The sequence below is a fragment of the Arachis ipaensis genome, chromosome B6, assembly GCF_059453495.1.
Source record: "Arachis ipaensis isolate K30076 ecotype BB chromosome B6, ASM5945349v1, whole genome shotgun sequence".
Taxonomy (NCBI): Eukaryota; Viridiplantae; Streptophyta; class Magnoliopsida; order Fabales; family Fabaceae; genus Arachis; species Arachis ipaensis.
In genome coordinates this window covers 130,359,745-130,431,833 of record NC_142441.1, presented here as the reverse complement: position 1 = coordinate 130,431,833, position 72,089 = coordinate 130,359,745, and the positions used below count along the sequence as shown (strand labels likewise).

General features: G+C 35.2%; 4 protein-coding genes across 6 annotated transcripts in view; all 4 read left to right on the top strand.

Annotated features, from left to right (window-relative positions):
* LOC107604891 (uncharacterized) overlaps positions 1-5,281 on the top strand; it is a 6,122-nt gene extending 841 nt beyond the window's left edge. Inside the window, exons 2-5 of one of the 2 annotated variants that reach the window (XM_016306604.3) lie at positions 1,320-1,496; positions 2,755-3,169; positions 3,681-3,770; positions 4,396-5,281. In XM_016306604.3, the coding sequence (XP_016162090.1) occupies positions 1,320-1,496; positions 2,755-3,169; positions 3,681-3,770; positions 4,396-5,174 (1,461 nt within the window). In that variant the 3' untranslated portion in view covers positions 5,175-5,281. The remainder of the gene's footprint in view (positions 1-1,319; positions 1,497-2,754; positions 3,170-3,680; positions 3,771-4,395) is intronic. The other variant, XM_088489855.1, reaches the window with a different exon arrangement.
* A 20,746-nt stretch (positions 5,282-26,027) lies between these two features.
* LOC107647323 (uncharacterized) lies at positions 26,028-29,584 on the top strand. Its single transcript, XM_021104839.2, has 4 exons — positions 26,028-26,829; positions 26,904-27,077; positions 27,612-28,002; positions 28,506-29,584. The coding sequence occupies exons 1-4, from the start codon at positions 26,500-26,502 to the stop codon at positions 29,354-29,356; spliced, it is 1,746 nt and encodes a 581-aa protein (XP_020960498.2). The 5' UTR covers positions 26,028-26,499; the 3' UTR covers positions 29,357-29,584.
* A 317-nt stretch (positions 29,585-29,901) lies between these two features.
* LOC107604892 (calcium-dependent mitochondrial ATP-magnesium/phosphate carrier protein 3) lies at positions 29,902-34,525 on the top strand. Of its 2 annotated transcripts, none has more exons than XM_016306605.3 (4): positions 29,902-31,040; positions 32,909-33,697; positions 33,787-33,877; positions 33,989-34,525. In XM_016306605.3, exons 1-4 carry the CDS (start codon positions 30,575-30,577, stop codon positions 34,164-34,166), a joined length of 1,524 nt encoding a protein of 507 aa, XP_016162091.1. In that variant the 5' UTR covers positions 29,902-30,574; the 3' UTR covers positions 34,167-34,525. The 2 variants fall into 2 exon arrangements, with proteins under 2 accessions (XP_016162091.1, XP_016162092.1); XM_016306606.3 differs by having other exon boundaries at positions 30,080-31,040; positions 33,996-34,525.
* Positions 34,526-46,369: 11,844 nt separating this feature from the next.
* Positions 46,370-47,388, top strand: LOC107604893 (small ribosomal subunit protein eS27y). The gene is made up of 4 exons (XM_016306607.3): positions 46,370-46,490; positions 46,662-46,763; positions 46,911-46,939; positions 47,041-47,388. Exons 1-4 carry the CDS (start codon positions 46,488-46,490, stop codon positions 47,165-47,167), a joined length of 261 nt encoding a protein of 86 aa, XP_016162093.1. The 5' UTR covers positions 46,370-46,487; the 3' UTR covers positions 47,168-47,388.
* The last annotated feature ends 24,701 nt before the right edge of the window (positions 47,389-72,089 follow it).

Here is a 72,089-nt window from a genome sequence, read left to right as displayed (position 1 = left end):
TGCATTGAGAGGTCTTTATTTCAACATCCACTTAAAACATATTTTTATATAAGTATATAATATATACATATATATGGTGCGGATTGGTCGGTAGGGTTGAGGTTGTACGATAACCCTACTCACACCCTACTCTACCCGCTATGGATCGGGTTGGGTACCCGCGGGTAAGGTACATATTGCTACCCCTTGTTATGTGTGTGTCTGTGTGATTTTGTTTTAATGTAAACTAAATAAAGATAAAAAGGGTTAATTAATAGTCAAATTAATCCTGAAAAATAAGACGAATCCTCTAAATTTTGAATTTTGTTTTAGAGAATAAAGTGTGATATCTCACCATTCATTTCATAGGTGGGACTAAGAGTAAATATGAGAGAGAAATTATTCAAAGGTAGAAGATCACACTTTACTCTCTAAATTAAAAATTCAAAATTTAGAGGATCAAAATTCAAATAAGACATTCTTCAAATTCATTCCTGAAATATTTTATCAATCAAATTAGTCCTTCAAAGATTGCGAATTAATCATATTTGTCCTCCAGTCACTCCATTAACAATTTTCTTTAAAGATTGATATTGTAAAACGTTAATTGATAACATATATAATACCCGATATATCTAATTGGATATTGACTAAATATGTTTATGAAAATTTACTAATTTAGTTATTTTCTCCATTACAAAAATCCTATTCCCAATATGACCTAGTGACTAAATTGATAAATTTTTATAAACATATTTAGTCAACGTCTAATTGAACATGGTATGTGTCATGTATGCTATTAGTTAACATTTCATATCATCAATCATTGACGAAATTTATGAGCGGGGTAACTGAAGAACAAATATAATTAATTTGTAATCTTTAAAAGACCAATTTGATTGAAAAAATCTTTTAGGGACAAATTTAAAGAATACCTTATCTTTCAGGAACTAATTTAATTATTAACTCTTTATTTTATTCTAAGATAAAATTAATATAAAAATATTATATGTAAAAAATATTTATTAACTAATTTTTAATAAATTTTTTTATTTTGATATATATTTTATATAAATAAATAATTTAATAATTAATTTTGTATATAATTAATATGTTTGAAATAAAATAAACTGTTGATTGGGATATATAATATTATAAAATATTTTAAGATTGGTCATTAAAATTAATTATTATATATTTGTCTATAAATATATGCGCAACATATTTTATATCCTATTACACTGAGATGATAATATTCGAGTAGAAACTTTTTGTTTTAAATCTCCGTAAAGCAATGATGGTTGTTCCACACATTCGTTTCTGTTGGTTTTGATTTTAAGGGCAAAGCATGTGGAGGATATAAGAAGCGTATTCAGTGGTGTGATGATGATATTGAGGAGAGTTACAAGGAGCCTCCACCGTATAAGTACCCTGAGTGTGATTGCGGAGCTGGTGTCTGTAGAAAGGTCGAGGATCCGGATGTCCATAAATACTATTTTGCTTGCCCTGTTCCACGGGTATGTATGAATAATTCAATATATATGAATATTGTTCATGTTTGGAATTGTCAAATTGTATATTTGTCATATTCAACACGTTGAGCTTTGCAATATTGAATATTGCTATTGAGGATTATGTAGGTCAATAAATTTTGGTAGATAGATGTATAACTTTCTTAATCTTGTAAAAAAATGGATGGAAATTTATCCATTTTTTTTTTACTCATGGTACCATTAGTCTGTACAGTAATGCGATAATAAAGTTATAAACTATTAGTACAAGTAACTATGCAAGACAATTACAATACAAAAAGAAGTATTTGTGTATAAATACATATATTATTTAACTTTTTTTTTGTATGTTGTATTTTAATATGTATTTTATATAAATAATTAATTTAATAGTTAATTTTTTATATATATGTAACATAATTTAAAATATTTATTATTTAATAGTTTAAGGTGGAAAGACATGCTAATTGTTAACTATAAATAGCTAATAGGTACCAATTCATTTATTGTTTATTTAGAAAAGTTTAAGTGTTAGCAATTTTAATTTATATTAATCATTATTTTTAGAGATAAATAATCAAATTAGTCTCCAAAAAGATTATTTATTCTACAAATTAGTTTTTGAAAGATTTTTTTAATTAAATTCGTCCTTCAAAAATTTTAAATTAGTTATTTTAGTCCTTTCATTGCTAATAGCGTCAAAGTTTGTTGATGTGATATGTTACTTGACACCACAATACATACCTAGTAGTTCTAATTGATAGCTAATATGATAAGTTTATGAAATTAGATTAAATAAATTCCAAATGGGGGGATTCCAATACCTCAAGTTCTCCCCTCAATTAGATTTTGATTTGATCTAATTTCATAAGCTTATCATGTTAATAGTCAATTAAGACTCCTATGTGTGTGTTGTAATATCACTTAACATGTCATATTAACAAATTTTGGCGCCATCAACAAAAAAAGACTAATGCGATTAATTTACAATTTTTGAAGGATGAATTTGATTAAAAAAATCTTTCGAGAACTAATTTAGAGAACGAATAATCTTTCAGGACGAATTTGACTATTTACTTGTACTTTTGGCTATCAGTCCAATATCTTTAGACTACCAGTCCAACACCATATTTTTAGTCAATACATTTAACTACTCTTCCAAAACAATAAATTGTGTTTGCTCTATAGTATTGCTCAAGTTTATATCAAAGTATGTGAAAAACCTAATCTATGTTTTGTTATGTATCTACTTAACATCAAACAGGGCCATGGAGCATGTGATTACATAGTGTGGGAGGATGAACTACTTGATAACAAAGTCACAGTTCCAATCCAGCAAATCAGCCAAAACCATGATTATGAGTTGGGTAAGGGAAGTGATTTGGTTGCGGACGGTTCCAAAGAGATGAGAGTGCTGCAAAATTCAGAGAGTCCCTTATTGATGGTTGTATCTGATGGGCATGATGAGAGGGATAATGCAGTGGAAGAGCCAAACGGAGACCCTTCAAGTTTTGTTGATTTTCCGGAATTTGAGGATGCTGACGTGGATTATCTTCAAGAAATTGTAAACTCGGGGGAATGGGATGCTGTTGAAAAGAAAGCACTGCAATCGTTTAGTTGGTCAACTACTTCAAAGATCGGTTTTCAGCAAGTCTTTTTCAGAAATAACAGTTTTTCAGGTGATGTTGCTGACCAATTCGTGTTTAGAATTTGGCTTTGAAATTCTATATGGCCTAAACTCGTGTAAGCCTCGAGTTTAGGTGAACTCTCCAATTTGATTAACTTGTTGCTGAAGCTTCTTTTGATAGTGGATATACATGCTGACTTTTGTGTACAAATCCACTTCTACTATTTATAACGAGGATTGAGAAGTAGTTTGGTATACAAACTTTTGTTCCTAAACAACCATACTAGGTCTAGGTGTACACAAAAAATGAGTCACCAAATCAACCACTTGTATAGAATACATAGTGGTTAAGTCTGATCTCTTGCATTTCATTTTAAACTTGGGTTATGTGTTCGTCTCACATCCCTCTCCCGTTACTACCTTTGGTAAAAGAAAATAAAAAAGATTTAAACTCTAGATGACAAAAGTTTATAGACATAGTCTGAACATAATTTGTTTATTAATTCTTGTCAGAAGTTTAGAAAAGACATGTTGGAATTCTCTTGAATCCATTTAAGATGCAGGTCGTTGTTCAATGGGCTGGCTAGGTTACCTTATTTTTCTCCATCCCTCCCGGAGCTTGGAGTTCCCCACACCTCGGCCATTCTTTTGTTGTGAGTATCATTTCCATAAAGTTTTAACATCATTTTGACTATATAATTCTTGTAAAAACTTCTAGTAGTTTAACTTTTCTTATTTTAGTTTATCTTCTAAACTTTTAAAGTGTGCAATTTGATTTAATAAAATTATCAAATTTGCAAAAAAAAAACACATCATCATTAATGTGAAGGTAATTTTGGAAGGGAAATTTAGTAGTAGCTTTTTTTTTTTTTTGACATATGAAGGATAAAATTACAGGTTTGAAAGGTAAACTGCATATCCGATCCACCTTGACCTTCTTGGGACGAGCTATTTACCTTTCAAAAAAAAATATTTTTTTTTTTGAGAAATTATAGGAAATCAACTTTTAGTTAGTTAACAGTAGTCAACTTTAGGATTTAGATTTATAATTTAGGATTTAGAGTCTAGAATTTAAGATAAATAAAATAATCTAAAAAAATTAGCTGATATTAATTGAAAAAGGTTGGATCTCTAGCATTACTTTTTTATGTGCATTACTCAGGATGATATTACTGTTAGTTGATATAATGTCACTTAACATAGTATTAGCCTAGATATTTTTAACTATAAGTGACATTATATCAGCTAACAATTACATTGTATTTTCAATTTTCACAGGCATTTTCCCATCCTTTGATAAGATTATCACTCCTAAAGAAGCAATAATTGTCAATAATTCCCGCAAATGCAACCAGCTTGCAATAACTAACTTCAATGAGCACGTCCAACTTTCTTCAAGAGATTTTGCCGGTGATACCCTCACTGTGTCACAAGGCAGTGAAAGAAAACCAATGTCAAAGGACGAAAGGAAAAGGCAAATGGTGTTAGTCGCACAGCAACAGCTTCTCAGGGATCTTGAGTCTCTACTAGATCAGCATGATCATGAATCCATGAGAGTGTATGCAGAGGACACTTTTGCTCTATTGGATGACCTTTCTGTTGACTACAAAAAGTTTTCCGAACATATCTGGGACTTCATCGATAACATTTCGGCCGTAGATGATATCAAGTCCTTGGAAAATTGCCTAGTTGAGGAGTTAAGTCAATGCATCAATAAGGAGAGAGAGAGGCTAGCTCAAATCAAACAAGAATTCCTTGCGGCCGAAGCTTTGCTCATAGAATCTAACCAGAATGAACAAAGGCTTCGCGAAGAAGTCTCGCGTCTTGAGGTCATGCTCCAAGAGAAGCAGAACAAGCTGAATTCTTGTGAGTTGGAGAGATTGGAGATAGAGATTCGTCTTGGAGACTTGAAGAGAAAAATAACTGAGGTTGACACAACATTGAAGGGTAGAGTTAAGGAAGCTGAATTAGCAAGGAGGCTCAATGAAGAGAGACAAACAAAGAAAATGGCAGCTATGGTGGCTCTGGAGAAGGCCAAACGGGTAGTAGAAGATTGAATGCTATGTATGAACTAAACTTGTTAGGAGTGACGGACTCCGAAATACATGTAGTGGAGACCAAAGTATGATAATAAAATGTTGTTTTAGATTATTTTTGAAAAAAATATATTTTTTTATTTATTGAAGGAAAAAAATTCCATTTATAGCTTATTTGAATCCGGGTTTTGTATCAAGAATTTTGAGCCTTCTAATAGAGTAGTCAAAACGAGCTGTAACACGGCTTGGTTTATTCGGAAAAAAAATAGACCAGTAGAGACTTGTTAGAAGCGGGTCAATTTGAACTAAGAATCTAAGATAACTCGCAAGTTAATACAGGTTCGGATTAAAATGGATATGGGTTTGCTCATCCGGGCTTTTTTATACGAGGAATGCGAGGTAAACAATGACTATCTTGAACAATATGAACAACTACCAATCAAATAAAAATACATTATACCCTAATTTAATGCTATTAATTAAATTTACTCTTTTAATTCTATTAATTCATATTGTTTACACATTGTTCAAAAATGTTGTTGGTTACTTATACTTTTCCTTTTTATATTTCTCTTATGAGTATATTGATGAGTTTATATTATGAAATATTTATTATAGATTTGTTAACTAGTATTTTAGAAATCACCAAAAAAAAAAAAAAGACTAGTATTTTAGACGTTAAATAATTTATTATAAAAATATATGATTGTAAGATAAATCTTGTAATTATGTTTTTTTTTTTTACCAAAGATAGAGAAACTCAAATCCGCAATAATTTCTTAAGTGAGTATGACTGTATAAGAAGGCTATGTTCTTTGAGTTATAACTCATTGGTAATCTTGTAATTATATTACGTGCATAAAAAATTAATCACCAAATCAATCATTTGTATTGAATACATATTAAAATATAAAATATAAATTAAAAATAAATTAAATAATATTTATATTTATACATATAATGGTCAATTTAATTATTGATTTTGTGTATATATTATAATTTTCTAGTTTAAGATTTAGAATTTGAAGATTATTTTTATGAATATTAAATAAAAAATTTGTTAAAATTATGTAATTTCTTTAAAAGATTTTTTTTAAAACAAATCACTAGTTTAATTCATTAGCTTAGATTAATCGAACCAAATTCACATTTTTTCTTTTACTCTAAAATATAAACCAACCTGTTTTGTTAATTTTAGCTAGCTGCTCCTAAAGAATCACTAGAATGAGTCCTCCTTGATCATTTGTACAGAAATATTTTAGAAAATCATTAATTTTAGTATGACTATATGTAAGTTATAAATACTTTTTTTTTTTTAAACAAAGGAGCTTAACACAAGAGTGGAGCGAAGAAACAAAGAAACAATAACTAATTAACTTAAACCGTAATCTCATAGCAACTTACCAAGTAATAACATGTCCTCTTGTCATCTTTGACATTGCCATCAACAACAAAAAGGATCTTCACGCCTCCACTCCTGATAACTAAGACTAGACACGTTAATAATCTCTTCTACCCTTTTTTCCTTATTCTGAAAAATTCTCCTATTTCTTTCGCTCTAGACGTTCCAAGCTATCGCAAAGAAGCATACGAACCATTTCTTGCGCTCCTTCTTGCTAAAAGTCGCACCTGTTCAGCTTTGAAAATGTTCCTTCAAAGTACCAGGAAAGGACCATTGCCTGTCAAAAAGAGATAACCATGCGCACCACACCTGCCAAGAAAATTCACATCCAAGAAACAAGTGATGAACATATTCCACATCCTTATTACATATTACATACATATTATCCTCATGATTAACTATACCAAGCCGACATAATCTTTCTTTTGTATTCACCCTGCTTATCAAGACAAACCAAACAAACAGCTCCACTCTTGGAGGAACTAAACCTTTCCAAATAGTCTTGGTGAAACTATAACTTGTTACATCCTCCGAAAGTGTTTTCTCCTGCAACACCTGCACAAATGAGTTAGTAGAAAAAATTTTTTGTCTATCAAACTTTCACACAATCCTATACTCTCTGCCAGATGCTAGTTTAACTAGCCTCAAAGTGTCATGTAATTAATTCACAAGTTCCAACTCCCATTGAAATAGTTGACACCTCCATTAGAAATTACAAATCCACTCTAACCCATCACAGAACCCACAACCCCCAATGACATATCCCTTTTCGATTGAAACCGAGAAGAGTCTTGGAAACCTATCCTTCAGAGGACCACAATATACCCAGACATCCTCCCAAAATCGAGTTCTTCTATCATCACTAACCTCCATGGTCAACCCAGTTATCATCTTGTCTCTTACATATTGTTCCTTAATTTGTAGTTGACAAATATCCTTCTATGGACTCCCTCTAGTAGGTAATGTCTGGGTAGAAAGTAGCTCGTTGGGATTCAGATTATTACAAGAGCATACCACCTTTTTCCACAACGGACATTTCTCCTTTGAAAATCTCCACCACCATTTAAACAAAAATGTCGTATTACGAACCATCGCATCCCCTACTCCTAAACCACCTAGCTTTTTCGGAGCCTGAACCACTTTTCATCTAACCAAAGCCATACCATTCCTACCATCCTCTTTACTCCACAATAATTTTCTCTGTAATGAAATTAATTTCTCAACAACAGCCTTCGGCATCTTATGTAAGCTTAAATAATATACTGCAGGCTATTTAAAACAGCTTTAATAAGCACCAACTTTCTCGCTTTGTTGAGCACCTTCAATTTTCATAAGGTGAGCTTCTCCTCCACTTTGTCTATTATTGGCTTTCAAGTCTTGACCAACATCGGGTTAGCTCCTAGAGGAATTCTAAGGTACTTGACTGGTAGAGTAGCTTTCTTGCACCCCAACAAGCTGCACATACTTCGCACCCACTGTTGGTCACAATTGATTGGGATCAAACTGGATTTGTCAAAATTGATGCTTAACCCCGACATCAAATCAAAGCAATGTAGAAGCCTCTTGTAGTTCTTAATAGTCTCCGCCTTTGGCAGACAAAACAACATAGTGTCATCTACAAACGGAAGATGCGACAATTCTATATTGTCTCTCCCAATCAATAATGGGGCTATCCGTCCGTTTCTAACTGCCTCTCGGACCATTCTATGTAGGACGTCAACAACAAGTACAAACAAAAAAGGAGATAGTGGATCACCTTGTCTCAAACCTCTTTCTATCTTGAACGGCTTCGTTGGTGAACCATTTATCAAAACTGACATAGAAGTTGTACCGACACACTCCATAACCCACTCCTTCCACTTTCATCCAAACCTCATCTTCTGCAAAACGATGTCCACAAAATTTCACTTGACCCTATCTTATGCCTTTTGGAAATCTAGCTTGATTATTGCTGCTTTCTTTTTCCTTATTTTAAGCCAATGCACAGTTTCACACGCAATAAGTGTCCCATCATGAATTTTACGACCCTTGACAAATGCACTCTGAGTCTCCCCAACCAGTCTTGGCATCACTGATCTCATCTTCCTAACTAACACCTTCAAAATACCTTCTGAACGGTCATGGACTGCCTCTCATCTTTGTATCTTCTACTATCATTGGACAGTGATCTGACAAACCCCTTGGTCCTCCTCTTAGGCGAGTCTCTGGGAACTTCTTAATACATTCCAGACTAACTATCACTTTATCAATCTGACTACATGAACAACCTCTAAACCATGTATACTTACGGTCATTAAGTGGTAAGTCCACTAAGTGCATATTTTGTATCCAATTCTTGAATTCTTCAACAGATACTGTTAAGTTATCAGTACCTTTTCTTTCCTCCACCTGGACAATCTCATTAAAGTCTCCTGTGAAGCAACAAGGGACCTGGCATAATCCAGCAATAGAGTTCAACTCCTCCTACACAACAAATTCCTTATCTCTAGTATGAGCGCCATAAACTAAGAAGAAAGCGCAATTGAAATTATTCTTTAATAAAACCCCTTCAACACACAGTCATCTCTCTCCTTTATAGTAATCATTCATTTGAAACATAATTTCATCCCATAGTAATAGCAACCCACCCGATGCACCATCAGACGCAACATATTGCCATCCCATACTATCGCACCCCCAAAGCCGCACCACATCAAATCTCGTCACTACATGCCTTTTAGTCTCAATCAATCCTAACATATTCACTCTATATTTTGTCTTTAAGTTCTTTACCATTCTTAATTTTCCATCCTCCCTCAACCCCCTAACATTCCAAGAACTAAAAATCATTTTAAAAGATTATTACACACCTTTTTTTTTATTCTTGGGTCTGCATCGTCTTGCTTTAACCTTTTGTTTTGCCAATCTTTTTTTTTGACCATTTTTTTATTCTGAGTTTGAAGAATTGCCATAATATCATCTTTTTCATTGTATAACATTGCATTAGTAAGTTATAAATACTATTGAAAATTTTTATGTGTTTTAAGAATGGTGATATTCTAATAAGTTTAATAGTTAATTTAAATTATATAAATATTTTATAATAAAAATCAAGGGTGAATATCCATCCCAGTTTTTGATAATTTTTTTGAAAGATCACATGATATTCAATAAAAAAATTTTACTTTTGATGGATTGATATTGTAAACCCCGAGTAATTGGTGAATAATTAGTTAATAATTTAATTATTAATCAACTAAATTAGAAAATAAAATTTTATGATTTATTGAGGTAGAACTAATTAAAACAAGAATTTTGACACTAATTTTAAAGAATTTGGCCCAAAATTGAGTTGAACCGATTAAACCGGACCCAAAATAGGCCCAAGGTCCAACCCATCAGCCCAACCACATATAAGAAGAGCCAATTCTCTTCTTCTCTTCAGCCAAGAATGCTGAAGCCATGCAAGGTAAGGGAAGGAGAAAAAACCTAGGTTTCAATTTCAATTCAACTTTAAATTCTTGTAACTTTTGATCCGGAGCTCCGATTGACGAGCCATCAGTGGCCACGCATTTGTCTCAGAATTCTCTACAAAGCCCACTAACTAATTTAGTAAAAAATTCAATCTAGTACACCCATATGTTCCCACTTCAGTTTCAAAATTCAATACGAATGCATGTTGAATTTTGTATGATTTCGGTGTTTAAGTTCGAGTTAGCTTGTGGGTTTTTGTTGGGTTTGACTCACTTGAACTATGGGCAAGGTAAGAACCCTCCAACCTTTTGTGAGATGTTGATTTAGTGAACTCTATATTGATTATAGTGATAATTATGATGTTAGATTGAAACTGGTTATCAGTTGGAGTTAGTTTGAGAAATTGGAAGCTAGAGGATTACCTTGGAGGTCGGCTATCATTGGTGAGGGGGCTGGAGTTGTGGAGTTTGTGGTTCGAAAATGCTTGAGGTGTTCTGGGTTATCGGAAAATCGGGTAAGGTATGGTTTTGATTTCTCGTATTTAATACATAATGTCTTGTGAAAACTTAGGCTAGACGACCTGCTCAATCCGTTTTCTACAGAATGCCTTTTATGGGGTTAGTCCAAATCCTGATGATGTGAGCTTGGAAATATGGGCGAAGTCGTCGAGATGTTAGTATGAGAGCATAGGCGAATTTTTCTATTTTTTGGTAGTTCAGTTCGGACCCTTGTAGTGCTTTGCTGATGAAGTATATAGGTTGTTGTCCACTGTCGCCTTCTCGAACCAGCGCTGAGGCTACTGCTCGATTTCCTACTGCGAGGTACAATACAAGTGGTTCTCCTTCCCGTGGCCGAGTTAGAATAGGTGGTTGTCCCAGAAACCTTTTGAAATCCTGGAAGGCCTGCTCGCACTTCGTTGTCCATTCAAACCTCTTTCCCTTTCTTAGAGTGGCGTAGAAGGGTAGAGATCTTATTACCGATCCGGCTAGAAATCTGGACAAGGCTGCCAATCTTCCATTGAGTTGTTGTACCTCTTTGACACAGGTCGGACTCTTCATGTCGAGTATAGCCCGACATTTATCCAGATTTGCATTGATTCCTCTTTGTGTGAGCATAAAACCCAAGAATTTGCTAGCTTCTACTGCGAAGGTGCATTTTGCAGGGTTAAGTCGCATGTCATGCCTTCTTATAGTATCGAATACTTGGGTGAGGTCAAACAGTAACGACTCTTCATTTTGTGTCTTTATTAACATGTCGTCCACGTAGACTTCCATGAATTTTTCGATGTGTTATGCGAAGACCTTATTCATTAATCTTTGATAAGTGGCTCCTGCATTTTTGAATCCGAATGGCATGACGATGTAGCAGTAGTTTGCTTTCGGGGTTAAGAATGAGGTTTTTTCTTGATCAGGTGGGTACATCGAGATTTGATTGTATTCTGAATAGGCGTCCATAAACGAGAGGTATTTATATCCAGAGGAGGCATCTACTAGAGCGTCGATACTTGGGAGTGGATATGGATCTTTTGGGCAGGCTTTGTTGAGATTAGTGTAGTCGGTGCACATCCGCCACTTCCTATTTGATTTTTTCACCAATACGACGTTAGCTAGCCATAGCGGGTACTTGACTTCTCTTATGAATCCTGCCTCCAGTAGAGCTTGTACTTGCTCTTCCACAGCCTGGGATCGTTCTGGTTTGAGCTTTCTACGTCTCTGCTGTACTGGCCGAGATCCTGGGTAAACTGCCAACTTGTGGCACATTAACTTAGGATCTATGCCCGGCATGTCTGCGGCCTTCCATACAAAGAGGTCGACATTGTTTCTTAAGAACAGTATGAGGGACTCCTTTACGTCTCCTTTTAGGATTGCGCCAATATTAGTTATTTTTTCTGGAGTGTCTCCGATTTGGACTTTTTCGGTCTCGCCTTCAGGTTGTGGATGAAGTTCTTCTCGCCCTTGAGCTCTCCCGAGTTCAATGGTGTGGATTTTTTCTCCTTTGCCCCTGAGGTTTAGACTTTCGTTGTAACAGCGGCGTGCTGTCTTCTGATCTGCTCTTATTGTAGTGATTCCTTCTGTGGTTGGGAACTTCATGCACAGATGTGGAGTCGAGACTACTGCGCCGAGTTGATTTAGCGTTGTCCAACCTATCAAGGCATTTTAAGTTGTACTTACGTCGACTACGATGTAATCTATGTTGAGTGTCCTTGACCGATTCCCTTTTCCAAAGGTTGTGTGCAATGAGATGCATCCAAGTGGTTGAATTTGGAGTGTCTCCCAGCCCGAATAGGCTGTTCGGATATGCTCTGAGCTCTTTTTTCTCTAGGCCGAGTTTGTCGAAGGCGGTTTTGAACAGTATGTCGGCCGAGATTCCCTGGTCTATCAACATGCGGTGGAGATTAGCGTTGGCTAATATGATAGTGATGACCATGGGATTGTCATGTCCTGAGATGACGCCAGTTCCGTCCTCTTTGGTGAAGGTGATAGTGGGGAGTTCGGGTGCTCCTTCTCCTCCTTCGACATGATATACCTCATTCAGATGTCTTTGTGAGATGATTTGGAGATTCCTCCTCCCGCAAATCCTCCGTGTATCATGTGGACATGTCTCTCCGGGGTACAAGATGGTCGTTCAGTTCGTCCAACCTCTTCGTCCCTTCTTCTTTTTCTTGGCTCATCTGTTTTGCTGGCTAGGTACCGATCTAGTCTCCCCTCTCTCACTAATTTTTCTATGATGTTCTTTAAATCGAAGCACTCGTTGGTGGGATGCCAATAGATTCGATGGTATTCACAGTATTCTATCCAATTTTCTCCTCCTTTCTTGCTTTGAGTGGACGAGGTGGCGGTATCTTTTCAGTGTGGCATACTTCTCGATAGACATCTACAAGACACTCGAAGAGGGGTGTAATTGTAGTATGTCTTGATCTTTTCTCCATGCTGATCTTCTTTTTTCTTGGACTCTTTATCCTTATCTTGGGAGGAATAGGAAAATCCGGATTTTGAGGTCTCTCCTAGTCGGGAGTTTTCCTCCATGTTGATGTACTTTTCTGCTCGTTTTTGCACTTCATTCAGAGATGTGGGATGTTTTTTTGATATGGAGTGACTAAAAGGTCCCTCTCGTAGGCCATTGATGAGACCCATAATGGCTGCTTCTGTTGGTAGGTTTTGTATGTCCAAACATGCTTTGTTGAATCTTTTCATGTAGCTGCGAAAACTTTCCCGATCTCCTTGCTTGATCCCTAATAGGCTTGGGGCGTGTTTAGTTTTGTTCTTCTGGATGGAGAATCTCGCTAGAAACTTTCTGGCTAAGTCGTCAAAGCTTGAGATGGAACTCGGGGGTAGATTGTCGAACCATTTAATTGCTGTCTTCGTCAAGGTAGTCGGGAAGGCTTTGCACTGAGTTGCATCTGAGGCGTCGGTGAGATACATTCTGCTTCAGAAGTTGCTGAGATGATGGCTGGGATCTGACGTGCCATCGTATAGAGTCATGTCGGGAGGTTTGAAGTCTTTGGAGATTTTGGCCTTCATGATCTCTTTGGTGAATGGGTCTTGGTCCTTGCGGGAGCTATCTTCATGGCTGGATCGAGTAGTTTTAGATTTGAGATCGACTTCGAGCTTTAGGAGCTTGTCCTCTAATTTGCGACGTCGCCTAGCTTCCCTTCGTAGGTCTCTCTCGGCTTCCCGCTGATACTCGACCTCTTTTTCGAGTTGTTTTAGGCGATCCTGAAGTGCTTCCATGGCTCCCGTGTTTAGTGAGTTCTTGTCTTTGTTAGATTGAAAAGTATTGTCTAGTGTGACCCCAGCATTCTTATGTGGTGTTCTGTTCTCCAAATCAAAGTTGTGGTCGTTGTCAAGGTTGTCCAGCATAATGATGGGATGACTTCTAGGTCCCCGGCAACGGCGCCAATATTCCGGGGGTTACCTGAAACTATAGGTCGATCTCGGACGAGATATTCTGTACGGATCGGTGATAACGTGTCCGGCTTGTGAATGGGGGCTGGAGCAGTCGTATCTGACTTGTTGGACTGGCGATGCTGCTGATCCTTTGTCACCGGAGGGTGGTGGTACCTGCAAGGGACTCCGATGCTTAAGTTAGCAAGGGTATTAAGCAGGTATTTGTGTAGAATCAGAGAGTGAGTTATACCTGAGTGTTCCAGTGTATTTATAATGGTGAGGAGTGATAAACCCCTATTTTATGATTCATCTTGTGCTTAATTGAGTGTTTTTATCAATTCTTCACCCACTTATTCATGTAAATTGCATGGTTTTACTATTCCTTACTTATTTTATGATATATGTGAAAACATGTTTCCTATACTTTAAAAATATTAAATTTAATTATCCTTTATTACCATTCGATGCCGTGATTTGTGTGTTAAGTATTTTCAGGTTTCATAGGGCAGGAATGACTTAGAGGATAGAAAAGAAACACACAAAAATGGAAGAAAAGCACAAAAATGGAGTTTTGAAGAAAAGGGCAGCGACGCGAACGCGTGGATGACGCGGCCGCGTGCCTAGCGCAAAATGCAAATGACGCGCACGCATGGACGACGCGGACGGGTGCCTTGAGCAGAACGCAATTGACGCGAACGCGTGACCCACGCGCACGCGTGACAGACGCCACGTGCAGAAATTGCAGAAAACGTTTTCAGTGATTTCTGAATCTCTTTTGGCCCATATCCAAGTCCAGAAACACAGATTAAAGGCTATAAAATGGGGGAATCCAACACACATCATATAGATCAAGAGGCTTACACATAATTTTAGGTTTTAGATGTAGTTTTTAAAGAGAGAGGTTCTCTCCTCTCTCTTAGGATTAGGATTTAGGATTTCTTTTACTTTATGGTTATTACTTCAATTACAGGTTTAATATTTCTTTTAGTTTATTTTCTCTTCCACTATTATTTACTCTATTATTTTAATTGATATTTATCTTTTCGCTTCGATTTATGAATTTTTCCATGTTAAGATTTGAATATTCTAATTAATATAAATTGAGGTATTTCAGATTTGATTTTGCTTTATTTTATTTATGAATGCTTTTAATTTAATTTAAGATATTTTCCCCTTTTGGCTTTGTTTAAGTAATTAGTAATACTTGAGTTATAAAACTCAGTTGTTGATTGAAATTGGAATTCTTTGCTGGTTAATTTGTACTCTAATAACTCTAGTCTTCCCATAGGAGTTGACTAGGACTTGAGGATCAAATTAATTAGTCTACTTGACTTTTCTTTGTTTAGCAAGGGTTAATTAAAGTGGGAGTAGAATCCAATTATCATCACACCTGATAAGGATAACTAGGATAGGACTTCAATTTCTTATACCTTGCCAAGAGATTTTATTATTATTAATTTATTTTTCTCGTCATTTAAATTACTTGTTCCTTATTTTAAAAACCCAAAAATATCCAATTTTCCATAACCAATAATAAATCATACTTCCCTGCAATTCCCTGAGAAGAGGACCCGAGGTTTAAATACTTCGGTTATAAATTTTATTAGGTTTTGTTACTTGTGACAACCAAACTTTTGTACGAAAGGATTCTCTGTTGGTTTAGAAACTATACTTACAACGCGATTATATTTTTAAATTTCTTTACCGATAGAAAATCCGATCGTCAAAATTGGCGCCGTTGCTAGAGAATTGCGAACGTGTGCCTTATTATTGATTATTGTAAATATTTTATTTTACTTGTTTATTTGCTTTTATTTTTGTTTTTAATTTTTATTTGTTACTATGAATTCTCACCCCGATTACTTTGAGTTTGGTTCCAATGCTGTTAAAAGGAATGGAAGCTATAACAGGAACATGCATCAAGGTCAGAACAATCAGAGATGGACGAAGCCACGAGGATCTGATCAACCCTTTAGGCAGTAACACCTTCCAAGATACCATGGACCACGACCATTCCATAATGCATGCCAAGACAATAGTTATGGTGGACCCTTTCGTGACAACCAACACCCACCAAATTACTATGGTCAAGAGCCATTCCGAGGTGCATACCAAGATGATAGATATGGTGGACCCTCTTGTAATTACCGACAAGCCCCACTATATACCTATGAACCACCTCCTCAACACCACTTTGAACCACCACACTCAAAAGCCCCCTATTACCATTCACCTCCATATGAAGGAGATACTTGAAACTCTAGCAAACAGTACGAAGCATGACTTTGTACTAGAACAAGTGGAGGAAGCTGTAATTATCGAAGAAGAAGAATTGGTTGAAGATTTAGGAGACGTTGAACCCCCCATGAGAATCCAGAATTGAGGAGAATTCCGTCAAGAAATTTGTAATTGATGCTAAGGAGAAGAGTGCACAACCCCCAAAGCAGGTATCTTATGAAGAACTGGACGGAACAACTCAAGAAGTCGGTTTCCTTGATGATGAATTTCACAAGTCAAGTCCTCCTAGTAATGAACTTGCATCCGCAAGTGAATTCTTTGAGATTGAAGAATCTTCCCCAAGTGAATACGAAGATGATGCAGAGGTAGACTTTTCTCAACCTCCAACTTATGACTCGAGTGATGAGGAAGATATCGAAGACCTTGATCAAGACGTGGTTGCAGTTGAAGAAATTTGCAAGGAAGTGGAAGAATTCACAGAAGAATACAAGGGAGTAGAGCTTGCAAAACCACTGGAAACACCTGTCCCGAGGCCATTACCGCCCAATACAAACTTCAAGTGTATAAAATCCTTAGCTTTTATCTTTACTTTTCCACTTGAATACGGTTTACTTGAAACAGATGGCCAGCTTAGAGCTCCTTGCGGCTTTAAGAGCAAAAGGGAAATGGCTCGTACTCAAAGCTGGTATACAAGATTCAATGAGGTTCCACACTTCAATTTGAAGTGCAAGGATTGGTATCAAGTTCGATTGAATGGGTCTCGGAAGACATTTGGTCATCTTGGTGAGGATACAACTTCCAAACCACCCGGCTGGAAAAATATACATCGAGACAAAGGCGGGTGCAAAAGCAAGGTTTGGGATCCTGGAATCTATTCTAGCATTCAACACCCCGAGAGCCTGAGAACCTGTTTGAAACTGCTCAAGGGATTTACATGCCTTGTTTGGGACCCCGGAGGCTGTTGGAATTCCAAACACTGGTGGAGATTTTTAGATGAATTAAAGCACAAGCCACCATAGCAGGAAGCTCATCAAATGTCCAACTTAAGGACTTTAACTAAAAGTGCTAGGTGGGAGACAACCCACCATGGTATGATCGTTCCTTTCCAATTATAATTTTATTTCGTTTTGTTTGTTTTTGAGTTTTATTTTATTATATCTTCATTGAACCTGGAACTATTCATAGCATCTGAATTACCTTTGCATTTGGCATCCTACATATAAAAAAAATCACGCCACACAAGCGCGCAGGCCACGCGTGGGCGTCGATTAGAAATCGGCATAAAGATCCAACGCCCAGAAAGTTGGGCTGGAATCGTGCGGCTGGTGTGCGTTTAGCACAACTTGGCCCATGCATTCTAGTCCCCGACGCAAATGCGTCACTTGCACTACACACACTCCACGCAAAAGCGTGAGCAACGCGTACGCGTCGCATGGATTTTATGGACCCTATTAGAAACAGAGAGTTGCGCCAAAACGATGCTGGAACTGTGCATTTAGCACAATTCTCAGCGACGCGTTCGCATGCTTTACGCGTACGCGTCACTTACATTTTACCTGACTTACGCGATCGCGTCGCTGACGCGTTCGCGTCATTTCCCATTTTGCCCCAACCACGCGTTCGCGTGAACCACACGTCCGCGTGGATTCAAATACCCTAACCCCAACCCACGCAAAACCCTACCCCTTTCGCGTCCCCCAAACCCACCCCCAACCCCCTCTGCACTCTCTCTTCCTTACCCCCCCAACCACACAGTCACCACCTCCCTCACCGAACCGCCGTCATTCCGACCGCCGCGCCGCCCCCGCCGGAACCACCCCCTTCTCTTCTTCTTCCTCCTTCTCCCTTCCACTCTTCCCCCTTCGCGACACCTCTGCCCCATCGCCGAGCCGCCACCTCCGCGCCACCCACCCTCAACCGCCGGCCACCACGCCCCCAAACCCCCCTCCTCACCTCTTTTTTTTTCCTTACCCCCCTTCAACCCACACCCACCACACAGCCCCACTGCCCCCACCGGACCACCGCCGCGCCGCCTTCCACCGCCGCCGCACCACCACCGTCACCACCACAACCATACCACCTCTCTGTATCCAATTTCTATTCATACATACACACCAGGTTCCGCCGAACACCGATTCCTCTATCAGTAGCTAGTTAGTTGCATATTTTTTACTTTCCATTCAAATTAGGATAGTTAGAGATGCATGATTGTAGTGGATTTTAGGTGGTTAGGTAGCTAGGATGTGGTTAGTGGATCTAGGCCTGATAATTGCGCCGTTCTTGTTACCTGTTTTATCTATTTCGCAATTCTAAATTTGTTGTGATGATGATGATGTTCATATGTTGTTCTTTCACGTTTGATGTTGCTGTTACACTGTTCTTTAATGATCTTGCTAATTGTTAATCTTTTCAGCACTACTTAATGTCGTATGAACTGGTTTTCTTGCTGTTCATCACCCGGAAACATCCAATTTTAGCCGGAATGCTGCCCAAATTTTTTCAGCAAATTGTTTCACTCAGCTTCCATTCATGAATTGGTTTTGGCAATTTCAAGTTTTGCGCTATTTGGTTTCAAGCTAGCCCAATTCATGGATGACTGGGCTTGCATTCTCACTCTTTCTGGTTCCCGGATTACTAAATTGCTTTATTGATGATTTCTTTTTCCTTTTGTAATTTTATAAATTATCATCCATAAACTACAATTTTTGCTTGAATATGAGTTGATTGTTTTTCAAATTTGTGAATTTATTGTCACCTAGGAAATCCATTATCATGCCACTTACTTTAACTTTCTCTTTACTTACTAACTGCTCTAACTTTCTAACTTTCTCTTTATTTACTAACTGCTTTAACTTTTTAACTTCTCTTTTTACCTAACTCCTTTAACTTTCTAACTCAAGGCATGATTACTGTTTTTTCTAATTAACAAGAATTCCACATATCATATATTTTGGATTGTGATTTTTACTCTCAGACTTTTCACTTGCATACAGTCCAAAATTTTACTTACATTTGACTCATTTCATGCTTTTATTGCTCTTTTGCCTTTATGCTTATATTGATATATCCTATTTGCTTACCTGCTTTCCTGCTTTAGTTCTTAAATTATATCCTAGAATTTCTGCTTTTTAGGATGTCTGATCCCAAAAGTAAGGGAAAAGGCAAAGCAACTACAGGCAAAAGAAAAAGAGGAGAATCCTCTACCTCTATATTAGACATCCTTCATGATAATTCCTGGCATGAAAAGAACTTTACCCCGCAGGAAAAGGCCGATCAGCTCGTTCCTGCCACTGACCCAGAAAAATTTGCAAACAAATACTATGAGTTGAAGTACCCAGTTTTCGCCACTTCCAGGAACCTATACCTGGAAAGAACACTCAAAATTCTAGAAGAACTACAGCAATACACCTCAGATCAGATAAAACAAAGAGGCTGGTTCTTCTTGGAAAGGAATTTGACTGAAGTTAACTCATCCTGGGTCAGAGAATTCTACTGTAACTATTTCAAAACGACCCTGAATGCAGTCCAACTCAGAGGAAAGCAAATTCTGGTTACTGAGGAAGCCATTGAAGAAATCCTCCACCTCCTGCCTAAATCAGATCAACCGGATGGGTACCAAAAGGCTGAAGAGGATATGAGATTCATGAGATTTGACTGGGACGCAGTAAAGCAGAGAATAACCATTGATCATACTGTCCTATGGGTCATGGGCAAGAACACTGTGACCCCAAAAGGAATCAAAATTATCTATTTGAATGATGAGGCTCGGCTTTGGCAGCAGATTCTAAGTAACTACGTGATGCCGAGCACTCATGAGACAGAGGTCCCAGCTGCTATGATTACCCTCATCTGGTGTGTGATGGAGGGAAATGACTTATATCTGCCCCGCTTTATCTGGTATTACATGGCCAGAGTCCATAACAGAGGCACCCTTCATTTTCCATACTTGATCACTCAGCTTGGCCGCCGAGCTGAGGTGTCATGGGAGCTGGCCGATGAGAAGCCAACCGCCGCGGACTGCAAGATTATCCCTCACAGCAAGAAGTTTCAGGCTTTGGACTACAGACTTTCATTCCTCACTGCCTCTGCTGAGGCAGCTACATCTTGTGATGCCCCTTCTGCATCCACTGCCCCACCAGCCACCACTACACCCTCACCTGCTTCAGCGCCCATCTACCACCTTGTGTACCGCCTATTTCAGCAGCTAGACCAGATGGAGCGCCGCAACCAGCGGCGATATGAGAGATTTGAGCGTCGCAACAATCGACGCTATGAGCATTTAAAGTTGATGATCCGATCTGGCCACCATGACATCCCCTCCGAGCCTGACACACCTTCTGAGCCATCCGAGGCAGAAGCGGACGATCATGAGGAGGAGGCTGCACAGAGAGAGGCTGAGCAGGCAGAACCGGAGTAGGCTGCGCCACAGCATGAGGAGCCACATCAGATACAGCCCGCAGACCCAGAGATCCCTCTTCAGGCAGAGCCTCCACTGCAGCAGACACACTCTCCGCCACTCATCCAGACTGCAGAGCCTCAGACCACCATAGAGACACCTACTGCACACCCTTCCGGAGATAACACTTCTTCACACCCAACTTGAGTGAGCATCGTGGACGATGGTATTATTTAAGTGTGGGGAGATCGCCAACTCTGGCGAATCTTTTTGGTGAACCACTTTTCAGACTCTTTTTATCCTATTTTGCTTATTTTTCTGTATTTTTATTTTTATTTTATCTTATTTATCTTTCAGTACTTGCACATTTTTTTCTTTTGCTGTATTTTTACTTTATTTCTATATTTTGCACTTTGGTTTATATACATATCTTAGATATTTAGTTTAGTTTGCACTTTTAGCTTATTAAGTTGTGATATGGAATATATGAATTAATTAGTTTAGTTTACCTTTTTTAGCATATGATAATTTGGATTAATTGAAAATAAAAAGAGTAAACTAAAAACTTTAGTATAATAGAATCACAACAATCCACACACTATATATATATATAGCAATAAATGTGAGTTAGTTAACAACATTTCTTTAAGGAAGAACACTAAGATTTTAAGAGCCACCCTAAGATTCACATTGAGCATAATGGGAACTCTTGATTTCTACTTGCATGACATACATAACTGATATATGGTTTTTGAGCCAAAGAACACACAACCTGTGAGTTTTTGAGCTTAATTGTATGGTTACATTATTTAACCATAAATATTTTATTCTTGTGTGTTCGCCCTTCTTTTTTATTCTGGTGATCTTTACTTTGTTTCAGTCTATATGTCCAATATAGAATGTAGATATATACCAATAATGATTGAAGCTATCATTTAAATTTTCCTCACTAATCCCAAATAAGCTTACCTTTTATATCACCCTTGTTAGCCCCCCTTGAGCCTTTTAATCCCCTTCTGTTCTATAACCACATCACTAGTCTTAAGCAGAAAAACAAATTAAAAATCCCAAGTTGAATCCTTAGTTAGCTTAAGATAGGAGATTGTGTATCCACTAAGTGTGGGAAAACATGGAAACATGGGTTGATAGGAAAAGATTAATTTCTTAAGAATAATAAGAAATTTGTGAGCATGCTCATATAAAACCAAATTAAACTAAAACACCATGTGCATTGATATAGGGTAAAAAACGCATTTAAGCCAAGGAGAGAAGTTTATTACGCATATAAGCCAAACAAGAATCTGGTACAAGAATGAATCAGCCAAAGCACACTTTAATGTAATTCGAAACAACTTTATTCGAATTACATTCCTTAATAATTCGAATCAATACAGCTCGAATTATTCTAAACCATTGCGTACAAGTAATTCGAATCAACTTGGAACGAATTATAAAAGCATAATTCGAATTGTGTCGATTCGAATTAGTAGGAACACGTGAGTAGGAGGAAGTTCGAATCAAATTGATTCGAATTACTCACATTTCGAATCAAATGGTAATTCAAATTACACATTGTACAATAAGATACTAGAAAAAATACTATATAATATAAAAAAATATACTAAAAGAAGTATAAAACAAGATTGTAGTAAATTAATTTTAGTATAAAATTATTAAATATAAATTAATTTTAACTCTTATTAGTACATTGAATTAAAAATAACATATAAAAATGTACTTGTATTTATTAAATTTTAATAACATATAAAAATTTAATGACTTTTTAAATATTTTTTTAATAATAGGAGTACATTTTTATATACTTTAAATACTTTATATAAAAATGTACTTGTATTTATCATACAAAAATAAAGTGTTGTGCCAATATAATAACATTATAACATTTTAAATCAATTTTTTTCTAGTATTTTAGATTAAAAGCAGCACATGAAAAAGTATTATTGGTATTTTAAAGCTAACTTAATTAAAAAAGATAGAACTGTATTTTTTAGAATTTTATGTACATAATTAGGCTAATTTTTTTAATATTGATGTATATAAAATCCTAATTAACCTAATTATGTACATAAAATCCTAAAAAATACAGTTTTATCTTTTTTAATTAAGTTAGCTTTAAAATACCAATAATACTTTTTCATGTGCTACTTTTAATCTAAAATCCTGGAAAAAAAATGATTTAAAATGTTATAATGTTATTATATTGGCATAACACTTTATTTTTGTATTATAAATACAAGTACATTTTTATATAAAGTATTTAAAGTATATAAAAATGTACTCCTATTATAAAAAAAATATTTAAAAAGTCATTAAATTTTTATATGTTATTAAAAATTAAATAAATACAAGTACATTTTTATATGTTATTTTTAATTCAATGTACTAATAGGAGTTAAAATTAATTTATATTTAATAATTTTATACTAAAATTAATTTACTATAATCTTGTTTTATACTTCTTTTAGTATATTTTTTTTATATTATATAGTATTTTTTCTAGTATCTTATTACACAATGTGTAATTTGAATTACCATTTAATTCGAAATGTGAGTAACTCGAATCAATTTGATTCGAACTTCCTCCTACTCACGTGTTCCTACTAATTCGAATTGAGACAATTCGAATTATGCTTTTATATTTCGTTCCAAGTTGATTCGAATTACTTGTACGTAATAGTTGGAAATAATTCGAGTTGTATTGATTCGAATTATTAAGGAATGTAATTCGAATAAAGTTGTTTCGAATTACATTAAAGTGTGCTTTGGCGGATTCTTGTATCAGATTCTTGTTTGGCTTATATGCGTAATAAACTTCTCTCCTTGGCTTAAATGCGTTTTTTACCCATTGATATATGTTTATTAAAAAAATCCTTAGTTAAATAAATAAATAAGGGGACAAAAATTACCCCAATAATAAGTTTAGTAGAGAAATCAATGCACATGAAAGTAAAAATCAAAATAAAATTGGTACATGAATATGTGACATAAAAAAATTATGGGAAGACTAGGATAGTTTTAAAATTTTATAGAATATGTATATGTTAGGTGAGATCTTAGACTAATCAAGGATTCAATTTATAGCTCACTTGACCTTATATATATATATCCTTACCTTTACCTTGACCCCATTACAACCTTCAAAAAGACCTCATGATGTTTGTATGTATACATTATATATTTGTTGATCGGTTAGATGAAGAACAAAGTTTTAGAAAGCATGAATAGAAAAGAATAGAGTGATTAACCCCAAACACTGAGTGACTAGAGAGTAAACACAAATCCAGTGAGGGTTTAATAGCTCATTCCCATATATCCATATTTAAATTGTTAATTGTCTTGCAAGATTGTGAATTATTAGAACCCAACTCAATTGTGAACATGTTCTAATATGGTTTGGCCTTAATTGTACATATATGATTCCTTGAAAATATGAAGCAAATTAACCACATGTAAGCTTTATATATATATATATAGAGGTGGATAATAATTAGAATTGCATGATTCATGTAGGTAACTTGCATTTAGAATAGATTGCATTGCATAAGATTCCACCATATTACCTTTACTCTTTTCTCTTGTATTTAGCATGAGGACATGCTATTGTTTAAGTGTGGAGAGGTTGATAAACCCCTATTTTACGATTCAACTTGTGCTTAATTGAGTGTTTTTATCAATTCTTCACCCACTTATTCATGTAAATTGCATGATTTTACTATTCATTCCTCATTTTATGATATATGTGAAAACATATTTCCTATACTTTAAAAATATTAAATTTAATTATTCTTTATTACCATTTGATGCCGTGATTTGTGTGTTAAGTATTTTTAGGTTTCATAGGGTAGGAATGACTTAGAGGACAGAAAGGAAACACACAAAAATGGAAGGAAAGCACAAAAATTGAGTTTTGAAGAAAAGAGCAGCGATGCGAACGCGTGGACGACGTGGACGCGTGCCTTGAGCAGAACGCAATTGACGCGGACGCGTGACTGACGCGTACACGTGACAAGGAAAAACTCCAAATGACGCGAACGCATGACCCACGTGCACGCGTGACAGACGCCACGTGAAGAAATTGCAGAAAACGTTCCCAGCGATTTCTGAATCTCTTTTGGCCCAGATTCAAGTCCAGAAACACAGATTAAAGGCTATAAAATGGGGGAATCCAACACACATCATATAAACCAAGAGGCTTACACATAATTTTAGGTTTTAGATGTAGTTTTTAGAGAGAGAGGTTCTCTCCTCTCTTTTAGGATTATGATTTAGGATTTCTTTTACTTTATGGTTATTACTTCAATTACAGGTTCAATATTCCTTTTAGTTTATTTTCTCTTCCACTATTATTTACTCTATTATTTTAATTGATATTTATCTTTTCGCTTCGATTTATGAATTTTTCCATGTTAAGATTTGAATATTCTAATTAATATAAATTAAGGTATTTCAGATTTGATTTTGCTTTATTTTATTTATGAATGCTTTTAATTTAATTTAAGATATTTTCCCCTTTTGGCTTTGTTTAAGTAATTAGTAATACTTGAGTTATCAAACTCAGCTGTTGATTGAAATTGAAATTCTTTGCTGGTTAATTTGTACTCCAATAACTCTAGTCTTCCCATAAGAGTTGACTAGGACTTGAGGATCAAATTAATTAATCCACTTGACTTTTTTTTGTTTAGCAAGGGTTAATTAAAGTGGGAGCAGAATCCAATTATCATCACACCTAATAAGGATAACTAGGATATGACTTCAATTTCTTATACCTTGCCAAGAGATTTTATTGTTATTAATTTATTTTTCTCGTCATTTAAATTACTTATTCCTTATTTGAAAAACCCAAAAATATCCAATTTTCCATAACCAATAATAAATCATACTTCCCTGTAATTTCTTGAGAAGACGACTCGAGGTTTAAATACTTCGGTTATAAATTTTATTGGGTTTTGTTACTTGTAACAACCAAACTTTTGTACGAAAGGATTCTCTGTTGGTTTAGAAATTATACTTACAACGCGATTATATTTGTGAATTTCTTTACCGATAGAAAATCCGATCATCAAGGAGTGACTTCTTTGGAGATAAGATAATTATCTTATCTTATTTTATCTTTGAGTGAAGTCATCTTATCTTCAAGGAAACCACCTTTATCTCTATAGGCTTGGGTTGTCTTTAGATTGGGGTCGTGTTCCTCTGTTTGGGCCCTTATTGGGCTTTCCTGATGATTTGGCCGAGTTCTTAAAGAAGAAGTCGGATATTTCTGACCTGAAGAGGTCAGTTGGTTTGTCGTCGATCATCCCAAATCGAACATCTCGATCCGAACAAGAATGAACAGGTATATAAAGTTTGTTGTTTAACCCTCGTTTATTTTATTTCATCCTAAGAATTTGTGCCTTTCAACATTAAAAAAAAAATGAATTGTCTAGAAATGAACATCCATTATTATTTATCCTGGTTACAGCAATTATCTTTTGAGATAGGACCGTTTAAATGTTTTTTTCTATATGAAACTATTTTTCATTGATGTTCATCAAAATTAATTTTTTTAATCAGAATTGGAACTTTCAATACTTTGAAGGCATCTGATTCAAGTTTTTTTAAATTCTCTCTGCGCTTATTTTATCAAGGCACAACGAAGAAATTGGTTTTCTCCTCCTTCTCATTCTCTCTCTCCCTTCTCAGCTAAGTAATAAAAGCAATTGGTTTTCAAACGTCACATTTCCATGTCGAATAAACCGTACCCTCACCACTCACATCATCACTACAGTGAAAAGAAAACACTAACCCTTCAGCTTTGGCCTTTGGCTTTTGCAGAAGGTAATCAATCTCTCAGACTCTTAACAGTTAACACTCTCTCACCCCACTGTGATTTTACTACATCACCCGCTCTCCTAAACTCTCATCAATTTCCCTCTTTCCCTTTAATAAATTCAGTCAAGAAGAAGAAGAATGTGTGAAGCAGAAACTAAAATGGCCATGCCTCTCTCTAACACACCATCAAAACCCACAACCCGACCTCAATTTGTTCCATATACTCCTGAAAACCCATCTCGACCCACCCAAGAACAGGGTTCAAGAACACGAGATTACTCAACGTGCTTCAACTGTGGCAAGAAAGGTCACTGGTACAGACAATGTCCTCTTGCTCTTCACAGTAACGGTTCCTCTCCGATCCCCGATAAGATATATTGCCGCTGTGGGTACGGATTCTGCTTGGTGAAGACTTCAAAGTCTACTAAGAACTTCGGAAAGATGTTCTATGTTTGCCCAATCAAAGAGGTATGCTTCCAACCCCTTCAAATTTGTTCCTTTTCTTTGTGATTTAACTAAGCTTTGTTGTTTTTGGAGTTTAGGGGAAACAGTGTAAAGGGTTTATTGGATTCTGTAATGAACCACCTAGGGATGAAGAATACTTTGATCCTCCGCCGTATAAGTACCCTGTTTGTGAGTGCGGTGCAGGGGTTTGTGCAAAAGAGAGGGACCCCAATGCTGATAGAAAGTTCCGTTTTATTTGTCCTGTTCAACCGGTATGCATGCATGATCTTCTGTTGCTTCATTTTTGGTTTGGAGTTATTTTTTAATAGCTTTGCCCTTGATTTATGTCATTTGTGATGATGACCTCTTTTTTACTTCTTTTAGAAAACATGAAGACTTAAATGCTGTTTTGTAGTTTGTAATATTCATTTTGGTACTTATAAATGCATGATGTTGACATATTCTAGGCATATACAACACTATTACAGTTTGCAATATTCATTTTGTTCTCGAGAAAAATTTGGAAGTGGGAAGGATAGGGTGGTAGAGGCATGTTATGATCTGTAGTATACAAAAAAGGTAGCTCATATTTTATTTATCTATATCGTTTTCATGATGAGGGATTTGAAAGTGATGCTTGCTCTACTTTTGATCTTGTTGGCTGTATCTTCCTTCTCCTTGTATTGTTTTTCTAACCATCTTAATGAAGTTCTTTTATAAAAAAATCTTGGACATGGATTTCCCTAGAATATTGTTTCTTTGTAACCATAATTTTATTTATTGTAATATCTGATTGATTCAAACAGGGACATGGAAACTGTGGATTCATTGTGACAGAGGATGAACTGCGTGGTAAGCAGCGAATTAGGGGCTTGAGTGGGAGTGGTGAATTACTTGTCGATTATCCAGAAAGCATGACAGCCATGGACATTTCCGAGGCTCCCTCCTTGAACGCCATACCTGAGGTTCCACTGGGTGACGATACATCACCAAAGGCAACGCCTCCAAGACAAGTTGGTTTAAACAAATTTGAGGTTATTGATGATGATCTTGATGCAGAAGATGTGAACTGGGATGACTTTGACAAGGAAGCGGAGTCATTCCGGTCAAGATTTGCAACAGGGCTAACTTGCCGACAAAATCTTTTCGGCAACAACAGTTTCAATGATGCTATTGGTGATAATGCACCACCAACAGGTGAAAGGCACATTCACATTTTTAGGAATAATCTTGCTGCTGCTTTTCTCAGACCAAGGGGATCATTTGATTTGTTTATCTTACTTGATTCTTTACAAACTCCAAATCCTTTAAATCAAAGTCATGGTGATTGTAGAATAGTAATTGGAAAGACTTGAGACTTGCTTTTATGCCTTTCTTTTTCTTCAACAAAATTAAATGTCACCTCAAGCTACAAGTAATCAACACCATTTGTCTTGATCACAAAGATTAACTTTCGCTGTAGTAGATGAGCACCTCTTAAAAATTTTCATTAGGGATGTCGTGTGAACTTCTCGAGTCTTGATCTAATTTAAATGAAGGGTGTTTTTCAATGGGTTGGTTAGGACAGCTGAATTTTTTTACATTCCCCACGGAGCCTGGAATTCAAAAATTCCCCTAAACTCAGCCCTTTATTTGTTGCATGATCCAAAATTCCTGTTATTGTCTAAATTTTATTTGTTGATTGTGTCTCTTCTTTGAAGGCACTTTCACATCCTATGATGAGATCTCTGATTCTGAACACCCAACTGCCGGCGATAGTCCTCCTGAATGCAATCAGTCTACCATCACTAGCCTTAATGAAGATGCACAACTTTCTTCAAGAGGTAGCGATACTACGGTTTTGGGTCAGATTTCCGGAGATGATGTTATGCAAACTGAGGTTCCTGGAGGTGTTAGTGCTATGCTAACAGTGACACAAGGCACCAAACGGAAGCTAATGTCGGAGGCCGAAAGAAGAAAGAAAATGGTGTCATATATGCTTCGTGAGTTTCTCACAGAACTCGAGGACCTGGATATTCATGATCATGACTCTATTAGAGTAGCGGTGGATGGCTGTTTTAAGATATTGCAGGAGCTTGTTCTTTCTGCTGACTATAAGCTCTTTTCTGACCATGTTTGTGACTACATCAATAATGTTTCAGCCATAGCAGAAATCGACAAGTCCATGGAGAATCGCCTCACTCTGGACGAATCCAATCGAATTATCGAAGAGGAGAAAACGAAGCTTGCACAGATCCAGGAAGAAACTGTGGAGACCGAGGCAATGCTCAAAGCATGTAACTGGAAAGGGAAAATGCTTCGCGAAGAAGTCTTGCGTATGAAGGCCGAGCTCCACGAGAAGCAGAACCAACTGAAATCTTGTGAGCTGGAGAGCGCGACGATCGAGTCTCGTCTTGGTGACTTAAAGAGAAGGAGGCTGGAAGCTGACACAAAATTGAAGGGCAGAGCTGAGGAAGCTGAATCCGCAAGGAGACTGAATGAGGAGAGACAACTGAAGCAAATGGCAGCTATGGCAGCTCTGGAGAAGCTCAAGCATCAATTACAAAACTGAATATTCACTGCTATTACTCACTTTTTAATTTCTTATGAAGCGTATGTATTGTGCTCAAGTTATTAAAACTCCTATTACTTAGTTTTTATTTTCTTATCTCCCTCTATGTATATGAAGCGTGTGTATTGTGCTCAAGTTATTAACTCCTATGTCCTATCGATGTAACTGAACTGGTGGTTGTGGGTTTGGTTACTCCCACGTTTAACATGATGTCTATATTATATATTATTATACAGTTTTTAATTATTTTATTTTTCAAACAATTAGTAGGTTTTTGTGCATAAGGTTGCCAGAGTAGAAGCACGCCAACCACGCGTTCTCTTGAACAATAATGACTACTTTTTGGTCATATTTTAAAATTTAAATTTTCAATTATGTTCTTATGAATTTTTCTTCTCTAAATAACTGAATTCAATAATTCATTCATGGTAAGCGGTTTAAATAAAAAAAAAAAAAAGAGATTGCGGTTTGCTATACACTTAACACTAGGAAAAATGGAAAATTGCATAATAAATAGCTTCCAAAAATAAAATCTCACAGCTCACACGTCACAAACACTAATTAAAATAAAATAAAAAAGAAAATTCCAAACTCCAAACTTTTCTGCGTCTCACACTGTTGGATTCACTACGATCACGTTCTTATATTATTTTATTTTATTTGCATTTTTTATGTTATTAAATATTCTTTTAACTATACGCCAGAATCAAAATCCTCTTTTCTGCGATGACGACTGGCACGTTCTTCAACACATCCGGAATCGCCGGAGACGCATCTTACCATCACCGCCGGTAATAATCACTCCCTCCCTCTACGGCGGCGCCACCCTTCCCATCGAATCATAAAGCCCTCAGAGCGGGAAAAAAAAAAAAGAGAAGAAAAGTATTCAAGGCTGTTCAATTCTTTCCACCTCCCGTCGTTTACGCAATCATCGTTCCCAGTCGTCGTTTTCCGCGTTTCGTTGAATTCCCCAATTCCCACCCCGCTCCTTTTTTAAGGGGGGAAAAAAACCGATTTCCCCAATTCGCAGAAAGCGGAAGAATATGCTGCTCCCCAACCCGTGTTCCTCTTTTATTCGATCCCTAACGCTACTATTTTAATCATCGCCAATTCAATAATGGCCAAGTTGCTCCTTTAACACACTACACTACACTCACATTGGGGGAATCGAATTCCGTTAGCGTAACTAACAATTTTTTGTCTTCCAATTTTCTGGTTATGGTAACTTCTCTTGCATCGATGGGGTTGAAGCCGAAGAAGAAGAGCGAGGGCGAGGGGGCAGCAGCAGCAGCACCACCACCGCCGCGAGCGTCGAAGCGGAGCAGTAGCAACCCTCCAGTGACGATGGATCACGTGCTGCTGGCGTCACAGGAAACAAAGGAGGCACGTGAGAGTCGTATTTGCGAGATGTTCGGGTTCTTCGACAAGGAGAATTGCGGTTACCTGGAATACGCACACATCGAGGCAGGGCTTTCGGCGCTTCAGATTCCTTCGGAGTACAAGTACGCCAGGGACCTTCTGAACGCTTGTGACAAGAACAAGGATGGGAGGGTGGACTACGATGAGTTCAAGAAGTACATGGATGAGAAGGAACTTGAGCTCTACCGCATTTTTCAGGCAATCGATGTCGAGCACAATGGATCCATTCTCCCTGAGGAGCTCTGGGAGGCACTTGTTAGAGCAGGCATGTAATTCTTCTCTTTTGCTTCGTATTTTTGTATCCTTTCTCATATATATGATCTTACTTGGATTTAACATTGATGTTAACTTCAACAATATTTGAAGTGTTTACACTTTAGATTATATTGACGGTAACATTCTCTTAGCTTAAATGCTAGTGCATATATAATTATTAAAAACTACGTTTACAGCCACTAAATCAGCCATTTGTACTCCATGAAATACAAAATACACACTGAAAATGAGTTAAACAACACATGTATTTATATACAAATACCGTAGTTGATTTGGTGATTTTTTTTTTTTGTGAAGATAGTATATTTGAATTACTAATTATTGAATAGGGATATTGGTGAGCAAAAAGATATTAAAATATTCTTTGTAGAACGATTATTCAATATAAATTAATGAATAGGGATAAAGGGGGGAAAAAGATATTAAGACATTCTTAAACTACTCAAGTGACTTAGATTTAGACAAAATTTGAATATGAAGTGACTTATATTGTTGGACGGAGGGAGTAGTTATGAACTTACAATTGGTTTTATAGGCTGGATTGAAAGAGAGTCTGAGACTGGGAGACAGAGAAATGTTAAATGTACAAGGCTAAGTTATGTCCTAGTATCATGTTTAGTTTAAGATAAATATGGAGATTGAGGGGTAGATTTAGAATTTGAAAAGTTAAATGAGAGTATTTTGAAAAGAAATATTATTAAAGTTTCAGTCTTCGTCCTAGAAATTCAAGTATCCTGTTGGCGGTACTAACCGTACTATGAAATTTTAGTTCCAGGGTTACTTACCAAACACAATACTAACCCAAACACAATACTCAATCCCAATCCCCAGTTTCAGTCCTAGTCTCGAAAAACAAACGCAGCCTAAGTGTTAGATGTACAGTGTACTAAATTTTACCAAGCATGGAACTTTTCATCCATTCATGTATAGCAACACCAATAAGACTGTCTGAATCTGGTTAAAACTGCGTCACAGTTTTATGTTATAGAAAGTAAGGTATGGTTTGTTCATAGTGTATCTGCTGACATTCTTTTAAACTCATTCTCATCTTATAAGGAAATTTTTTTTTGAGCATCCAAACTACCATTCTCTGTTCATTTTGAGTTAACTCCATGTGAACAGCTTAGATGTTCATATAATATCACTCTAATGAAAAAATCTGGAAGAACACGAGAGGAATATGGTCTGTTTTATGGTTAACAAGGATTTCTTGTTTTTTAGTGTTTATGTGTTATTTTGAGTTGCAAATTGATGTCCAATTACTTAGTTGTGTTGAGTGCTTCACTTTTACTGGTTTTGATTATTCCAGGATGAATAGATTGAGAAAGAATTATGCACAACATCTAGGGCAGTAAAATTTAAGTTCACTGGTTAAAATAGTTAATAAAGTTGATACTGGTGTTTGTGTTTCCTGAAGTTCAGTAACCAGGCCCTCGTGAGGCTGCATTGATTGTTTTGTTAACACCACCTAATGATGGTTTTTGGTGCCAAGAGCACAAACAGCTCCTTTTGACTAAGTGGTTTACCTGTTTCTTGGTTCTATTATATTAAACCAGCCCGTGACTAATTACAGTAACATACTCTGATGTCAAAATATCAAAGTACCACCTCTGCATGTCATTTGATTGACACATTACAGAGTGTTAGCAATTTTATTTTTACCTGCCTTCAGTGTTTGATTGGCAAATTGCACCCTATAAGCTGTTTGATTTCTATCTTTATTGCAAATGTTGAAGCTGGCTAGCAGGTCTCTAGTTTATTTGGTTTAGTCTTGTTTATGTGTTTTAGTATTTCTTGATTTAGTGATTTTTTGTTGACTGTTTCATTCTATAAGCCACACTAGTCTCTCTATTGTAGGGATCCAGATTGATGATAAGGAGCTCGCTCGTTTTGTTGAGCGTGTAGATAAGGATAACAATGGGGTTATAACATTTGAAGAATGGCGGGATTTTCTGCTGCTTTACCCTCATGAAGCAACTATGGAGAACATTTACCATTATTTGGAGAGGATATGCATGGTTGATATTGGGGAACAAACTGTTATACCTGCAGGCATTAGTAAGCACATTCATGCAAGTAGGTATTTGATTGCAGGAGGAGTAGCTGGTGCTGCATCACGCACAGCAACAGCCCCCCTTGATCGCCTAAAGGTTGTATTGCAAGTCCAGACAACACGAGCCCGTATAATGCCAGCTGTAAAAGATATATGGAAAGAAGGTGGTTTCTTAGGATTTTTTCGAGGCAATGGCTTAAACGTTCTTAAGGTTGCCCCTGAGAGTGCCATTAGATTTTATACCTATGAGATGCTGAAGACTGCCATTGTAAATGCTAGAGGAGAAGAGGTAAAGTCAGATGTTGGAACTATGGGCCGGCTGCTAGCTGGTGGTATAGCAGGCGCTGTTGCTCAAACTGCAATATATCCCATGGATCTTGTTAAAACACGACTACAAACCCATGCTTGTGAAGGTGGAAAGATTCCTAGTCTTGGAACTCTGTCCAGAGATATATGGGTTCAAGAAGGACCACGTGCATTTTATAGGGGACTGGTTCCTTCACTTCTGGGGATTATCCCGTACGCTGGTATAGATCTTGCTGCATATGAGACCTTGAAGGATATGTCCAAGAAGTATATTCTTCATGAAGGAGGTAGAGAAATTAATTAACTAGTTCATTTGTTATGCCCTATTCCTGATGTGCCCTCCAGTTGTTTATTGAAAATCTGCTATTTTCTGCAGAACCTGGTCCTCTTGTGCAATTGGGATGTGGTACTATATCAGGAGCCCTTGGAGCGTCATGTGTTTACCCGTTGCAGGTCATCAGAACAAGGTGATCTTTCGCTGTAAACCGTCTTAAATTGTTACTTGAATATTTAATAATTAAATTAAATCACCTTGGCTCTGTATGGAAATTATATACTGACATAGCTGTTAATTTCAGAATGCAGGCTCAAAGTACTTATAGTGGAATGGGTGATGTATTCAGGAAAACCATGAAACATGAAGGGTTTAGGGGATTCTACAAAGGAATATTCCCTAACCTACTCAAAGTGGTGCCATCGGCAAGTATCACTTACTTGGTCTATGAGTCTATGAAAAAGGGTTTGGATTTGGAGTGAAGAACTCTACTCGTGCATCTGCTTCATTTGAAGATATTACTATTATTGACATGGCTGACTTTTGCAAGTGTTGGAATTGTTTTGCAATGAAGACAATGATAATGATGACAAGAATAAAGTACACAATTGATTATTAGGACAATTGTCTAAATTCATTCATATAATAGCATTGTTTTCTTCAAAATTCTTGGGAGGACGAAATTGGTTTGTCCTGCATGGTGCTTCATGAAAATAATGTGAAGCTACATATCCATTAGCACATTTTGTTGTATGATAGAGAGAGGCATACGGATCAGAGGATTCGATTTTGTAATTGTAATTTGTAATATTTAGTGGCTCATATTGATATTTTACTCTTATAATTGATTTTATTTTTATTTTTACTTTTCGCCCTTATCAGGCTAGACAGCTTATATTATACCTTTTGGATATGATCTTTGTTTGAACCTTGCGCACCCAGAATGCTTGCGCAACGAACTGTTTTTTTTTGCTCTCTGCACCTTCTATGAGTCTTGTCCTTTTGTACTCCCCTTCATATACATAGTTACACTTGACATTGTTTAGGCCAAAAAACTGTTTTATAATTATTGAATCTGTTTAAGCCGAAGAATTGTTTTATAATGCTCTAAGCAAAATTGAATTATATATTAGTTACAATTTTCTTCACGAAATAATTAATTAAAAGGACTATTAAGTGTGTTTGTGTATATATATATTGTATGATATAGAAAGGTATACGAACCTGATGATTCGATTTTGTAATTGTACCTTGTAATATTTAGTGGCTCATATTGATATCTGACTCTTATAATTGATTTTATTTGTATTTTATTCTTATTTCTTGCACTTATATAGTTAGGCTGTTTAAATTATATTCTCTCCATGTGATCCTTCTTTAAACCTTGGGTTGATGCAAGACGCAGTAGGCTTGCCTTTTTGTTCCTTGCACTTCCATGAATCTTGCCCTTTTGTACGTTGCTTTCATACTTACATAATGATGGAAAGTGATTAGGTCGAATAAGCAAAGTTGAATTATTAATTATAATTTTCTTAATGAGGTAACTAACTAAAGGGATCGCGCAAAGTGTGTGTCTATATATAAGAGAGAGAGAGAAGGGTAAAAGTAGTATTGTAACAATATTGTAACAACAATGGCCTAATTTGTAGTCTTCTTTTTTTCACAAGTTTTTTTTAGGGGGTTGTCTAAACAAACAAGAAAACAAAGCAAATTAGCAAAACTGTATCGGAGTAAATAATTTGTTGAAGATCTTCGCTTGGAGAATTTTAAATAATGTGTTTCTGATTGTCCAAAATCTCATAACGCGCCAACCAATCCGCAACTTTATTCGTCTCGCAATCAACCCACTCAAAATAAACAACCCATTGTCTGGCCAGAAGTTCCTTAATCTTTGCAACTAGATCAAAAATTTCAGATATGCCACCATAAGCACTATCATTCAGAAGATACAAGATATCCAAGCAGTCAGTTTCACACACAATATCTTTGATGCCACAGTCCCAAACTAAAACAAATGCCACAGTCCCAAACTAAAACAAAACATCTCCACAGCGAATAACTCATCTAAAAATAGACCAGAGAAAAATGTTATCCGAACAATCCATAACCTAGCCACCATTAAAGTCTCTAATTATACAACTAAAATCAGCCATATTCAAATAAAAAAACGGGCTAACATCACAGTAAATTTTAAAACCATTACCTAATGAGGGCTCCCGATTCATTCAATGATTAAAACATTGAAACAGAGAAGGCTTCTTAGCCGCAAACCTATAATGTTAGCCATGATCTTAGCATTCGTAACCACCTTATAATCTACTCTCAGCATTAAAAATGTCATTGCACCTATTTTTCTACACCCGCCACAGTCTCGCACCAAATATTGCTTCATTGTCAGGCAAGACCTTCGAAGCCAAGACTCAAGAGACCTTCCACCAATCGAATCAACTAAAGAATGATCCAACATCCACTAAATAGATATAGATTTCGCATAGTCCCTCAAATAATGTTCCGGGTAAAACACTATAATAAGTTAAGGAGAACGAAATTTTACACAAATAAGTCAAATAGAAAACTGGTTCATGAATATATCAATGCACATTATTATATAGTTTGAATCAGTATGTTTCGAACTAGAATTACATGTAATTCGAATGAATGTGATTCGAATTACTCACATAGGCAGACACACTATAATTCGAATCAACCTGATTCGAATTACACCCACAGTAATTCGAATGACACTCACACACGTTACTCATAGTAATTCGAATTGGCCAGATTCGAATTACTCATTATTTAATTCTGCAAATTCTTTTATTAAAAAATTAATAATTTAAAAATTAAAAAATATATATTTTATTTCATGCATTAAAAAAAAAGCTAACAAAATATTTAATTACGAGACTTTTTTAAAATATTAATGAGCTATCAATTCGAATTTCATACAATACTCTTTTGTCCATTTTTAATAGCTCATGAAATTTTTTTTAATAAATTTATTTAAATTATACAACAAAAAAATATTTTATTCTATACAAAATAATTTAAAAAAATGGCTTAAAAGATGTTAGGAATACTATAAAAATTTGTAATGTCCTAATGACGTAGGACATTAAAGAAATACTCTACATAGTCAATAATAATTTAGAAATTAAAAAAATATAGTTATAACCAGTATTTACCTAAATTACTAGAATATTACAAACTTTTATAGTACTCCTAACATTTTCTAAGTCATTTTTTTAAAAACACATTTTCTAAGTCATTTTTTTAAAATTGTTTTGCATAGAAAATGGCTTAAAATGCCCTTTATTCTATGCAAAATAATTTTAAAAAAATAGCTTTAAAAATGTTAGGAGTACTATAAAAGTTTGTAATATTCTAGTAATTTAGGTAAATTCTGGTTATAACTATATTTATTTTAATTTTTAAATTATTATTGACTATGGTTATAACTATGTTAGGAGTACTATAAAAATGTTAGGAGTACAATTTTAAAAGTTTGTAATATTCTAGTAATTTAGGTAAATACTGGTTATAACTATATTTATTTTAATTTTTAAATTATTATTGACTATGTAGAGTATTTCTTTAATATCCTAAGTCATTAGGACATTACAAATTTTTATAGTACTCCTAACATTTTTTAAACTATTTTTTAAAATTATTTTGTATAGAATAAAATATTTTTTTGTGGTATAATTTAAATAAATTTATTAAAAAAAATATTCATGAGCTATTAAAAATGGGCAAAAGAGTATTGTATGAAATTTGAATTGATAACTCATTAATATTTTAAAGAAGTCTCATAATTAAATATTTTGTTAGTTTTTTTTAATGCATGAAATAAAATATATATTTTTTTAATTTTTAAATTATTAATTTTTTAATCAATTATTAATTTTTTAATAAAAGAATGAGCAGAATTAAATCATGAGTAATTCGAATCTGGCCAATTCAAATTACTATGTGCAGCGTGTGTGAGTGTAATTCGAATCAACCTGATTCGAATTACCGTGGATGTAATTTGAATCAGGTTGATTGGAATTATAGTGTGTCTGCGTGTGTGAGTAATTCGAATCACATTGATTCAGATTACATGTAATTCTAGTTCAAAACATACTGATTCAAACTATATAGTATTATGCATTGCTGGATTCATGAATTAGTTTTCTATTTGGCTGATTTGTGTAAAATTTCGTTCTCCTTGACTTATTATAGTGTTTTGCCCTAATGTTCCATAATTTATGGAGTCTTATTGAATCTTTGATAGATGTCTGAGTTTACAGCTGACGCTTGAAACGGAGAACCTCAGTAGGGAGAGCATTATGTAACTTGAGCCAGATAATGAATTTTATCTTCTCAGGAAGATTAAGTTGTCATAGCTACCGCCAATTAGAACAATCACTCCAATTGAATTCCCTCCTTGCAAGCCATCTATAACCCTCTCTAGCACTACTTTTTTGTTGCTATTGGCCACCATCTTCACCCAACGTCCTCCCCTGTCTGAAAAAGAAAACTAAGGTTGCTAATAATATGCTTAGCCTTTGTAGAGAGCGGAGTAGCTAGCTTATCCCAATCCCAAGATCCACAAATCCCCAACTGTAATTCAGTCTTAGATATACACATATGAAGTAAGATCACACAGTTTTTTCAAGAGGATTCCATTCATCATACCATAATGATTGCTGAAAATTTCCAACACACTACTTAAAACCTCATTGAGAAAATTATAAGCTTTGATAATGTGTTTTTAGATAACTGAAGAATTAGAGGAACCGTTACTACCAATAAAAAAGAAATTCTGAAGATATTTATGAGTGAGAACCTGTACCCATAACTTGTCTTTATTATCAAGGCAAATCCAAACCAGTTTTTCAAAGAGAGCTATATTAGCACATTGAAACTCTTTTATCCCAAGACCACCCGACCTCTTAGGAGAAGTAACTATATCCCAGTTGACCAGAGACAACCTTTTTCCATTAGCAGAACCTTTCCATAAAAATTTTCTCGTTAAGGAATTAATCTTATCACAAGCATACTTCGAAAGAAGATCAATTTGCATATTATAAACCGAAATAGAAGTCATTACTGATTTCACCAAGAATAAACGATCAGCTTTATTAAGCAAACACCCTTTCTAACTAGTAAGCTTACTTTGAATTTTTCTAATAACCTCCTGAGCCGTCCTCCTAGAGGCCCGATCATGCCTAATATTAACCCCGGATACTTGCCTAAGTCTTGACAAAAGCGAATGTTAGAAACACCAGAGAGAACCGTCTTTCTTCTTGCTGAGATATTCTTTGAATATTGAGCCTTGGATTTATTAACATTTATTTTCATGCCCGACGCCTTAGAGAACATGTTTAGGGTCCTCATAACTTCCACTACCCAAGACTTTGTAGCTTTGTAGAGAAAATAAAAGATCATTTGCAAAACATCAAGTGGAAAATTTTAGGCCATTACTTTGAAACTAAGACCGAAATCCAAGAGCCTTGGGAGACTCTATGAGAAATCAAACAAGCCAGATTCTCCATGCAAAGTACAAAGAGATAGGGAGACATGGGGTCCCCTTGCCTCAACCCCTTTCTTAGGATTAAAATTTTGCAACTTATTTCCATTCTACAAAATCGCTAAAGAAGATGAAGTCACACAATTCAAGATAATGTTGATAGTGATTCTCGAAAATCCAAATCTACAAAGAAAAGCTTTAAGAAACCTCCAATCCACCCTGTCATATACTTTTTCTAAATCAATCTTGAAGGCCATGGTTCCCTTCTTAGACTTGGTGTTCCTTATGAAGTGCATAACCTCTTGCGCAATGATAACATTTTCTGTGATTTCTCTCCCGGAATGAAACCGCCTTGAAGAGGCCTAATGATCTCCGTAAAAAAGGGTCTAAACCTATTCACCAGTACCTTACTGATAATTTTATAAATGACATTGCAGAGAATGATGGGCCAGAACTCTTTTAAAGAAGAGAAACTTCTACTTTGAGAATGAGCACAATAAGAGTATCAAAGATGGATGCATTAAGCAACTCTCCCTCAAAAGCGCTCTTGACTAACCCCCTAAACATCAAGATAAATAGAGTCCTAGAACTCCTTATAAAAAGAGCTTGAAATTCGTCCAAACCAGGAGCTTTGAAAGAGTTTATACCTAGCACAACCCTTCTCATTTCTTCTAAAGTCATTGTCTCCACAAGTCTACGACAGACCTCTCTACTAAGTGAATGGTTAGGAAAATCCCCTATAGCATCAAGGTCAATCTCTTCCCTAGTTGAAAAAAAGCTTTTGAAAGAAAGAGTTTGCTTTTGCTTCAAGCACATTTGTCTTAGTTTTCCAAGTCCCATCATCTAAAAATAGCCCATAAATCTTATCTCTTTTCCTCCTTACAACCGTTTGGAGATGAAAAAACTGTGTTCTTGTCTCCACACTTCACCAACCGCTCCCTAGATTTTTAGTACCACATCAGTTCCTCTTGAAGAAGGATAATATTCAATTTCTTATGAAGATCTTGCTCTTTAGCTCTCAACATTGAATCTTCGGTCTTCTCTAAAGAAATCTGAATCGCATTAAGCTATATCTCTAACTCCCGCTTTTTAACAAAAATATTTCAAAAAATCTCTTTATTAAACTTAAGTGCCTCTTTCTGAACTTCTATTAATCTATTAGCAACTTCAGGTGCAATATTGTTCCAAGAAGTGTGTACAACATTTTTAAAAAGAGACGAGTTAACCAAGTCACTTGAAATCTAAAAGGACACTACCCCTTTCTACTCACTTCATTCTTCTTACTTCTAATTAACATTGGACAGTAATCTGAATGCATACGCCCCAAGGCCTCATTATACGCTTTCGAAAACTGCAGCTGCCACTCCATATTAATAGCCGCTTTATCTAGCTTCTTAGCCACCTGTACTCCTCCTCTTATCTTTCTGAACCAGGTAAAAGGCCTCTCAATAGTTCCCATGCCAAATAAGTTACAGCTATTCAGAACTTCAGCAAACCCTTCTGATCTTACACGTTTAGAAATTTCACCTCTAACCTCTCCATGCAGCAAGATTTCATTAAATCACTTAAAACTATCCAAGGCCCCTGAAATATCTTAAAATCCCTGTACAAATCTCTCCATAACTCCATGCGCTGATGAATATGAGGATTGGCATAAATCGCACTACAAAAACTAAAAACATTATCCCTGTGAACTTCAAAAATGATACACTAATAAATCACATCCACCACATTAACAGTAATAGAATAATCTAAACAAAAGATTCAAATACCCCCACTATAACCTCTGGTTTCAACCAAACCAACCTTCTTATATCCTAACTTACTCCAGAACAGATTCATTCTTTCAAAAAGAACATGAGTTTCAAGAAGAATGAAAAAAGTTGGATGGAATTTACGCACTAAATTTCTACACCCAGAACATTTTGTTTTTAGTCCCTCTTATATTCCAACATAAATAACTAATATCTAAATTATCCATAAACAAACAGATAAAATAGAACAATTCAATTAGGTATCCTTTAAAAGTTGTACAATATTCAGCTTTTTATTACAATAATTTTAAAAAAATAAAACAAACACATCTAAAAATTATAAATAGATTTAGTGTCTTTTTAAAATTAAATACACATTCAAAATACAAACTAAATAAAACTAAAATTTAAAATTTCAATTTCAATTTTAAATTTTTGTTTCAGATTTAATATATTTAATTATTAAAATAATATAATTTAAATACACATCCAAAAATCAAATTAGTTAGAAATCAAAATTTCGAATTTAAAATTCTAAAATAAATCTTAAACCATCTTAAATCACTAGTAAAATCTTTGCTCTGTAAAGATCCAGAGCTGCAACACCTCCCCCTCCTCATCTATGACCGCTTTCGTCTTCTCCCGCGTTGCGCACTCCTCTGTGACAATCTCCTCCTTCGGCGACGCGCTCCTCCCCACGACGCGCACTTCCCCTGTGCACACCCCCACGCCTCCTCTATCCATGGGCTCCTCTCCGTCCCTGGTCTCCTCCCTCGCGCCACGCACAACCGCCCCCTTCTCCCGCGCCTCCCCCTATCTCCTCCTCCACGTCGCACTCCTTCTGTCTCTGGTATTTCTGCTTGCAAAATTTTAAAAAAATTTGGTTGAGCTCATTCATGAAGATATGTTACCCCTTTTTTTTCGCTTAATAAAAAGTTCTATTTTTTTAAATTTATGTATAATATTGAAAGTGTCTGTGTTTTTTTCTTTTTTTCTAAATGTATTTGTGATTATAATTTTTTCTTGCACTCATATGTTTGATTTGGGAGTTGTAATGTTTACCTAATACTTAATTTTGGATGTGTTTATGTTGTTCATTATGTTTTTATGTACATATATAAGTTTTTTTACATGAGTTTTGGATGTGTTGATAAAATATTTAGAGTGCATTCTTATAATTTTGGATGTGTATTTGAGTAATTTTTTCTGTGTTCAATATGTAATTTAGAACTACAATGACATTAATTTAGATGTGTTAATACATAATTGTAAATGTGTTTATGTTGTTTATTTAATTTTAGATGTGTTTTTGACATAGTTTTGAATGTTTTGAATAAAAAAAAAATTGAAGTGAGTTTAATTGATTTTGAAAACTTCACTAATTTTATAAAAAATTAGTACACAAAAAGTTGTTACGAATTTTATGGTTTAGTTTGCAAAAAATTAATGCATTGTAAGTGGTTACAAATTGTATGGTGATAAGTATTCAAAATAAAAATGGTTCTTTAAAAATAGAAAATATGATTAATTAAAAAATTAAAATAATAAAATATTAAATTTAAAGATTGAATTTTATTGTACAAATAGCATTTTCTAAAATAGAGTAACCAACGTTGGACAAAAAGCCTCTCAATAGTTTTTTTAGTAATGTAAAATATATTTTTTATTTTTAATTTTTTAAAAAATTTAAAAATATTTTAAATGTTAATTTGATTTAATTTTGTTCCTATTGTTTGAATTAAATTTCAATTCAACTTAATTTTTTGGCAATAGTTTTTTTGACAAGGGAAGACTGCTGCTGGAGAACCTCTCGCTTAAAAAAAGATGCCGCTACTAGTGTTGGACCCCGACCATAGCCCGCCGCTGCTTTTGGAGTCTCCAGAACAAACGTTGTTAGTGACAGAACTGCTTGTATTAGAACCCTCTCATGATGCTGGAACTCACAGAAGATGCTGCCGTGCCATTGGAACTCTCTCCTGCTTGTATTAGAACTCGCTCTGAGTCAGGAATGCTGGTGCGAGGGAGTTGCTGTTGCTGTTGTCGGTGCTCTGAGTCGCTGCAAGAGAGAGAGAGAGGGGGATTGCGAGAGAGAGAGGTGGAATGCGAGAGATTGAGAGACGACAGTGAAGAGGGAGGGAGGGCCACTGCAGGTGCTTTGAGCCGGAGCCTCTGCATTTTTTGTGCACTACTGCGAGAGAGAGGGAATGCGAGAGAGGGGGAATGCGAGAGAGTGAGAGATGAGAGTGAAGACTGAAGAGGGAGCGAGGCAATTTTTTTGAATCCTTAATCTCTATCATTTTTGTATTTGAAAAATCATAGAGGATCATCAGTATTTATTATTTTTGTCTGTCAATTAGTCATCAATCAATGTTTAAAAGTATAGAATAAAGAAATAGACTAAAAGAACTCTACTAAAAAAATTGAGTTAATAGTTTAGTGATGACCAAAAATAATAAATTCTGATGACTTCATAGCATTTCTCTTACCCAATTCGATTCTTGTCCATTTTCACGAAGGACAAAGTAATCCCTGTCCAAAAAAATGGACACTTTGACCCTCAACCTTTTTATTTTGGGACAATATGATCCCTCTATGAAAAGAATTATTTAAATAATAATTAAAATTAGTTTTGTGGGAGTTTTATTTGTATTTTGTGGGGATTTTAAACCTCCATAAACTATTAATAAGTTTGTTTTTTGAAAAATTCCTTCACCAATAATGGTTAAGTGAAGAAAAACTATCAATAAAAATGATGCCGCAAAAAAAAGTAATTGTAGTACAAATACCTTTTAAAAGAAAAAAATAACATCGAATAAAAAATGAAAAAAGAGAACTTTAATGTTGATAATATTAGTATTGGTGATGATGACAGTAGAGAAGAAAATGCTGATGATAAAGCAATAAAAATAATAGAAGTAGGAGCAATAATAATGAAGATAAAGAAGGTAGTGGTAGTAGTGGTAGTAATTGGTTATATTATTAAAAATATTTTTGTGAAGATTTAAAATCCCCTACAAAAATACAAATAAAACCCCACAAAACCAGTTTTTATTATTATCTAAATAGTTTTTTTAACAGATGGATCGTATTGTCCCAAAATAAAAAGGTTAAGGGTTGAAGTGTCCATTTTTTTGGACAGAAATCGTTTTGTCCTTTGTAAAAATGGACAAGGACTGAATTAGGTATTTACTCTTATATCATGCTTTAAAATGACTAAAATAACTTTAAAAACAAAAAGAAAAAGAGAAAAAACTCTAAACAGCCCCTGACAATTATCTCGAAAGACAACGATGCCCTTAACAAAAAAAAATACCCAACTCGCTCCCTAATCTTTACTTTTATGACACTTATTATCCTCTATGTCAAAAAAAAGTCAATGTTAATTTTTTTTTACACAGAAATTAATCAGCCAAAAAAAAATTAAAGATTAGGTTAGATATTTTTTTTATCAAGAACCTTATAGTTCTTTTGAGATAATTATCAAAAATCGGATGGAGTATTCACTTAAAAAAAAAAAAAAGACAACTAGCCCTTTTTGTTCCGTCAAAGCTCGCTTATTTGGCGGCTTTTTAAAAAATGGTGGATCTAAAATCTGGTCATGACCTATCTTTTTTGGGGATTTTGGCATCTTGGTTCGGCGGTTCGGGGCCACTACTAATCAAAACACTGGTATCAAAATAAATCGAATAGATCATAAAAAAAATAAATCGAACAATTAATATACAACAAAGAACAATCACATATCCTTACTCACAACTCACAACACTAGCATCAAATCAGATCAATATACGATAATAGTAAAAAAAATCTAATTGATAAAAATTACAAATTATATATTAATAAGAGACGGCATAGGAGAATTAATCGTTACGTATACATTAATCTTTGAAACGATACAAATAATTGAATAGAATATTTCAAATAATAAGAAAGATAAATCGTTCATTTTAAATAAGAGGGAAGATGTACTGTTTATCACGTTAACATGTTTACTTTGGAATCACGTTAACATATTTATAAGTACATCGTTAAACTTTTAAACTGCTCACTATTAACGTGCAATCTCCTTTTAAATAGTTAAACTTTTAAACTGCCCACTATTAACACGGCATAGGAGCTAGCAGACGTAGAGAGAATCCGGCGAGATGATAAATATATCTTTAGTGATAAAATTAATAAATAATAAAATACTTTTTGCTTGACATGCTTATCTTATTTATTTCTATAAAAATTTTAATTTTAAATTTTAAGAACAAAATATTTGTCATCAAACTACTATGAGTAAGTATATGACGAAGAAAAGTACAAGACCAATAAAAATATTTATAATATACATTAATGTCTAATTTATAGATGAAATTATAATAAAAATAAGTTATAAATGTATACATTGTGAATAAAAATATAAAATTAAAAAATTTACGAACAAAATTGAAATAAAATAAAATGTAAGAATATTTTTAAAATTTTTAATAAATATTTTAAACACAAAATATATTTTTCGCTTTTGTTAACCATGCACTAGTTAATTATAATAGGCGAGAGATTTATCTACCTAACTAGCTTAGCATGTATCGTTAGAATAAGACGAATATTTTGCAAGTGTATTAATTTTATTTTGATTGAGAGAATTTGGAAGATGGAATAGAGCACGTATAGGTATGGAATTATTAATGGGATTGTTGTGATGAGTGTGGGCTGTGGTAGAATGAGGAAGGTTGGCAAAAGATGCTACTGTTATATGAGGGGTGAGGTAGGGCAAGGAGGAGCTGAGGGGGGTATGCATGAATATGAGATTGATGATAATGGCAGTCACAACAACCACCATGCTTCCGTGCAGCGCAGTGTGGTCCCTTTAATTATTTATTTTCATGCATTAAGTGCCTATAATATGACATTTCAATTTCATGTTAATCCGTTGCTTGACAAATTATACATGTTATTCGTACGTGTTAAAATACATACATACAAATCTCAGGAAATTAGTAAAGAATAAATAATGACTCCGCTAAAAATTTGTAGTGTTTTGACAAAATCGACTATTATTATGAAGCAATAATCTTAAATATGATATAAAATATTATAATTATTAATAAATTTTCCTATAATTAATCATTGATTGTTAGCAAATTCCATTACTAATATATAATGGGCATGAAATTTGGCGCCAAACTATACACGTTAGCATGATTGACACAAAAATATTATGAGTATTCTAGAATATTTTGGCTGTTTGGGTTGACATGTATTAAATTACAAAATATTATTTGGGTTTGGGTTAAGCCGAAAAACCCTACCCGAGCCCACAAAATTTGAAAGGGAGATTATTAACAAATGGGCCATATTATATATTGTCATATTGGGCTGGGTAAGAGGAAACCCTCCTTATATAAGCATCATTACTTACATCCTTCTCTTTCTTTTGTTTTATCTGATGCAGCCAAACTTGGCCAGACTCTAAGTTTGTTGCTGCCACATTCCTAGGGTTCTCTTCTTCGGAGTTTCTCCTGCCGCTACTTATTTTTTTTGTCAGCATGGTAAGATTTGTTTTCTTGTATATATTTATGTTTCTTCGTAGATGAATGTGTGTTTTATACAAAGACGACTTTCTTTTCTGTCATATACTTTCGAATTTTTTGTTTTCTTTAAGGTTTTATTCCTTCCTTAGGAACAGTAACTGAAATTTATCGTGATTTTGTATTGTGTAGGTTCTGCAGAACGATATTGATTTGCTTAATCCTCCGGCTGAGCTTGAGAAGAGGAAGCACAAGCTCAAGCGTCTTGTTCAGTCTCCTAATTCTTTCTTCATGGTATTCTATTTTTTATAATAGTTCTCTCATAAATTATGTATTTTCTCATTTGTTGAACCACACTCTTGATTTGATCCAATGTTGGTGCCTTCCTTTCCAAGTTTTAATTGTTAATTGTTTGTCTCTTGTATTCCTGTCTTGTTGTAGGATGTGAAATGCCAAGGTTGCTTCAACATGTAAGTTTTATCCTTCCCTGTTGATTGCGAAGTTATAATTGTGTGCAAACAAATGATTTGATCTTTGTGATTTTGATGTTTTGATTTCCATGTTGATGCAGTACCACTGTATTCAGCCATTCTCAGACCGTAGTGGTGTGTGGAAACTGCCAAACGATCTTGTGCCAGCCCACTGGTGGAAGAGCAAGGCTAACCGAGGGCTGCTCCTTTAGGAAGAAGGGAGACTAAATGAGTTGGTATCTTTTCTTTTAGCCTTTGGTTGGAGAGTTTTGTTTTCTTTGGGATTGATCAATGGCTTTGTCATGTTTGAGTTATGATATATTTAATTTTGCTACATTCTAAGACTTTTTTTCCAAAGACATTATCTCCAGGACTGTAATGATATCACCAAGCATTTTTGTTTAGTCTTATTATATTGCAACATGATTTTGGCAGTTCCTGAGTTATAATTTTTTCTTGCTTGGATCGGTTTATACATGTGATCTGATAGAGTCTACTTTAGTTTTTTTCAATGTGGATATGCTTGATGATGCGCTTAAGGCTTCTCACTTAGTTTGGGGAAGCCATAGACGGTATATTAAGGGAGTAGGGTATTCTTTGTGGTGGGTAGGTGCATATACTTTTTGCTTGTCCTCTCTTAGGTGGATGTTTCTACTAAAACCAAGACATCTCTATGTGAAAATGATATTATAAATTGTTAGATGGTTTGACATGTTTAAAATTGTTAGATGGTTTGACATGTTTAACTGAATTATCTATCTGTTTATAATATCATCTTTACAAGATGTCTTCATGGAAGTAGCCACTGAAGTGCTACACACTTGCAAGGTTCCGTTTGATCCCCAAATAGAATCCTAGTTAAATGATTGGATCCAAAGCCTGATAAAGACTTAAAACTAGTTGAAAGCTGGTTCAAAATGGATCTGAAGTTGCTTGCCAATATGTTTTTTCGGTATTTTTGTGTGTCAGTGTCTAGTTTCTTTTTCATCCGGTCACTGTAAAGATAGAACTTAGAAGAATTGTTGGAATGAGATTCTACTTGTATGTTAACATATTACTATGTGCGTAGGTTTTTCTTTTTAAAATATAATATACATACCAGTGAATGAACCAATAGCAGGGATATGTCAAGAAAAAATATATGATTAAATGCACAGCATAATTATAAAATGGAAAGGTGAATAGATGTGCACGTAAGAAAAATCACATGATGCAATACAATGCAAAATCATGTGATAAAAGGTGAGGCATCTAACAGTTATATTAATAGATAAAAAATTAAAAGACCAACAAATATGTATATTATAAATCTGGACATCATAAAATTACATCAAATTCTTGGCTTTTTATTTAAATAAATATTGCAAAAATATTAATTTTTAAAAGTTGCAGATAAAAAAAGGCTTTCTAAGGTTATGCTTAGGCCAATTCGTAGCAACCACCAACGAAGAAAGAGAGCCCACGAAATTAGTATTGGCAGGGTTCGCCTGAAATTGCTATTGCTAGTTAGATATTAATGAACTTGTGGAAAAAAAAAAAACAAAACTAGTCCTGCAAATCTCGACAGAAACAATCACTTACATATTAGTGATTTTATATTAACTATTCTCTCATTTTTCAATTATCTGCCATTTCGTGGGCTCCCTTTCTGAGTTGGTCCAATTCAAATGTCAAAACTGAAAAGGCCTATTTCGTGACTGGTTGTTGTGAATCAGCCCAAGTGTAATTGTGGAATGCTTTTTTCATGTGTATATTTTAAGAATTAATATTTTTTAATATTTTTTTTAAAATATAAAACCCAAATTATTGCTACTTAATAACCAAAGTAATCAACAAAATTCATAGCACATAAAAGCAAATATTATATGTCTAAAGCCTTATTTAATAGATCCAAAAAAGCTAAATAGACCTAATAATGTCCGTCAGTTTACAGACTCGATGCATACTCAACATCTCAGAGTTTATAAAGTCTTATTAGTTTTATCTGCATCTTTATCAAATTTGGCTGGGATTTTTTTTTTTTTTTTTTGAAAAGATGATTTTCAAGTTGTCGGGCACGAATAGAAATGAGAGCTAAATCTTTTAAGGCTGAGAAATCCTGTTTGTCCAGCTTGTCTCTTAATAGGAAGAGGGGTAAAGGCTCCCATGGATCCAACCCAGAAGTTCTGAATACCATGTAAAGATTATGAACAATTTCTTGATGAACAAGATGATTGAAGCTTGAGAGTAGAGAAAGCAGAGGAGAAAAATTGAACCAGAAAGTGTAATATTCTATTGTATGTTATCCACATTGAACCAAAAAGTATGATTTTTAGGATACCGTGTAATATTCTTTTAATATCTCTCTTCCTTAATTTATCCCATGGACTTGTATCCATTTTTAAAAGATCAAGATAAACATATGAATAACCAAGTTGGATTGGACATTTGGTTAGTTCACTAGTCCGCTTAAACAGGTGTTTTAATTCCACTTTTTGCATGCGACCAATGGCAAACTCTTAGATAGAGTTTTGATCTGCAACGAATTAATCCTTAACCTGTCGGGTTTGGAGAATATCATAAAAAAAAAAAAAGAACATAAATAAATAAGCATATTAAAAAAAAGTAAACATATATCTTTTTCCTTTAATATAGAATCATCTAAAATTACCACTAAAGCTTAATTTTATTTTTCTTTCTAACAAAAAGCCAAAACGTGATAATCTTTCTGCCTAAAACATAATGAATCCAAAGTAGTTTAAGATTCTCCCATTGCACAAGAAAACAAGTGGAACGTAAACACTAAAAAGTTCAAACCATAAAGCAACATAAACAAGTGGCTTACTTGCATAGTTGCATTTAGTAATAAGAATATATTTTTGATACTCAATATTCAACAATCATATATATGCTCCCAAATTGACGTGAGATCTCCAAAAGAATACACAGGAAAAGACCGAATAAGGTGGTTGCTAACGCTATGTTTTGGCTTAATCCTCGTTTGAATGTTCCTTTGGTCATATAGCCACATACATTATGTGTGAAACTCACAACAATTAAAAATATATTTTTTTAAATTATTTATTGATTTTGGTTGGGCATCTTTTTAAGTTTTTGGGGGACACATCACAAATACACTGAAAACCGAGTCCCTGTGACTCTCTCTCTCTGACTGGACGGAGTACTACTACATTTACCAATAATAAAATACCAAAAAAATATTTACCAATAATAATAAAATAGCAAGAAGGCATCTTTTGCCACAGTTGCCAACTCCTTATGCAATTTTAGAATTTTTTTACCAATGTGTCACATCTTTTAAAATTTATTGTTAAAATATTATATTTTGAAAACTAATTATCTAAATAAATGTCATCTTTTTTATATTATTGTTTCGAGACTTACCTAGAACCACGGTGATTTGGGTCTGACCGTGAGATCCAGACGCTTTTAGATGAAAGATCCAATGTTTTTTCTTGTAGGACGAAGCCGTCCGAGTTCTTCATGAAGAGGCAGAGGGTAATATCTGCAAGGGACTCCGATGCTTAAGTTAGCAAGGATTTTAGGCCGATTTTTAGTAGATTAGAATTCGAAAAATACCTGAGAATATCAGAGTATTTATAAGTGTAAATGTGGAGTCAATAACTACCTTTTGAGTAATCCTACCTTTGATAGTAGGTTAGTTACTCCCTTTTGGTAGGAGGTTGTTGAGATCTCCTTTTTAGATGAATATGAAAGATAGTAGGAGTTAGTTACTTATTTGGATACATAAAGCTTAGCCCATGTCACCGTGACCGACCTCCATGAGGTCGTGTAGACCTGAACAATACTTGTAAAGTGTTGATTGGGCTTTACTCCTTTTTAATAGTTGTAGTTTGGATACTATTTTGTCCTGATTTGGACTTTTAAAAACTTTTTCACACTTAATTATTTTTGTAGTGTTATAAGTGTTTATAGTTTTAACTTGCATAGTAGTAGTTTTGTTTGCTTTCTTTATAACATATTTTAGTAATTGAAGATGTTATCTTTTCTGCAAATCTTTTTCTTCATAATTCGGTTGTTCCGAATTACTTTTAGTTGTTCTAACTACGTGAGATTGATAGTTTTCATTGATGTAAAAATTTTTACAAGTTATTTCTGAGTCTCTTTTAAGGCCGTTTTGGTTGAGTTTTTCTATGGGGTCAGATAAATTGTTCTTGTTGTTCGACTTGGGGAGGTTGGACACTTATTTAAATCACCCTCCTTGTAACAAATTTTTATAAGATCGGATAATGATTTGTTCTCCGAATCTGGAGAGTTAATTATGCTTATTCCGACCTTGGGAGGTCGGTTATATTTGTTTTATCAATTTACTTTTGCGATTCGTTTTAGATTTGCCTCTTTTACTAACTTGTTTTTATATAAGTAGTTTGATGAGGTCAGACCACGATATGCTTATATAACTTCTTACACCAATTTGGACCTCGTCGCTTTATCTTGTCGACCATCTAGGTCGGACAATAATTTTCGCACTTTATCAAGCTTAAATTGGTGCGTATAGTAGAACAATCAATCGTAGAAAATAGAAAAATGACGAATTATCATTAATGAAAATGATTTACAAGTGCTATTTGCTACTAAGAGTTTTTCTATCTTACCTCCTAGCCTCATAGCCCTTACTATGATGCCTTGTTAAAACCCTTTTCATGAAAATTCTTATTGGGAAAAAACCATAAAGTCGGAAAAAAGAGTACATCAGTAATCATGATTCATTTTCTAGTTGCAGTATCTCTTCATGTTGGATGCATGACACAACCTATGAAGCTCGTTCTCTTGTAGGTCGGACACTTTATAATAACCTTTTTTTTAAGACTTCAATGATCTTGTAAGGCCCTTTCTAATTTGCAGCCAACTTTCCTTTGCCCGACCTTTGTACCCTAATATCATTCCAGATCAGAATGAGGCCGTTCGTGGCGAAGTTTCTTCTGATGACTTTCTTGTTATACTCATGGATATCCTTTATTTTAATTCTTCATCCCTTATTCGAGCTTGCTCCTAGATTTCTGGAAGGAGGTTGAGTTCTTCCTTTTGAGCTTGGATGTTTTTCACTTCATTGTAGAATCTTATCCTTGAGCTTTCTTTATTGACTTATGTAGAGATCATGACTTCTATGCCGTAAGCAAGTCAGAACAGAAATTCTCCAGTTGTAGAATGGGGAGTTGCTCAATATGTCCATAAAACTTGGGGGAGCTCCTCAGCCCGTGCTCTTTTTGTGTCTTATAGTCTTTGCTTGAGCCAGCCAATATGACTTTATTTGCAACTTCTGCTTGTCCATTTGCTTGAGGGCGCTCTCCTGATGTGAATTGATGTTTAATCTTAAGGCATGCCACCAAGCTTCTGAAGGTCAAGTCAGTGAACTGAGTACCATTATCAGTAGTGATGAAGAACGAAATTCCAAATCGGGTGACAATTTTTTTGTAGAGAAAATTTTGCCTTATTTAAGATGTGATGAATGCCAAAGGTTCTGTCTCAATCCACTTAGTGAATTAGTCAATCCCTAATATGTGGTATTTCACCTGCCCAGGTGCTTGAGAAAATGGCCCGAGCACGTCCAAACCCCATTTTGCGAAAGGCCATGGTGAAGTGACGCTGATGAGTTCTTCCGGTGGTGCCACATGAAAATTGGCATGCATTTGATACGGTGGGCACTTCTTGACGAAGTTGGCTGTTTCCTTTTATAAGGTCGGCTAATAAAAACCAGCTCGTAACACGTTCTTCGCTAGTCACATTGCTCCTAGATGATTTCCAGAGATGCCACTATGGATTTCTTCTAGGACTTCTTCAGTCTTAGAGGTCGGAACGCACTTCAGTAAAGGTGTAGATACTCCTCTTCTATAGAGGATGTTGTGAACCAGAGTGTAGTTCTATGCTTTCCTTATAAGTCTCCTTGCCTCCATTTCTTCTTTATGGAGAATATCAAATTTGAGATATTCGATAATGTGAGTCATCCAACCTAGGTTTAGATTGGAGATCATTAGAGCTCCAACTTGTCGACTTCTTTGGCCACTGATGGTGTGCAGAGAGTTTCTTGGATCTAATTTTTGTTGTTGCTCCCTAACTTAGTGCTAGCCAGTTTGGAGAGGGTATCAGCTCGACAATTGAGTTCTCGAGTTATATGCCCAACTTCTGCTTCTTGGAATTAGGCTATCTGTTCTAGTTTTTTCTCCAATTACCTCTTCATGTTAAGATCTTTGGCTTGGTGATCCTCATTTATCTGAGTGGTTATCACTTGGGAGTCACTAAACACTATAACTTTTGATGCTTGACTTCTTTGGCTAGCCTTAAGCGATCATGGCTTTATATTCAGCTTGGTTGTTAGAGGCTGGAAACTCGAATTTTAGTGAAAGCTCTACCCGAGTCCCATTTTCATTCTCAAGAATGATTTCTGCTCAACTAGTAGCTTTAGTTGACGATCCGTCTACATATAGATGCTAGTCTGTAGAGCTTTCTTATAGTTCTCCTATGTATTCAGCTAAAAAGTCGGTCAGATATTGCAATTTGATGGCTATACAAGCTTCATACTTTAGATGGAGCTCAAACAATTCCACAGCCCATTGTAATATCCACCCTCAAATATTTGTCTTTTGGAGGATATGCTTCATGGGTTGGTTAGTTCGGACTCTAATGGTATGGGCTTGGAAGTAAGGTCAGAGTCTTCTAGTAGCTAGAACGAGGGCATAGACGAATTTTTCTATTTTTTGATAGTTCAATTCTGCCTCTTCCAATGCATTGCTCATAAAATAGACAGGTCACTGTCCCTCCTTATCTTCTCGGACAAGGATAGAGGCTATGGCCTTGTCCGCTACGGCTAAGTACAATATGAGCTCTTTTCCTTTTTCAGGTCAGGTAAAGATAGGTGGTTGGCTCAAGAAGTTTTTGAAGTCTTAAAATATTCTTGAGTCCATTGGAATTAATATCCCTTCTTGAGAATTGAAAACAATAGGAATTTCCAGGCCGACCCCACTAAGAATCTAGACAAGGTTGCCAGTCTGCCATTTAGCTGCTGAACTTCCTTCAGACAGGTCGAGCTTTTCATCTCCAGGATTACCCTGAATTTGTTTGGTTGACTTCAATACCTCTTTAGGTGAGCATGAATTTCATAAACTTCTCGACTTCCACTGTAAATGTGCACTTTGTGGGATTTAATCTCATTCTATGTTGTCTTATCGTGTTAAACACTTCTGTAAGGTCAGATAGCATCCTGATTTCTTTTTTAGTCTTACAAGTATATCGTCCATGTAGACCTCCATCAATTTTCTGAAGTGAGATGAAAATACCTTTTTCATTAATCGTTGATATGAGAATCTAGAATCTTTCAACCCAAAGGGCATTACCACGTAGCAGTAGTTTGCCATAGGAGTGATGAAAGATGTCTTCTCCTGAAGCTAAAGCTGAATCCACCAGAGCATCAATGCTGGGCAGAGGGTAAAGGTCCTTGGGACAGGCTTTATTGAGATCGATATAGTTAACACAAATCCTTCATTTTCCATTCTATTTCTTCACAAGTACCACATTAGTGAGACATAAGAGGTATTTTACCTCCCTTATAAACTCGGCTTCTAACAACGCTTGGACTTGCTCTTCTATGACTTATTGCTCTTTCGAAACTAAGATTTTGTTGTTTCTGCTGGATAGGTTGTGAGCCCGGGTAAATAACAAGCTTGTAGCTCATGAGGTCAGGATGGATTTTGGGCATGTCAGAGGCTTTCTAGGCGAAGAAGTGAGAATTGTTTTGTAGGAGCTTAACGAGTTCTTCTTTTAGCTACTTCTTTAGATTAGTCCCTACATTTGTTATCTTCTCGTCCTTATCCCCAACCTGGACCTCGTCGGCCTTTCCTTCAGGTTCAGGTCTCAGTTTCTCCCGAACTCGGACATCTCCGAGTTCTATGGTATTAACCTCTTTCCTTTTATATACTCTCATAGGTTTAGGATTTTATGTAACACCTTCTTTGCGAGTTTCTGGTCTCCTCTTATAGTGGCTATTCCTTCAAGAGTAGAAAATTTCATGCAAAGGTAAGGGGTGGAGACTACTACAACAAGTCGGTTTAGCGTTGTTCGACCTATCAGGGTGTTGTAAGCCAATGTCACATCAATCACTATGTAGTCTATGATCAAGGTCCTTGATTTTGTGCCCTTACCAAAGGTGGTATATGGAGAAATGAAATTTAGAGGCCGGATATACGTGTCTCCTAAACTAAAGAGAGTGTTTGGGTATGCCCTCAACTCTTTTTTTTTTTTTCTAAACCCAGCTTGTCAATAGCTGGTTTAAACAAGATGTCGGCCGAACTTTTTTTTTCTACCATGGTTCTGTGGAGGTTTGCATTGGAAAGTATCATCGTGATCACGACAGGGTCATCGTGTCCAGGTGCTATTTCTTGGGTATCCTCCTTTGTGAAGGTGATAGCAGGCAGATCGGATGTTTCAGCTTCTTCGCCGACCTGGTAGACTTCTTTCAAATGTCTCTTGCGAGAGGATTTTGTTACTCCTCCTCCTGTAAATCCCCAGAAATCATAATGATGTCTCTTAAGGGTTCATTGTGGCTGATCTCACCGATTCCTGTCTTCTTCATCTTTTTTCCTTTTACCTTGGTCATTCGATCTTTCTGCTAGATACTTGTCCAACTGACTTTTTTTAGCCAGTTTTTCCATCACATTCTTTAAATCATAGCAATCATTGGTGGAATAGTCGTAGATTTTGTGGTATTCACAGTATTCTGGCCGACTTTTACCTTTTTTTTGTTTTTAATTGGTTTGGGAGGTAGAATCTTTTCTGTGTGGCAAATCTCTCTGTAGACATCGACAAGGAAAACTCGCAATAGGGTATAGTTGTGATACTTTTGAGGTTTGTACGAGCTGTATTCTTCTTTTTTCTTTGGTTCTTTTTCTTTGTCATGAGCCTAATATTGATTGTGTTGTCTTGGGGCAAACTCTCTTAATCGGACAGTTTTTTTCATGTTGATGTATTTTTCAGCTCGCTGTTGCACCTTATACAAAGAGGTAGGGTGCCTCTTTGATATAAACTGGGAGAAGGGACCTTCTCTAGGCCGTTAACTAGTCCCATGATAACTGTTTCGGTAGGTAGGTTTTAAATCTTCAAGCACGCCTTGTTGAATTTTTTTATATAGGCTCGTAGAGATTCTCCGACTTCTTGTTTTACTCCCAGGAGGCTTGGCGCATGTTTGACCTTATCTTTTTCGATGAAAAATTGGGTGAGAAAATATCTTGCAAGGTCGTCTTGGTCAATGTTGTAGGGAAAGCTTTAGAATGAGTTGCATCTAATGCGTCGACCAAGTACATTCGACTTTTGAAATTACTTAGATAATGTCTCGGGTCAGTCATTCTGTCGTAGAGGTCATGTCCGGGCTTTTAAAGTTTCTAGAAACTCTAGCCCACATGATTTTCTCTATAAATGGATCTTCACCTCCTAAAGGTATTTCTTCCTGATCAATGTGGGGTCTCCTACCCCTGAGGTCGGATTCTAATTTCGAGAGATTTTCTTCTAATTTTCTTCGTCGTCATACCTCCCTTCTTAGGACTTGTTCGGATTCACGTTGTCACTCTAGCTCCTGCTTGAGTTGTTCCAGTCGACCTTGATGTCCGTGGACAAGTCCCATAATTTTTGTAGGATCTCTTGGCCCTGATCTTTTATATCGATAAATTTCTAAGCTTATCCTGTGTCCTTCCGGGTTTGACTGATGTGCGTCTCTAGCAACACCTTTTCTTTTATCAACTCGGGGAGGTATAACTAACGCTCGTTCATCGTTATACTGCTCTTCTTATCGGGCTTTAGAATCAGAAGTCGTGTGTCCATCTTCTGGAATGTCGTCCGCCATCGTACGATGTTGATTACTAGGTCCCCGATAATGATGCTAATGTTCCGAGGCTTACCTAGAACCAAGGTGATTTTGGCCTGAACGTGAGGTCCAGACACATTTAGGTGAAAGATCTGACATCTTTTCCTGCAAGGATGAAGCCATCCGAGTTCCTCGTGAGGAGGTAGGGATGTACTGCAAGGGACTCCAATACTTAAGTTAGCAAGGTTTTAGGCAAGTTTTTAGTATATTGGAGTTTGAAGAATATCTGAGGGTGTCAAAGTATTTATAAGTGTAGAGGTGGAGTCAATAACTACATTTTGAGTAGTCCTACCTTTGATGGTGGGTTGGTTACTCCCTTTTAGTAGGGATATTGTTGAGATCTCCCTTCTAAATGAATAGAAGAAATAATAGGAGTTAGTTACTTATTTAAGTAAGTAAGGCTTAACCCATGTCGCCGTGCCTGACCTCCATAAAGTCTTGTAGACTTGAACAATACTTATAGAATTTGATTGAGCTTCACCCGTTTTGGACCTTTCTTTGGGAATAGTTATTATAAATAATCATAATTAAAAATGAAAAAAGAAACAAGTTATCACTATAACAAAAGAATAATATCTGAATAATTAATTAAAAAAATAACATTTTGACTATAACTTTTAGAAGAATGTGATACATTGATAACAAAGTTGTAATTTTGGTTACCGATGTGTGGCTAGTCCTTATAACTTGCAAAAGTTGATATTTGATAATAGAATATTTTGTCTTGGGTTTGATATCATTATTACAATTTTAAATTTACAAATACCACATAAATTTAGGGAGAATAAAGGGGTATAATACATTGTTACATATCTAAACATTAACTTATTTATCAAATCATTTGGAAAAATTAAACAAATACAATTTTAAAATTTTACTTTTTTATTATTGTCTTTAAATTTATTATTTTGGATCAGAAAATTAACTGGTAAACTCCAAAAATTAAGCAGTTTCATCTGCTATATTTTTTTAAATCACCTCAATTACGAATTTAGTATCCGAAAGATTCAAACGCTGACAAAAAAGATCTTGACGAAAGACAAATTAACCCTTGAAAAATTTAAAAATTTGACAAAAACATCCAAACATTAATTATTCACATTTCTGTTAATAAAAAACACTTACGTGACTAACAGAGTTAATGAGTTGGCTAACTTAATAATTACATGATATTATTAATTATTTTAAGGGTAAAGTACTAAATTGGTCCCCTATGTTTGGGCGTAATTCTGTTTTAGTCCTTAAGGTTTAAAGTGTCCTATTTGAATCCAAAAAAGTTTCATTTAGCATCAATTTAGTCCCACAGTGAGGCCAAACTTAAATAATTAACGGAATGTCCTACATAACAACATTACAAGAACAAAATTGATAATCTGAAGAACATGTACAAGCTCCAGAGGCACAAAATCAACCGTTGATGCATCAATACATTTATTTATCATTCTCTTTAGTTCTATAGAAAATATTTTATTTATATTATAAGAAAAATAATAAATAAATGTATTGATGCATCAACGGTTGATTTTGTACCTCTGGAGCTTGTACATATTCTCTAGATTATCGATTTTGTTCTTGTACTATTGTTATGTAGGACATTTCGTTAATTATTTAACTTTGACCTCACTGTGGGACTAAATTGATACTAAATGAAACATTTTTGGATTCAAATAGGACACTTTAAACCTGAAGGATCAAAACAGAATTACGCCTAAACATAGGGGACCAATTTAGTACTTTACCCTTTTTTTTATAATAATAAAAAACCCCCAAATAAAAAATTCTATATCCATTTTCTTTCTCTACTCCTTCTGTCACACCTCTTCATTTCCCAGATCTCTACTGTAGGCCTCTTTATCACTGCCATCCTTTTCTTCCTCGATGCTACTATAGTCTCATGTCCTTCTTCTACGATGTAGCCATGGTCGTTCTCCTTCTCATCATCTCCTTCTGTTCTGTTACTCTTCTTTTTTTTTTCCAATCTCCTTACAAACCCTTTCACTCTTACTTTTTTTTTTTTAACTTTGTGTTGCATTGTGTGTGCTTATATTACTGAGCCTATTTTATATGGTGCTAAATAGATGAGTCATAGCTTGATATGTTCTGGACATAAATCTGAGAAACGAATCTAAGGCGAAAGATGGAACCTATTAGTAGCAGCGATAACACAATTTTTTTTTTTTGTCGTCGCTTTCTTCATTCCTCCTTTTTTTCTTATCTTCTTTTCTTTCTCTATTTTTAGTTTTCTTTCTCTGATTTTTTAATTGATATTTTTTAATGATATTGTGATTTCTTTTCTTTTTTATTTTTGAAAAGAGGACTTTGTTTAATGATGGATGAATCTGATGGAATAATGAGTTATTTTTTGAGAAATGTTATCATTTTTTTAGGATGGGATTAGTGGTAGTGGTGAGTATGGTGGTAGCGAGGAAGAGAAATACATAGAAAAAGAGAAAGAGGGAGAAGAAGAGAAAGAGGGATCGGAGAAATGCCGAATACAATAAGAGGATTGATGGTGGTGATGAGTGTGGTGGGAGGTGGTAGTGGTAAGGTATAGTAGAGGATAATATGGAAGTGAGAGGTGGTAATTTGGTGTCAAGTCATTAATTTTGTTAGCCACATAAACATTTTTTATTTACAGAAACGTGATCAATTAACGTTTAGATATTTTTTTTCAAATTTTTAAATTTTTTGGGGGCTAATTTATTTTTTGCGTCTTTTGAATTATTTTTTGTGAGTATTTGAATCTTTCGAATACCAAATTAATAGTTATCTCTATAGAAAAATAAACCAACCAAAAGACAAACACACTTGCAAACAACCTTACACATAAATTAAACTGATATATATATATATATATATATATATATTCAGGAGGTATTTTTTCGCGCAGTAAGTAAGGGTGGCAGTGGGGGGGGGTTGGGGAGGGTTTTTGCCCTACCCGACCCCGCCCTACCATCCTTACACTCCACTACTATCCGCCCCACCCCTACCCACGGGTAGGAGACTGCTCTACCTTAACTCGCCCTTGCAGGTACCCGCCTCTCCCCTACCCGCCCCTATAAAAAATAAATAACATTTTTATTTTTACATATTTGTATATAAATTAAGTAAAAAATTTAAAATTTATACCTAAATTAAAATACGAACATAAAATTTATACAATATCAAATAACTTGAAATTAAAAAAGTTAATGTTTGATCACTAAAAAATTAACACCATAATAAAAAGAATTGCATCATTAAATATAAAAGTCTTTAATACTTATTCTTGATCACTTTTCACATTTTCATCATCATTAAAGGATTGAAGGTCAAGATTCAAACTTGAAAATCAAAAGAGATAACAATTAATTGTCACCAAATTAAGAAGCTCTATTTCAAAAAAAAAAAAAAAATAGAATACTCTACATCAAAAACTTATTGAAAGATTGATAATACATACCACAGATGAGTCGCCAATGTGCGAAACAAGCAGCGTATCGTCCCTTATGAACACTGCAGTTGCTGTTGGGCCTGATTCGTCCTCCTCTCCGTTCATTTCAAGCCTTTAAAAAATAAAATACTATCTAAACCTTCAATTGAATCATACCAATATGGAAACCAATTCAATTAGATACATTTTGTGAATTTCCTACTTTATAGATTAGTTTATTTGCTTTACCATTTCAACAACTTGGCGTCACCTATGGCAAATGCTTTTTCTAATGCTTCTTTAATGGCTTTGAAATCTTTCTCAACCAATACTAATCCACCTTGTAAGTCTTCAAGACACTCCTTGTAGAGCTCATTCCTATAGTTTGCACTTGGCACATCAAATCAACAAATCAAATTATGCAAAGAATAATAATTCAACCAATCACATATCCCACAACTAGAAAATGGATTAATACAGACAGATTTAGTCTTTATTACAGACAGATTTTTGGTTACCGACGAAATTACCGACGAATTTTGTCCCTCTGTAAAAGCCTCGTCGGAAATTATTTACCGACAGAGTTTTTTCGTCGGAAAATTACCGACGGATTTTTACCAGTTACCGACGGATTTTCCCTCTGTAAATTCTCCATCCATTTCCCAAAGACGACGAACTTTTCGACTGATTTTCCATCGGTAATTACAGACGAATTTTTCGACGGATTTTCCGTCGGTAATTACAGACGGATTCTCCAACGGATTTTTTGTCTGTAATTACAGACGGATTTTCCGACAGATTTTTCGTCTGTAATTACAGACGGATTTTCCGACGGATTTTCCGTCGGAAATTGGAACCTTGAAAGCATTCCAAACTCTAAATACAGACGGAAAATTTGTCTGTAAGGTAAAACAATTTTTTTTAATTTTTCTATTGTAAAATAAACCAATTTTCATACAAAATAAATATAAATTTAATGAATACAAATTTTCATCTAATTTTTATCTAACTTGTATCCAAACATTCATAGTATTTCAAAATAACCAGTATTTGATATTAGCAATAGAACCAAACATGATGTTTAGTTTTTACAATGTATCAAGAGCAAAGACAATAGTACCAAGTTAATTATCAAATTTTCATTGAAATTTTTTGGTTTTTACAATGTATCAAGAACAAAGACAATAGTGCCAACTTATTTATCAAAATTTCATTGTGAAATTTTTACATAAATACACAGAGAGTGATTAAAACAAGGCCAGCCATTCTTGATGATATCCCAAATGTCATATCATTTCCATCATACATTTACGCCAACGAATTCTTTGGCCATGCTAGTGGGTACGATTTTCACAGGAGACTGCATATGTAGAGGACATAAATTAATTAAAAATATTGGATTCATCATAAATTACTACATAGTACTCGGGATAAAGGGCAAAATCAAGAGTGGTAAGTACCATATTTGTAGGAATTTGATCTATTGGTGCAGGAAGATTGAAGAAATATCTCACATAGACACCAAAATGGTTCACCTGATTCCAAAGTTCAATGTGTACCATGAGTAACCAAGAAAAACAAGACACATACATTCTTGAATTACAGCAGTAGAAAATGAGAATTGGCAAAGATTTCTTGCCATAGAAAATGAGAAGAGACCAATTAGATAAGATTCGGAGTCACTAGGAGGATTGTGAGAGAGGTCTCACAAATACCCCAAGATTAAGTCTGTATCAGTATATTGTATCATCTTCTACCTCTTCTATCCACTAGTAGTTTTAGCTTCCTATATAATCCTATTTCTACTCTTTTATCACATATCAAACAAGATGACGTCACAAATACTCCAAGATTAAGTCTGTATCAGTATATTGTATCATCTTCTACCTCTTTTATCCACTAGTAGTTTTAGCTTCCTATATAATCCTATTTCTACTCTTTTATCACATATCAAACAAGATAACGTGGACTAATAATTAAGAACAAGAATGGAAGACTAACAGAAATTGGTGAAAAGAAATCTAACCAACTTAACCAGTATTTTCAGTCCCTATTTTCTCCTCTTTTCTAATTGTTATTTTTACAAGACTTACATATTAGGAAGGAAATGAACTTATACCCTTGCAATAGCTCTATCTTCTACCAAATTCAGTTTTTTGAGGCCAGCTCTTATGCTTTTTAGTTTCAATGTATCACTACCAGACCAGGTATAACATATAATCTGCATAAAATGAAACATGACATCAAGGATAAATACAGAAGGAAGTAAACCAAAAATAGCATTAAAGGAATGCTAGGAACCTGGTTCAGAGAAATTTCAAGTGAATGAAGGGCTTCCTCAAGACAGAATAACACACATGGATTAGCCATACAGCATTCTTGCTATAAATAGCATTGTTAACAAACCAACTTGCCAGCTGGTCTCATTCACTCTGTTTTCTTCCATAAACAGAGATCCTGTACTCAGCCATCTGAAATTTGATTTATAAATAGAAATGAATTAATATATTAGACACAAAAGCATTAACAGAAAAAAGTCTATACCATGTGAATAAGTTACCTGATATTTGCTAGCTTCAAGATCAGTTAAAACTTGCTTTGTTACTTCAGCCAGAAACCTTCCTGTGAATGTGGGTACGTTTAAGCTATTGTGAAACAATAAAGCATCAACACTTTTAATACATTCGGAGTTCCTACAACTTAAAAAAGTATACAATAGGCATCTTTCATAATCTTAAACAAACCCTGGTTTCATCTTTCATAATCTTTCTAATCTTTCAGAAAGAAGTGCACCTTATCTGCCTCAGTTTGCTTCTACACCCTTCATTATCACAATTAGGAAACTTATTTGCACTTGGAGTTGGTGGCACAAAACATGACAGAAAATTGAAATGCAATTCCAAATTGAATTTAGTGAAAGAAAAAAGTGCTAAATAAAACTAAAAGAAACCAAATTGCAAGGATGATGAACACGCCACAACACAACAGATTCACACTTAACCATACCAACCATTTTTCTACTGTGTAATAAAAAAGAAAATCAAAAGGTAAATAGGTATTCCCAAACAGCCCCTCCCCTAACCCAAAAAAAAAAAAAATAAAAAGAAAAAAATTTTAAAACAGCAAGCGTGCAAAGTTGAGAAATTTAAAACAAAAAAAAATATTTAAGAGAAAAAAAAAGACCAAAGCATGAGGGGTACACTCCATTAAGCACAAAGCAACAAAGGCTTTCAGGTTTGTGCAAAGAACATATAAACACAAACTCAATAAATGAACCCCTTTTCTCTCCTAACATTGTTACTATTTCTACTATTTAGTGCTAAATAAACCAAAGTGCTAAATAAACACATAAACACTGTTACTATTTAGTGCTAAATGTAAGTTTGTAAACTCTGCCTTATCACCAGAACACTTTGCCAATAGCTAAATCAGACTAGGCTTCACCTCCACTCAAGTAGATACAGACTATACAATTCACATACTGGAAAAGAGAACAAGCTTACAACAATGAAGATTGACCATAGAAAACTCTCATCTGGAGAAAATTATTTGGATTGGATAGTTAATCACTTTCATCAGTACCATGAACACCACATATTTGAGTTCTGGAAAAGAGAGTGATGGGAGGATCACCTTTTGAAGTTCAGTTGATGAATACCCATGGTAAAAACCATTTGAATAAAACCAGTAGTCATCTGAGTGAAGGCAGAAAAAGATATAATTGTCCCTTGGAAATAAGAGAAATTAATAAAATGCATACTACAACAACCACCAAATAGCAAGTGAAAAGGATGATGTTCAGAATCATAACTACCTGTGAATGCCCAACTATGAATAGCTTTGAATTTGTTACTGAATATATGTAATTGATCATTTCTACCATATCATACAGGGCTAATTCCTGCCAGCTCCAATCCCAGAATTTCTATCAAGGGACCAAAGTTGAATCAATCACATGATGCACTGTACAAACTCTGGCTCTAACAATTCCAATAAAAATAATATACACTGAAAATGATAGTGAAATGAAAATATAAGTATCATGACAATTTAGAATATTTTCTCAAGATCAGTGATCATCAACAGTGCTGTGGAACTCAATTTGGTGCTGAATATAAGTAGCTTCAGCACTGAGAACAATTTAATAATTCTTATTTCATACATATCAAAGTAAATAGAAAAGGCTTGATAGTATTCGGCACAAACCCTTTTACTATTAAATAATTGAATGATAAAACCTACTAAAGTGTGACCTCATTCATATCAATTACAAATGTTTTCCCCCAATTCAAATTCACAATAAATGAACATTTGGTTCTTAGTTTTGACTCATAATTGTTTAGCATTGAACTTTATGCACTGATATTATTTTCAGTTTAATCACACACGCCGTCAGCATCTCTATAGGTCAAAGAAGAGCCACACACCTTATTCTTCACTGAATAAGACCTATGACCATGGCTCCAACGTGTTCCACACACATTTCCTACCCATACATCAAAACCTTGATCTGCAAGGATGAAGCTCAATGATTTTTCAGGAGTATTTAGAAACCATGCATCACCTGCCTGATCACGTCAAATAGCATCAACATATCAAAATGGAGATTCAATCAAATTGTTTAAAACTTCAAAAGGGAACTTCACTAAAGCCTGAACAAGTAAACTTGTAACATTAATCTATATATATAGTACCAGTTGGTGGGAGAATATTGGAAGAAGATGATAAAAGGGCAAAGCATGCCTGAAGCAATCAAAGAGATTCTTGTTGTTGAGGATCCAAAAATATCATCATCAGATTCATCAAAAAGCAAGGATAATTTTATTAGGGACTTTGATATGTTTCTTATGACAAGTAAAAGAACCAAGCTTCCACTTTCCAGATTCGGATAATATTCAAAAGAGGAAGAGAAATTCTATCTGCCTACTATAGTTAAAGCAGTTTAAGCATTGAAATCAAAACTCTTTTAGTGTATAGTGGATAACTGATTCTATCTTGTAAATTGCCTAAATAATAGAACAATGGGAGCATCAGGACCAACAAGCATGGCAATAGTTGGAACCATTAAACCATTGAACCACAAAAGCAGAGTATGATAAACCTAGCTAAAACTGGCGTAGAAAAATTAAGCCCTAAGGTATATCGACGTAATTTAAATAATGCATACCTGAATCGGCGTAATTTAAACAACTGCTGGTAGATGCTCTGGTTCTCTTTGGAGCAGGAACCGATTGGGATCGGGTCGAATTCCATCGATTCGCTTGCGACAGAGCGCGATAGAGCAGCGACGGTGACAGAGCAGTGATGGAAACAGAGCGCGACGATCTTGAGTCTGAAACGCCCGTGAGAGAAGCGATATACCGGAGAGATAGAGAGAGGTCGACGGCGAGACCAGCCGTGAGAGGTGAGACTCAGTGAGCTTGAGGGTGAGAGTGGCGAGAGAAGAGCGAAGAAACTTTAAGGAGGGTTAGGGGTTCTTCGTCGCGGTTAGGGGTTCTTCAACGGAGGCATTGCGAGCGCCGGCGACCGGCGACGTTCTTCACAGAGTGCTGTTAGGGGCTCTTCGTCGCGGTTAGGGGTTCTTCTTCGTGGTTAGTGGTTCTTCGTGAGGCACAATGAAAACATGTTAGGGTTAGCTAGGTTATTCGTCTTCGTGAGGCACATTGAAGACGGTGTTCATCCTCTTGGAGTGCTTTGTAAATTGAGTCCTCAGTTATTTATGAATGGAGTTCGAGAAAGAGAGGGGGTAGATTAGGTATAAGCTTTTTTTTCGGCGGAAAATTTTAAATTATAGACGGATTTTTCGTCTGTAATAATTTAATAAAATGTAGTGTTTTCGTCTATTTAATTACAGACGAATTTTCCGTTTGTAACTATTTCCCACGAAAAAAATTAATTTTTCTGACAGAATTATAGACGGATTTTTTTTCCGTCTGTAATTTATGCTAATTCATTTTTTTTGTTTTCCGACAAAAAATCTCTCTGAAATTCTGTCTGTATTTCCGTGGGATAAAATCCGTCGGAAATATCCGTCTGTAATAACTAATTTTCTAGTAGTGTCCTTAAATTAATCAATATTGTATATCCTATGAAAGCAATTAACAATGTATATCAACATAAAAGGTGCAATAGACCTGAGGAACTCAACAGAAGCACGCTTTAATGGTAGCCAAATTAAATTGACAATAGTATACACACAAAGATAATTAATTAAAAATCATCTTCAGCATAAGACTAGCTAGTTTCACAGCAAAATCATGAAATGTCATATATACACTTAATTCAATTGTGTTCACATGATAAATATGTAAGCATATTCTTTAAATAATAATTGATAGATCAGGTTTTTTTTGTTATAGGTTGTTCATTATTTGCCATTATTTGTCAAAATTTTTAGTTAAGTTTCTTTTATAGTTATTTCAAAGTGAGTTTTCTGTATTTTTCGCCAAAGATGGTAGAGCATGCTTGTGGGATGGCAAATCTATAAACACAGAAGGGCTCAGAGACTTACCGGTGGTCAGAGACAGAGAAAAAAGACTCCGGTGACAGGCTCACATGCAACGCCAACGATCAAGCTCATAGCGACGGCGACCGAGTGATGAATTTGTGGAAGAATAAGAGAAGAACTTAGATCTCACAATGATGGAGAGACAGAGAACGCGAGAAAGCAAGAGAGAGAGAGAGAGAGAGAGAGAGAGAGAGAGAGAGAGAGAGAGAGAGAGAGAGAGAGAGGAACTTACGGAGCTGTGCGAGCTGATCAGCGACGGCGAGGAGTTGCGCGACTGAGCAGCGACGGCGAGGAGCAGCGGGACTAACCAGTGACTCCAAGGAGTTGCGGCGACGGCAACGAGCTGTGGCGACAAGGAAATTGCAGGGAGGGGATGAGAGGCTAAGCTGAGTAGCAAGGAGCTTTGGTTCTATAAGGAAAAAGAATATGACTTGAAGTTGAGGTCTGATGGTTGGTGGAGACACTTAAAAACCCTAATCCCTAAGACACACATATATAGTATGTACTACGGGATGCGTAGGGACGAGTTTATCCTGGCCCCGACCCCGCCCCGCCCCGCCCCGACCAAAACCTGTCCCGCCTCGGGTCGGGTTTAAACCCTCCCCGACCGGATAGAAGCGGGTCGGATATTCGTAGATTCGGTATTCCTGCCATCCCTAGCAGTAATTAGAAAATTACATTTTATAAAATAGAATTTTAACGATAAAATTAAGAAAGAAATGGCAGGCATGAAAAAAATTTAATTAAAATTCACGTATTCTCCAAAAGAAACAAATATATTATTGTAGAAATTTATTTTTATAAAAGCACAGAGAAATAAATAATATAATAATAACTAAAAATTATCGAAGAATTTTTTAGAATAAAATAGAGAGAATTGAGGATATTGTTGCATTATTTTTTAGAAGTTATAAAAAGTGGTGTATAATTGAATTTCTTTCTTGTTAATGACAATATCAAAAATAACAAAAGAATTGAATTTGCTACTAGTTTATATGATCTTACGTTTATTTTTTTACTCTACTTATTATGTTAAATTTTGTGTTCTGAAAAAAAAAACAGAAATTATTAAAAAAAAATTAAACCCCCTCCCAGAAAAAAAGAAAAAAGCCAAAACCATATCCATCCAAATTCTGCAAATCTGCAATTAAAATACGTGTTGAAGGGACCATTTTCTGACTTATTTATTATTAGATCCAGTACCCATTTATGGACCATGTAGGAAGCCTATATGTGCGTGACAAGTTCGTATCAATTTTATTTAGCTTGTTAGTGTCATCACTTCTTTGCTCAAAGCATTCTCATCCACTGATATCTTTAATTCCAAATACCCCCAACAACTATAATTAAATGATCTTTTTTCTTTGTCTCGTGATGATGTTGATTTGATTGGAACATATTGTGTTAGTTTTATGCATAGCCGCAAACATTATGATTATGATAATGATGTTAATTATTTAACTACATACTATACAGATAGATGGCAAAAGAAGCCCTTTGTATTTATCCCTTCTTAGATATAGACAATGGAATAGTCACTTTTGCAGGCAAGAATATGATGTAGGGAGATCCAATTAAGAAACCATTAATATAATTAATTAGTATATATAGGGATTAATTAGCATGTAAATTGAAAACAAGTGATTAATGCCAAACTCATAACTAGTTGTTTAATTTGATAGGGGGTTTGGCTCGTCGCTTGATAGGTTGAAAAGTCATTGCTACCATCCACGTGCTTTAAGATTTGGACAATTCTAACGTAGGATTTGATAGGGAGCAACATGTCTCTCACTACTAATCAATTAAAAAAGGAAAAAAAAAAAAGGATAGCAACGTTAATTATCTATTTTAATATCTTGCGTGAATAATTAGTTTGTTTATTGGTGGTCAAGTATGGTTAATTAAGTACCATACTTAAGTTGAATTCAATATATAAAATGTTAATAATATTCCATGATTCAATTTTTTTTAACGAATATAGAGAGACTCGAATCCACGACCTTTTAGATGAGTGTGAAAAAATTATGCCATTTAAGTTATAATTTATTAGCATTTCATGATTCAATTTGAACATAAGAAATGATGTATGTTTATATCTTTTTGGCCCAGTATAATATTTTAGCACAATATAGAAAATGGTTAATAAAAATTTTGAAGAGAGGCTTTTTGAGAATTTTCTTCTTTTAAAAAATGTTGTTGAACAAAAAGTGAATATTCTCATTAAATTAAATTTGTAAAAGACGACCTTTTTTGCGCAAGAGAGAGGAGAGGGGTGTGGTTTTGATCTTTTCTATTATAATGCAGTATTATCGGGTTTCTTTTTCCTTTTCTAAAGTTCAAACACAATACCCTAACTTGTTTGTTTTAAAGTATTTATCTTTTGAAAAATAATATTTGCACAAATTTTTTTTTTTTATCAAGAACACAATACCTTAGCGTGTTTGTTTTTCTTTTGGTGCCTGTAACAAAATTAAAACAAGTAGAAACATTTTTAGCTCCTATCTTAGCTAAAAAATTAGCAATAACATTAGCATCTCTTTTAATCTAAGTTAATGACACCTCTCAATTTTTACTTAACAATTCTATAATCTTTTCTATAATATCTATATTATCACTTGTAATATAGTTGATAATACTGCTTAGTAAAAGATACGCCTCCATAGAATCAGCTTTACAAATAAGAGAATTATAACCAACTTCTCATGTAATTATAAGACCATTTTAGACTGTTAATAACTCATTCTTGAAAACTAAATCAAATGGCAGATGCCCCAAACTACCTAACACCCAGGTGCCATAATGATCACAGTTAATGCATCCAAAATCCGCTACAAGAAAGTCCGGGAGAACACTAACATCACAGTTGACCTTAAAAATATTCTGAAGAAATAGCTGCCATAAAAAATTTTGGATTACAGAATTCCAAAAGTTCCTATCCTTCTTCACCCTTTTTAACTCATTCACTAAGACTCTCGTAAGGCAGGAGATTTTCTTCCTAGGCCAAGATTCATTCGGGTTGAAGAAATCATTATATCTATTCCACCAAATCCACCAAATTCCAACAGCCACTAATTCCTCTTTACCATTAATAACGCTAGTAATTTAGGAACAAAAGTCAGAAGCATTAGCATGTTCAACAATAGAAGGATCTAAAGAATTCCATACATCACGAGCGGTGGAACAATTTCGAAGGTAATGTAACACAGATTCAGGTTCATTACCACATTTATTACAAAGGTCACTCGCTGCTAAGTCCCTTCAATGACGGAAGACATTAGTGGGAATGACATCATGCAATACAAGGCAAAAGAGGAATCTGACCTTTTTCGGAATAAAAAGCTTCCATAGCCACTTCCAATTCCCATCATCACTCCAGTGAAATTTCATATGCGCAAGCCAATTGTACCTTCTTTTGGTAGTATAACCCTTCGAAGCAGTCGGTTTCCAAATCCAACCAGATTCATTCACACTCCTTTCAAGAGGAGAAATAGTTCCCAAAAAGGATTTAATATCCTCGAAAATTGGGATGGACAAGTTTTCAAAATTCCAAGTCCCATCATATAGTAAACATCATCCAACTTGAGCAATAAATCAGAGACATGAACAAACGGGAGAAAATCTGCAAGAATACCTAAAAGACTCCAAAGATCATACCACAAGGACTGAAGGGAACTCTCTGTATGCCACCCAAGACCCTCTTTGATAGTTATATAGACTTTGGATATGCTTTTTCGCACACAAAAAAAAAAATCATGTTTAGCCGATCCTTAATACCTATTTTGCTTCAAATATTTATGAAAAAAAAAGCTTCACCCATAACCGTTCCTTATCCTTCAACATTTGCCAAACCAATTTACTAATAAGCACCACATTAACACACTGCGAGTCTCTAACTGCAAGCCTTCCTAGATTTTCGGGAGCCACAACTTTCTCTCACTTAACTAAAGGAAGACCTCCGCCATCTGCATTACCTTTTCATAAGAATTGACGCATCACGGATTCAATCTTGTCATGAGCATAGGAAGGGAAAAGGAAAGTTTGCCTTTGATAGACCATAATTGAAGATAGAACTGATTTTACCAAGCACAATCTCCCAGCCTTATTTAGCATGCGCTCTTTCCAACTAGCCAATCTAGCACAAATTTTTTCAATCACCTCTTGAAATATTTTTCATGAAGCTCAATCATGATCAATATTCACCCCCAAATATCTTTTTAAGTGTTGAGTGAAGTGAATGCTAGAAACATCAGATAAAATATCCTTCCTTCTCTGAGAAATATTTTTAGAACATTGAGCTTTTGACTTGAACAAATTCACCTTAAGTCCAGATGCCTTTTAAAGATATCCAAAGCTTCCGTAACTATTTTAACTTGATCCTTAATGGCCTTACAAAAGAGGAGCAAATCATCAGCAAACATAAGATGGGAGACTCTAGGCCCTTCTTTCAAAATAGCCACCGGAATTCAAGAACCATTAGAGACAAGGTGCGAAATAAGTTAAGCAAGTTTTTTCATGCAAATAACAAAAAGGTATAGCAACATTAGATCTTCTTGTCTCAGACCCCTTAGAGGCTTGAAACTTTGAAGCCTTTCTCCATTCCATAGAATGGACAAGGAACAAGAGCACACACAACGCATAATAAGTCTGACAGTTGTAGCTAGAAATTTAAAACTCTTCAACGAATGTTCAAAAAATTGCCAATCAACTCGGTCATACGCCTTCTCAAGACCAATCTTGAAAGCAATTGTTCCTTTCTTGGTCTTTGTCTTTCGCATGAAATGAAGAATTTCTTGAGCAATAATAATATTTTTACTAGTTCCTCTTCTAGGAATAAATCCGCCTTGCAACGGGCCAATCACCTCAGAAAGAAACGGGCGAAATCGATTCACCAGAACCTTAGTGACAATTTTGTAGATAACATTGCATAAGCTAATTAGCCTAAATTCCTTCATATTCGTCGGATTATCCACCTTTAGAATAAGAACAATTAAAGCCTCAAATAAATAATTATCAATACAACCCCCTAGGAAGGCTTGCCTCACAATCTTTCATACATCTATCCCACTACATCCCAATACTCTTTAAAAAATATCACTTGAAAACCATCCGAGCTAGGAGCTTTAAATTAACTCATCTCCATGACCATTCTTTTAACTTCATCAAATGTGACATCCTCTTGTAATCTAAAGCACGCATCTTGACTAAGCAGTGGAAGAAGGATAGCCTTCAAATCATCAATCCTCACCTCTTTTCTGGAACAGAACAACCACTGAAAATACAACTTAGCTTTCGCTTTAAGGACACCCTCATCTTCTGACCAAGTGCCGTCTTCCAAAACCAAACTATGAATCTTATTCCT

What these genes read in the sequence shown, in the direction of transcription:
- LOC107647323 (XM_021104839.2), top strand. Translation starts at nt 26,500, where the DNA reads ATGTGTGAAGCAGAAACTAAAATGGCCATGCCTCTCTCTAACACACCA. An exon ending in ATGTTTGCCCAATCAAAGAG is followed by an intron (nt 26,830 to 26,903) that starts GTATGCTTCCAA and finishes TTTGGAGTTTAG; the next exon opens with GGGAAACAGTGTAAAGGGTT. An exon ending in TTATTTGTCCTGTTCAACCG is followed by an intron (nt 27,078 to 27,611) that starts GTATGCATGCAT and finishes TGATTCAAACAG; the next exon opens with GGACATGGAAACTGTGGATT.
- LOC107604892 (XM_016306605.3), top strand. Translation starts at nt 30,575, where the DNA reads ATGGTAACTTCTCTTGCATCGATGGGGTTGAAGCCGAAGAAGAAGAGC. An exon ending in GTATATTCTTCATGAAGGAG is followed by an intron (nt 33,698 to 33,786) that starts GTAGAGAAATTA and finishes TATTTTCTGCAG; the next exon opens with AACCTGGTCCTCTTGTGCAA. An exon ending in TTGCAGGTCATCAGAACAAG is followed by an intron (nt 33,878 to 33,988) that starts GTGATCTTTCGC and finishes TGTTAATTTCAG; the next exon opens with AATGCAGGCTCAAAGTACTT.
- LOC107604893 (XM_016306607.3), top strand. An exon ending in CTCCTAATTCTTTCTTCATG is followed by an intron (nt 46,764 to 46,910) that starts GTATTCTATTTT and finishes GTCTTGTTGTAG; the next exon opens with GATGTGAAATGCCAAGGTTG. An exon ending in TGCCAAGGTTGCTTCAACAT is followed by an intron (nt 46,940 to 47,040) that starts GTAAGTTTTATC and finishes ATGTTGATGCAG; the next exon opens with TACCACTGTATTCAGCCATT.